The sequence below is a fragment of the Apodemus sylvaticus genome, chromosome 18 (genome assembly GCF_947179515.1).
Source record: "Apodemus sylvaticus chromosome 18, mApoSyl1.1, whole genome shotgun sequence".
Classification (NCBI taxonomy): Eukaryota; Metazoa; Chordata; class Mammalia; order Rodentia; family Muridae; genus Apodemus; species Apodemus sylvaticus.
This window is the reverse complement of record NC_067489.1, coordinates 524,329-596,417: the sequence shown is the minus strand read 5'-3', so window position 1 is coordinate 596,417 and position 72,089 is coordinate 524,329. Positions and strand designations below refer to the sequence as shown.

Below are 72,089 nucleotides of genomic sequence, written 5' to 3'. Positions count from 1 at the left end.
GCGATTGTCCTGCTAAGAATGATGCTAATTTTTTGTTTGTGGTGTTGCTTTGATATTTTAAAATGAGGCACAATAACAAAGTTCAATAATTTATAACTTTGAAAAATTACTGCTATTAAAAAAATAATTAGTATCTTTCAATTCCTTTTTATGATAGAGAGAAAATGGAGGTCAAAAGTCAACAATTTTTAATTGTTCTGCTTATTTATGAAAGTTGTTTTTTTAAATAGGAAACCAAGGCATAAATGTTTCATTTGTATACCAAGATGGATATTTGGGTCAATATGAATTAGCACAAATGGACATATTTTATACACTGTAAATTTTGCAGCTGCCTGGTCTTCTAATAGAGTTTTAAATACATTTCAGTTGAGGAAAAAAGTAAATTCCCATAAATTTATTAAGAATGGTGGGGGAATCTTTCAAAACTATCTAAATGTTATGTTAAAGGAAATAAGCAGAGAAAGCTATATAGGAGAGGGGACCAGTTGAAGATGGGGGATAAAAAAGGAATTTGCATTAAATCTGAGGAAATAATGAAAAAAATGTAAAGAATCAGCCACCAGTGAATATTCAAGGCGGATATAGGGGAAAATAATAGACTTTCACAATAAAGAAGAACAAAGCAGCCAGTAGCAATGTGAATGCAAGGTATCAGTGGTGTTTGGTGGAAATGAATAATTACAATGTAGGTAATGAATCATTCTATAGTGAAGTATAGGTCAGAAGTACCAAAAACAGTAAATACCAAGTTAGAAAAAAAAGGGAGGTAATGTTTTCTTTGAATGTTAAAGTAGACATATTAAATGCCTGTGATATTTTACCTACTGATGACTTTGTTAAAGATGTGTTATCTCAAAAGAAGTAATAATAACAACAACAACAACAATAATAATAATAAATATATTTTGGGCATATAAAAGGATGCATTCTGCAGCAAAAAAATCATTAGATTGCATAATCTTGATCATGGTAATAACTCAATTAATAAAAGATCACCTGAGTAGACAGCATTTCTATGTGACTAAGAAGAAAAAAAATATTACAAGATCTTGCTATACTTCATCTTACCTGGTCCATGTTCTAGCCCTTCTGTATAATAAAACAGCATACTAATTGTAGTAGTTTGAATGTAATTGACCCTCATAGGCCTGTAAGGAACAACATTGTTAGGAGGAATGGCCTTGTTAGAAGAAGTATGTCACTGTGGAGACAGGGCTTTGAGGTCATATGTGCTTAAGCTCTGCCAAGTGTTAAACATTCTTATTCTGCTGCCTTTTGATTAAGATGTAACACTCTCAGCTCCTCCAGCATCATGTCTGCCTACACAGTGCCATGCTTCCCACTATGATGTCAATGGACTAAATCTCTGAAACTGTTAAGCCAGTCCTAATTAAGTCTCTCCCTTCACAAGTGATAGACCTGACCATGCTTTTGATTGGAGGGATGTGGATTTGGGGAAAGCAGTTGAAGACAGTGGTGCTGAGGGTGACTTGAACTGTTGGGGCTTGCTTCAAGAGGATTCAGAGGAGAAGAATTTTATTATGTTGCTTAGTGATCATTCTTGTGATATTTTGGTGAAGAATGAGGCTGCTTTCTGCCCTTGTCTGAAGAGTTTGCCTGAAGGCTAATGTGTAGAGGTTTAGAGTAATTGCACTGACATAGGAAGCCTCAAAACAGCTGAGCATTGATTCTGCTCTGTAGTTCAATCTTATAAAGAACGTTTTTGATAAAATGGAACAAGCTTAAAAAGGAGAAATATAAAAATGTATTAAAAATTAAAGAGACTTAAAAATTAAAGAGGCACAAGGAAGTAGAATGGAGCTAAATCCTAAATTCAGGAATATTAAATAGAATTGAGAGAGTGCTGACCTCATGGCAAGATCCCATCTTATGAAGCTTCCACCTTATGAAAAGGAATTAAAGAAAAGCTTGGGTCCAGGTATGGCGATACATATCTTTAATCCCAGCAGAAGGAACATTAAATCTCAGGACTCAAGAGGCAGAGATTCACAAATCTCTGAGTTCACAGTCTGCCTGGTTTACAGAGCAAGTTACATGACATCAAAGTGTAGGGAGTGAAGAAACCATGGAAAATTGAAAGCTGATGAAAATGTAATTGAAATAGGGGGGCCATGTTCCAACTCCAGCAAGCATTTCCCTCTGCAACTACTAAAGCACCACTGACTTCATGAATATGTCAGAGGTATACCTGAATTGAGGCCAACAAGGGCCATTGTTTGAAAGGGGTTAAGGAATCTCTATCTTCAACTAAGAAAAGTTGTTGAGGCCAGGGGTGTGCTAGGGGTATCATTGCATGGAGGTGTAGAGAGGCCATTATGTGAAGTTGGGTAGTTAAAGCCTAGATTGCCTTGGAAACCCAAAGATGTTAGAGATGTCAGAGCTGTGAGATGCCTGCTGAGAAAACTGGGAGTAAAATCAGTCCAAGAGAAAAAAGTGTGTTGTAGTTAACAAAACTGAAAGGAGTTGGAGATCTGAAGAGCATTTTGAGAACATTTGTCTCCATTAGACATGGAGGTGCAGAGTTTGGAGTTTTCACAGCTGCTTTTTGGTCTTTGCTGGGGGCAAATATATATTCAAGTCATACCCTATGGGACAGTCTCCTCCTTGCTGCCTGTAGATCAAGATGTAGAACTCTCAGCAATTCTAGCACCTTGTTTTTCTGCAAGATTCCATACTTCCTTCCATAATGATAATGGACTACACCACTCGAAGTCTAAGCCAGCTCCAATTAATTGTTTTCCTTTGTAAGAGTTGCATTGGTTATGGTGTTTCTTCAGAGCAATGGAAACCTTAACAAATACAGTCATCATTAAGAACAGGTACCATTCAAAGTAGATGCTCTGGCAATGAAGACATGCTTCTTTGCTCAGAATTTTCTCTATTTGATTTATTAAAATTATACCCATTGGAAGAAGTTACCTGTATGGTAGATAAGAATTTAAGTTTTCAAAGCTACTGATTAAAAACAATGAGACTTGGTTGATGGCTTAGTCCCTGGGAGCTCTGGGGAGTCTGGTAGGTTTATATTGTTGTTCTTTCTATGAGAACAGGAGGAGAAGTCCTTGGTCATATGAAGGCTTGGTAGATGCCACAGAGTAAGGTAACTGAGGCCAGGGTGGTGGGAGTAGTGTGGGTGGAGGAACACCCTCATAGAAGCAGGAGGAGGGAGGAAGTGATAGGAGGTTTCCTGGAGGTGGGGAAACCGGGAAAGGGGATAACATTTGAAATGTAAATAAAGAAAATATCCAATGAAAAATGAGACTTAATTTTTATCTTTTAAATAGTAAATGTGTTTATTATTGTGTTATAAATAATATTGCTGAGAGTGCCATAGGTTGATTTAATGATTAGGACACTAAAATTTCAAACTAAGCATCTCACTGAGGTCATTGTTCCTCCATTAAAACAGTTACTAACTTACCCCAGCCCATTAGTAATAGTGTCTTTAAATTTAGCAAAAGTTTAAGACTTTGAGATGCAATCCTTGTGTACTGAAAAGAACCATGTTCAGTGCAACTTTCCTCACCACTCAATAATATATATGAACATGTTCACCTATCAATTCTGAAACTTGTGAATACATGAGAGAACATGACAGCATATAGAATGGAAGTTGTTATTCCAATAATCTGAAAGTAGAGAAATTGTTCAGACAGCCCAAGCTAATCTAAAGAGTCATTAAACATCAAATAAGTAGGCAGAAAAAAGGAAGCTATAATGAGGAAAACAGGACTGGACATCTGCCATTTTGCCATTTCAAAGATGGAGAAAAAACATCTTGACCTAAGGAATAAAAGTCTTCTGGAATATAGAAAAATCACAGAAACAAATTATTTTCAAGTCTCCAAAAAGAATGAAGCTATGCCTTGATCTAGAATTTAGCTCAAGAAACCTGTTATGGCTCTTTACTTCCCTGGAACACAATATAATCTTACTGTTAAACTCCTGTGTAATGTTGTTGTGTTATCATCAGTAAGAAACCACAAGAGGCAAAATGGCCATTTTAACTATATTGATTCTACCGATCCATGAGCATGGGAGGTTTTCCCATTTTTTGAGGTCTTCTTCCATTTCCTTCTTCAGAGTCTTGAAGTTCTTGTCATACAGATCTTTCACATGTTTGGTAAGAGTCACCCCAAGATACTTTATACTGTTTGTGGCTATTGTGAAGGGGGTCATTTCCCTAATTTCTTTCTCAGCCTGCTTATCCTTTGAGTATAGGAAGGCCACTGATTTGCTTGAGTTGATTTTATAACCTGCCACTTTGCTGAAGTTGTTTATCAGCTGTAGGAGCTCTCTAGTGGAGTTCTTTGGGTCACTTAGGTAGACGATCATGTCGTCTGCAAATAATGATAGTTTGACTTCTTCCTTTCCAATTTGTATCCCTTTGACCTCCTTATGTTGTCGAATTGCCCGAGCTAGTACCTCAAGTACAATATTGAAAAGATAAGGAGAAAGGGGGCAGCCTTGTCTGGTCCCTGATTTCAGTGGGATTGCTTCAAGTTTCTCTCCATTTAGTTTGATGCTGGCTACCGGTTAAGATCTTCACCAATCCTACATCAGATAGAGGGCTAATATCCAATATATATAAAGAACTCAAGAAGTTAGACTCCAGAAAACCAAACAACCCTATTAAAAAATGGGGTACAGAGTTAAACAAAGAATTCTCACCTGAAGAACATCGGATGGCGGAGAAGCATCTTAAAAAATGCTCAACTTCATTAGTCATTAGGGAAATGCAAATCAAAACAACCCTAAGATTTCATCTTACACCAGTCAGAATGGCTAAGATTAAAAATTCAGGAGACAGCAGGTGTTGGAGAGGGTGTGGAGAAAGAGGAACACTCCTCCACTGCTGGTGGGGTTGCAAATTGGTACAACCACTCTGGAAAGCAGTCTGGCGGTTCCTCCGAAAACTGGGCACCTCACTTCCAGAAGATCCTGCTATACCACTCCTGGGCATATACCCAGAAGACTCCCCACCATGTAATAAGGATACATGTTCTACTATGTTCATAGCAGCCCTATTTATAATTGCCAGATGCTGGAAAGAACCCAGGTATCCCTCAACAGAAGAGTGGATGCAAAAAATGTGGTATATCTACACAATGGAGTACCATTCAGCCATTAGAAACAATGAATTCATGAAATTCTTAGGCAAATGGATGGAGCTAGAGAATATCATACTAAGTGAGGTAACCCAGACTCAAAAGGTGAATCATGGTATGCACTCACTAATAAGTGGATATTAACCTAGAAAACTGGAATACCCAAAACATAATCCACACATCAAATGAGGTACAAGAAGAAAGGAGGAGTGGCCCCTGGTTCTGGAAAGACTCAGTGAAACAGTATTCGGCAAAACCAGAACGGGGAAGTGGGAAGGGGTGGGTGGGAGGACAGGGGAAGAGAAGGGGGCTTACGGGACTTTCGGGGAGTGGGGGGGGGCTAGAAAAGGGAAATCATTTGAAATGTAAATAAATTATATCGAATAAAAAAAAAGAAACCACAAGAGGGCACAGTTATTCAAAATTATTACTGAATTAAACTTTAACCTATTTGGCACAAAACGTATGTTGATTATGTGGGTTTTGGTGTTAAGATCACTGGCTTTAAAATATGTAGAAAAAAAAATCTATGTGCAAGTCCAAATTTCAGTCATTTAAATGTAGCAATGTAAAATTATTCAATTTATCTATACCTCAGCTTTGTCATTCATTAAGTTAAGTAACCATATACAGAGTAAAGTAAGTGATGTTTTAATTATATACATTTACAGGTCAGTAAAATGTCTGTAATGTAATCATGGATTGTCTAGTACTCAATGATAGGCTGCCATGCAGCAGTTTGCAACATTCATTAGCACTCCTGTTAGGCATCAGGGATTCAGCAGTGAGCATTATGGACATTTAAAAATTGCTGCATGATGTTGCCAGCCTATAAAAACCATAATGTGGGAAAAGGAAGGTACATTATCAAACTTAACATGTTTATCCTGGCTTTGTGGGTAAGAGTCTTTCTTAGATAAGATGAAATCTACATGGAAACCTAAATATAAGTTAAAATAGTATGTTTGGTTGGTTGAGTTTTTTTTAATGAATGGAAGAGCATTTTAGAGAGAGGAGGGCAACATGGTAGAGGGAACAGAGCTTAGTAATCATTGGGATTGAGAATAATAACAAATGAAATATACTCCTGAGCAAAGCAGAGATAGAAATAAAGCATCTATTACACTAATAACTATGTGAGTAGTGGAGATCATAGTACTGTTTGTGTTCTAGGTTGGGGATTCTTAAACCTTTCCAATTTGCAACTTCTTTGCACCTTATAATTTTTATGTGACCTTGACCATTTAGGTATATAGAAAAGACATGTACAAATAAAACATCTGCTGATAATAAATTTCAATGTTTTTTTAAAGCAATTATTTGGCAAGGAACCAGAGAGGTCAAGAACATCATAAAATAAAATAAAATAAAATAAATAAAATAAAATAAAATAGCCTAACCTGGGCCCATAGGAGCCCACAGAGACTGAACCAGGTAGCATGCATGGGATTGACTTACTACCTCTGTAGTACATAAGTAATAGTTGTACAGCTTGTTCTTCATATGGGATTCCTAACATCAAGAACAGGAGCTGTTTCTGAATTGTTGCCTGCCTTTGGATCTCTTTCTCCCAGATAGCCTCTATAGAAGATGCCCTTGTCCTACTGGACCTTGATATGCCAAGGAGGGTTAGTATCCATGGAAGGACTTTCCTTTTCTGAGGAGGAAGGGAGGAGATGGGATGGGGAGGTGAGAGGGAAGGATTGGGAGGATAGGAGGGAAATCTGTAATGGAGATGTAAAATACATAAATTAATTAATTAATAAAAACTCAAAGCAAGTATAATTGCTAATGAGATAGACGTTCTTCTCTATTTATTTTTATATATAAAATTAAATCAAATCTTAGCTTAATATTTGTAACTATGGGATTCTGACACTTCGGTCTCCTCCATCTTGGCTCCCTGACACCAGACAGATCTGACAGGTAGTGCCAGGTACACAGACATATCCCAAGTCTAACATTGCTTGGATCTCAGCCTGTCGGGCTTCTGTCTGCACCCAGGGCCTGGGCAGCTCTGCGGGCTGTCTGTGTGCTAGCCCAATTGGGAGACATTTGTCCTGCAGAATGATCAGCATTTGGAGGGAGTCTCCTCCATCTTGGCTCCTGGACACCAGACAGATCTGACAGGCAGCACAGGTACATCAATATATCCCGAGTCTAGCATCACTTGGGTCTCAGCCGTCAGGCTTCTGCCTGCACCCAGGGCCTAGGCAGCTCTGCAGGCTGTCTGTGTGCCAGCACTGTCAGGGGATGTTTGCCCCACAGAGTGATCAGCACTTGGAAAAGGTCCCTGCAGCATTGACAGTCTTCGCTCCCTGAGAGAGCAGAAAGGCAGCACCAGGCTCACAAAGACAACTGAGTATAACATTGCTTGGAGCAAGACACACCAAGGCTCTAACAGCACCCAAGGGTAGGGCAGCGCATTAACAATCTGTGCCAGGGTATGGAAATAGCCTTTCAGACTCACAGGAGGTACAAGCACCAGCCAGTGACAATAGGACCAAATAAGGCCAGAGATAACCAGATGGCAAAAGGCAAGCATAGGAATGATACTAACAGAAATCAAGGCAATATGGTAGCATCTGAACCCAATTCTCCAAAAACAGCAAGTCCTAGATATCCCAACTCACCAGAAAAATAAGATTTGGATTTAAAATCACTGGTAATGATGCTGTTAGAGGAACACAAGAAAGACATAAATAAATCTCTTAAAGAAATACAGGAGAGTATCAGGACAGAGAAAAAGGAGAGAGGTGATTGGAGAATGAGTAGAGAGAAGAAGGTTTATGGGACATATGGGGAGGGGGGAACTGAGAAAGGGGAAATCATTTGGAATGTAAACAAAATATAGAAAATACAAATATATAATTTTAAAAAAAGAAAGAAAGAAATACAGGAGAAAATGGATCAAAAGGCAGAAACCCTTACAAGGGAAACACAAAAATCATTTAAAGAAATTCTGGAGAATATGGGTCAACAGATAGAAGCCAATAAAGAGGAAATGCAAAAATCACTTAGAGAAATACAGGAGAACTTGGGTCAACAGGCAGAAGTCATGAAAGAGGAAACAAAAATCTCTTAAAGAACTACAGATGTCCCTCAATGGAGGAATGGATACAGAAAATGTGGTATATTTACACAATGGAACACTACTCAACAATTAAAAACAATGATTTCATGAAATCTTTAGGCAATTGGTTGGAAATGGAAAATATACTAAGTGAGGAAACTCAATCGCAAAAGAATACACATGGAATGCAATCACTAATAAGTGGATATTAATTAACCCAGAAGCTCTGAATACTCAAGACACAATTAGCATATCAAATGATTCCCATGAAGAAGAAAGGAGAGGGACATGGTCCTGGAAAGGCTTGATCCAGCATTGTAGGGGAGTACCAGTACAGAGAATGGGCTGGGGGGGGGGGGGGGGGTTAGTGATTGGGGAATGGGTGGAGAGAAGAGGGCTTATGGGGAGGGGGAAACCAAGAAAGGGGAAAGCATTTGGAATGTAAACGAAGAATATAGAAAATAAAAAATAAAAAAATAAAAAATAAAAAAAAAATTACAGGAAAACACAAACAAACAAGTGAAGGAACTGAACAAAACAATCCAGGATCTAAGAACAGCATAAAGTAACTTGGGGTGACTCTAACCAAACAAGTGAAAGACCTATATGACAAGAACTTCAGATCTCTGAAGAAGGAAATCGAAGATCTCAGAAAATGGAAAAATCTTGCATGATTGTGGATTGGCAGGATTAATATAGTTAAAATGGCCATCATGCCAAAGGCAATCTACAGATTCAATGCTATCCCCATAAAAATCCCAACCCAGTTCTTCATAGAGCTAGAAAGAGCAATTCTCAAATTCATCTGGAATAACAAAAAACCCAGGAGAGCTAAAACTATTCTCAACAGTAAAAGAACTTCAGGGGAATTCAGTATTCAGACTTTAAACTCTACTACAGAGCAAAAGTGATAAAAAAAAAAAAACTGCATGGTATTGGTACAATATCAGGCAAGCGGATCAATGGAATAGGATTGAAGACCCAGAAATGAACCAACACACCTATGGTCACTTGGTCTTCGACAAAGGAGCTGAAAGCATCCAGTGGAAAAAAGATAGTCTTTTCAACAAATGGTGCTGGTTCAATTGGAGGTCAGCATGCAGAAGAATGCGCATCGATCTCTGCATTCTTATCTCCTTGTACCAAGCTCAACTCCAAATGGATCAAGGACCTCCACATAAAACCTGACACACTGAAACTAATCGAAAAGAAACTGGGGAAGACCCTGGAGGACATGGGCACAGGGGGAAAGTTCCTGAATAGAACACCAATAGCTTATGCTCTAAGATCAAGAATTGACAAATGGGACATCATAAAACTACAAAGTTTCTGTAAGGCAAAGTACACTGTCAAAAGGACAAAATGTCAACCAACAGACTGGAAAAGGATCTTCATCAACCCTAAATCCGACAGAGGGCTAATATCTAATATATACAAAGAACTCAAGAAAGTAGAACCCAGAGAACTAAATAACCCCTTTAAAAAGTGGGGTGCGGAGCTAAACAAAGAATTTTCACATGAAGAACTTCAGAGAGCTGAGAAACACCTTAGGAAATGTTCAACATCATTAATCATTAGAGAAATGCAGATCAAAACAACCCTGAGATTTCACCTCACACCAGTCAGAATGGCTAAGGTCAAAAACTCAGGAGACAGCAGGTATTGGCGAGGATGTGGAGAAAGAGGAACACTCCTCCACTGCTGGTGGGATTGCAAGATGGTGCAACCACTTTGGAAATCAGGCTGGCGGTTCCTCAGAAAACTGGGCATGTCACTTCCTGAGGACCCTGTTATACCACTCCTGGGCATATATCTAGAGGATTCTTCAGCATGCAATAAGGACACATGCTCCACTATGTTCATAGCTATTTGTACACTATTTGTAGTAGCCAGAAGCTGGAAAGAACCTAGGTGTCCTTCAACGGAGGAATGGATACAAAAAAAATGTGGTATATTTACACAATGGAGTACTATTCAGCCATTAGAAACAATGAATTCATGAAATTCTTAGACAAATGGATGGAGCTGGAGAACATCATACTAAGTGAGGTAACCCAGTCTCAAAAGATCAATCATGGTATGCACTCACTGATAAGTGGATATTAGCCTAGAAACTTTGAATACCCAGGACATAATCCACAAATTAAATGATGTCCAAAAAGAATGGAGAAGTGGCCCCTGGTTCTGGAAAGATTCAATGCAAGAGTATAGGGGAATTCCAGAACAGGGAAATGGGAAGGGGTGGATGGAAGAACAGGGGAACGGAAGAGGGCTTATGGGACTTGCGGGGAGTGGGGACCCAGAAAAGGGGAAATCATTTGAAATGTAAATAAAAATATATCAATTACAAAAATATATCTAATAAAAAATAAAAAATAAAAAATAAAAAAGAATTACAGGAAAACACAAACAAACAAGTGAAGGAACTGAACAAAACAATCCAGGATCTAAAAACAGCAGTAGAAACAACTAAGAAATCACAAAGGGAGACAACTTTGGAGATAGAAAAACCTTGGGAAGAAATCAGGGGTCATAGATGCAAATATTAACAACAGAATACAAGAGACAGAAGAAAGAATCTCAGATGCCGAAGAGACCTTAGAAAGCATTGACTCAACAGTCAAAGAAAATGCAAAATGCAAAAAGCTTGTAACCCAAAACATCCAGGAAATCCAGGACACAATAAGAAGACCAAACCTAAGGATTATAGGTATAGATGTGAGTAAAGGTTTACAACTTAAAGGGCCAGCAAGTATCTTCAACAAAATTCTGGAAGAAAACTTCCCTAACCTAAAGAGAGAGATGCCCATGAACATGCAAGAAGCCTACAGAACACCAAACAAACTGGACCAGAACAGAAATACCACCACCCCCCACCCCACCCCCATCACATAATAATCAAAACCCCAAATGTGCTAAACAAAGAAAGAATATTAAAGGCAGTAAGAGAAAAAGGCCAAGTAACATATAAAGTAAGACTAATCAGAATTATACCAGACTTCACACCAGAGACCACGAAGGCTAGAAAATCTCATGCAGACTCTAAAAGAAGACAAATACCAGCCCAGACTACTATACCCAGCAAAATTGTCAAACACCATAGATGGAGAAACTAAGATATTCCGTGACAAAACCAACTTTACACAATATCTTTCAACAAACCAAAGGATAATAGGCAGAAAATGGCAATACAAGGAGGTAAACTACACCCTGGAAAAAGTAAGATAATAACCTTCTTTCATCAAGCCCAAAAGAAGATAACCACTCAAATATAAAAATAGCATCAAAAATGACAGGAAGTAATAATCACTAATCCTTAATATCTCTTAACTTCAATGGACTCAATTCCCCAATAAAAAGACATAGACTAACAGACTGAAAATGTAAACAGGACCCTACATTCTACAATCACTGCATACAAGAAACACACCTCAGTGTCAAAGACAAACACTACCTTAGAGTAAAAGGCTGGAAGAAAATTTTACAAGCAAATGGTCTCAGGAAACAAGCTGGAATAGCCATTCTAATATCAGATAAAATTGATTTTCAACCTGAAGTCATCAAAAGAGACACGGAAAAACTCTTCTTGTTGGTCAAAGGAAAAATCCACCAAGAAGAACTCTCAATTATGAACATCTATTCTCCAAATGAAAGGGCACCCTCATTTGAAAAGAAAATTTACTAAAGCTAAAACCACACATTGCACCTAACACAATAATTGTGGGTGACTTCAACATTCCACTCTCCTCAATAGACTGATCAGGAAAACAGAAACTAAACAGGGACACAGTGAAACTAATTGAAGCTTTGGACCAATTGGATTTAACAGATATATATATAGAACAATTCATCCTAAAGCAAAAGAATATACCTTTTTCTCAACACCTCATGGTACCTTCTCCAAAATCGACCATATAATTGGTCACAAGACAGACCTCAACAAATATAAGATAAAAATTATCCCATGCCTCTTATCAGATCACTATGGAGGAAGAGTGGTCTTCAATAGCGACAAAAACAACAGAAAGCCCACATACACATGGAAACTGAATAATAGTCTACTCAATGATACCTTGGTCATGGAAGAATAAAGAAAAAAATCAAAGACTTTTTAGAATTTAATGAAAATGAAGGCACAACATACCCAAATTTATGGGACACAATGAAAGCAGTGCTAAGAGGAAGACTCATAGCCCTGAGTGCCTCAAAAAAAAAAAAAAAAAAAAAAAAAAAACCTGGAGAGAGCACACATAGCAGATTAAGGGCACACTTTAAAGTCCTGGAACAAAAAGAAGCTAATTCACCCAGGAGGAATAGAAGATAGTAAATCATCAAACTCAGGACTGAAATCAATCAAGTAGAAACAATGAGAATCATACAAAGAATCAACAAAACCAGGAGCTGGTTCTTTAAGAAAATCATCAAGATAGGTAAACCTTTAGCAAGACTAACCAAAGGGCACAGAGACAGTATCCAAATTAAAAAAAAATTAGAAATTAAAAGGGAAATATATCAACAGAAACTGAGGAAATTTAAAAAATCATCAGATCCTACTACAAAAGCCTATACTCAACACAACTGGAAAATTTGGAGGAAATGGACAATTTCCTAGACAGATACCAAATACAAAAATTGAATCAGGATCAAATAGATCATCTGAACAGTCTCATAACCCCTAAATAAATAGAAGGGGTCATAGAAAGTCTCCCAACCAAAAAAGAAGAAAAGGACCAGATGGTTTTAGTGCAGAATTCTATCAGACCTTCAAAGAAGACCTAATACCAATACTCTTCAAAATATTCCACAAAATAGAAACAGAAAGAACACTACCCAACTTATTCTACGAAGCCACAATTTTGCTGATTGTAAAACCACACAAAGATCCAACGAAGAAAGAGAACTTCAGGCCAATTTCCCTTATGAATATCAATGCAAGATTACTCAATAAAATTATGCCAATCAAATCCATGAACAAATCAAACTGATCATTCACCATAATCAAGTAGGCTTCACCCCAGGGATGAAGGAATAATTCAATATATGGAAATCCATCAATACAATCACTACACAGACAAACTCAAAGAAAAAAGTGACATGGTCATTTCATTAGATGCTGAAAAAGCATTTAACAAAATTCAGCATCCTTTCATTCTAAAAGTCTTGGAAAGAATCGGAATTCAAGGCCCACGCCTAAACATAATAAAAACAATATACAGCGGTCTTTAACAAATCAATTGTGGGGCGGCAGCAGTGCAGCAGTGGCTGGTCCAGCTGAAGGGCCATCAGCAGTGGAACCAAGGCGACACAGGGTCCAGTTAGGCCCTGCGCCCACGACCACTGACCTTCGCTGACCAGCCGGGCGGCAAGCAGCTGCAATTGTGCGGCGCCTTTCCTGCACGGAATCCACTTCAGAACTCAGCCTCCCACCTGTCAGGAGAGGTGCATCCATCTTGGCTTCGGACTCCAGGGATCGGACAGACTGAGGTACACAAACATAATCCGAGGCCAACACCGCGGTGGTCTGAGCCCGACGGGCGTTGGCCTGCACCCAGGCCCTGGGCTGGTCGGGGGGCCATCGGGGTGCCAACCCAGCCAGGAGGTTTTTTACCCAGGTCTGCGCGCGCCGCAATTTTGCCTGCAGGACGACAGAGGGCTCTGGCGGGCAGACCTGTAACAGGTATAGCCTGAGGCTAACAAAGCGGGGGTCTAGGCCCCAAAAGGCACAGGACTGACCCCCAAGAACTGGGTGGCTTGGTGGGCCATCTGTGAGTCAACCCGCCCAGGAGGTTGTTAGCACAGCAGACTCTCCCGGCGCTTTCTGGGAGCGTGGGCGCACACGCCCACCATCCTAGTCACCTGGCGGACCCAATTAACAGTCATAGCCCTAGGGGAACTTTGCTCAGACCTTGGCCTTCCAGGCTTTTGCCTGGACTCAGGAACTGGGCGGCCAGGCTAACCTTGTGTGCGCCAGCCCGGTTGGTGGATCGGCTGCCCAGCAGAGTGAGCAGAACACAGAGGAGGTCACAGCAGCATACACCGTCTGCACTCCCTGGGGGTGCACACAGGCTCCATCTGGTCCACAGAGACAATCTGGGGCAAGGCCTCAGGCGGAAGCCCTCAGCTCTACTCTCTCCGCTTCCGGATCCAGATCAGCCTGGGCGGCAGCACCACAGCTCCAAGTCCTGCAAGAGGCTAGCTGGGCTTCCGGGCGGCCAGCTGGGAGAAGTCAGTGTGCTCCAGTGAATCCAGCGGGCCCCAGCAGGAGCCTTCGGGTGCCTGCTTTGGGATCTGAACAGCCTGGGCAGCAGCACGCTGTCTACGAGCAGTGCAGGGGGTAAGCTGTGCACCAGAGGCCAACTCGGAAGGGGCAGCTTGCACTGGTGAGTCCAGCACTGACAAGATAAACTAACACCAGTGAGAACTAAATGGCAAAAGGCAAACGCAGGAATATCACTAACAGAAATCAAGGCAATATGGCATCATCTGAACCCAATTCTCCTCTACCAACATGTCCTGGATACCCCATCACACCAGTAAAACAAGATTTGGATTTAAAATCACTGGTCATGATGCTGGTACAGGAACACATGAAGGACATACTTAAAGAAATTCAGGAGAAAATGGATCAAAAGTTAGAAGCCCTTGCAAGGGAAACACAAAAATCATTGAAAGAAATCCAGGAGAATACAAAAGCCAACAAGGAGGAAATGCAAAAAACACTTAAAGAAATACAGGAGAACTTTGGTCAACAGGCTGAGGTCATGAAAGAGGAAACACAAATATCTCTTAAAGAAATACAGGAGAACTTTGGTCAACAGGCTGAGGTCATGAAAGAGGAAACACAAAAATCTCTTAAAGAATTACAGAAAAGCACAAACAAGCAAGTGAAGGAGCTAAGCAAAACCATCCAGGATCTAAAATCAGAAGTAGAAACAACTAAGAAAACTCAAAGGGAGACAACTTTGGAGATAGAAAGCCTTGGGAAGAAATCAGGGGACACAGATGCAAATATCAACAACAGAATACAAGAGATAGAAGAAAGAATCTCAGATGCTGAAGATTCCATAGAAACCATGGACTCAACAGTTAAAGAAAATGCAAAATGCAAAAAGCTTGTAACCCAAAATATCCAGGAAATCCAGGACACAATGAGAAGACCAAACCTAAGGATTATAGGAATAGATGAGAGTGAAGATTTACAACTTAAAGGGCCAGCAAATATCTTCAATAAAATTATGGAAGAAAACTTCCCTAACCTAAAGAGAGAGATGCCCATGAATATACAAGAAGCCTACAGAACTCCAAACAGTTCTGGACCAGAACAGAAATACTTCCCGTCACATAATAATCAAAACACCAAATGTTCTAAACAAAGAAAGAATACTAAAGGCAGTAAGAGAAAAAGGCCAAGTAACATATAAAGGAAGACCTATCAGAATCACACCAGACTTTTCACCTGAGACTATGAAGGCTAGAAGGTCCTGGGCAGATCTCATGCAGACTCTAAGAGAACACAAATGCCAACCAAAACTACTATATCCAGCAAAACTCTCAATCACCATAGATGGAGAAACTAAGATATTTCATGACAAAACCAAGTTTACCCAATATCTATCCACAAACCCAGTCCTAAAAAGGATAATAGGAGGACAATACCAATACAAGGAGGGAAACTTCACCCTGGAAAAAGCAAGATAGTAACCTTTCATCAAACCCAAAAGAAGTTAAGCAACCAAATTTAAAAAATAACGTCAAAAATGATAGGAAGTAACAATCACTATTCCTTAATATCTCTTAACATCAATGGACTTAATGCCCCAATAAAAAGACACAGACTAACTGAATGGATACGTAAACAGGACCCTACATTTTGCTGCTTACAGGAAACACACCTCAGGGTCAAAGACAAACACTACCTTAGAGTAAAAGGCTGGAAGACAATTTTACAAGCAAATGGTCTCAGGAAACAAGCTGGAGTAGCCATTTTAATATCAGATAAAATTGACTTTCAACCCAAAGTCATCAAAAGAGACCCTGAGGGACACTTCTTGCTGGTCAAAGGAAAAATACAAAAAGAAGAACTGTCAATCCTGAACATCTATGCCCCAAATGCAAGGGCACCCGTTTTCGTAAAAGAAACTTTATTAAAACTCAAAGCACATATTGCACCTAACACAATAATTGTGGGTGACTTCAACACTGCACTTTCCTCAATGGACCGATCAGGAAAACAGAAACTAAACAGGGACACAATGAAACTAATTGAAGCTTTGGACCAATTAGATTTAACAGATATATATATAGAACATTCTATCCTAAAACAAAAGAATATACCTTTTTCTCAGCACCTCATGGTACCTTCTCCAAAATCGACCATATAATTGGTCACAAGACAGACCTCAACAAATATAAGAAGATATAACTAATTCCATTCCTCCTATCTGATCACTATGGAGTAAAAGTGGTCTTCAATAGCAACAGAAACAACAGAAAACCCACATACACGTGGAAACTGAACAATACTCTACTCAATGATACCTTGGTCAAGGAAGAAATAAAGAAAGAAATTAAAGACTTTTTAGAACACAATGAAAATGAAAACACAGCATACCCAAATCTATGGGACACAATGAAAGCAGTGCTAAGAGGAAAACTCATAGCCCTGAGTGCCTCCAAAAAGAAAATGGAGAGAGCATACATTACTAGCTTAATGACACACCTGAAAACCCTAGAACAAAAAGAAGCTATTTCGCCCAGGAGGAGTAGAAGGCAGGAAATCATCAAACTCAGGGCCGAAATCAATCAAGTAGAAACAAAGATAACCATACAAAAAATCAACAAAACCAGGAGCTGGTTCTTTGAGAAAATCAACAAGATAGATAAACCCTTAGCCAGACTGACCAAAGGGCACAGAGAAAGTATCCAAATTAACAAACTTAGAAATGAAAAGGGAGAGATAACAACGGAAACTGAGGAAAACCAAAAAATCATCAGATCCTACTACAAGAGCCTGTACTCAACACAACTGGAGAATCTGGAGGAAATGGACAATTTCCTTGACAGATACCAAATACCAAAATTAAATCAGGACCAACTAGACCATCTAAACAGTCCCATAATGCCTAAAGAAATAGAAGGAGTCATAGAAAGTCTTCCAACCAAAAAAAGCACAGGACCAGAATGCTTCAGTGCAGAATTATACCAGACCTTCAAAGAAGAGTTAACACCAATACTCTTCAAACTATTCCACAAAATAGAAACAGAAGGAACACTACCCAATTCCTTCTACGAAGCCACAATTACGCTGATACCAAAGCCACAAAAAGATCCAACAAAGAAAGAGAACTTCAGACCAATTTCCCTTATGAACATCGATGCAAAAATACTCAATAAAATTCTTGTCAACCCAATGAATTCATGAAATTCTTAGGCAAATGGATGGAGCTAGAGAATATCATACTAAGTGAGGTAACTCAGACTCAAAAGGTGAATCATGGTATGCACTCACTAATAAGTGGATATTAACCTAGAAAACTGGAATACCCAAAACATAATCCACACATCAAATGAGATACAAGAAGAAAGGAGGAGTGGCCCCTGGTTCTGGAAAGACTCAGTGAAACAGTATTCAGCAAAACCAGAACCGGGAAGTGGGAAGGGGTGGGTGGGAGGACAGGGGAAGAGAAGGGGGTTTGCGGGACTTTCGGGGAGTGGGGGGGCTAGAAAAGGGGAAATCATTTGAAATGTAAATAAATTATATCGAATAAAAAAAAATGTTTTGGAAAAAAAAAAATTCTTGTCAACCAAATCCAAGAACACATCAAAACGATCATCCACCATGATCATGTAGGCTTCATCCCAGGGATGCAGGGATGGTTCAATATACGGAAATCCATCAATACAATCCACTACATAAACAAACTCAAAGAACAAAACCACATGGTCATTTCATTGGATGCTGAAAAAGCATTTGACAAAATTCAGCATCCTTTCATGCTTAAAGTCTTGGAGAGAACAGGAATTCAAGGCCCATACCTAAACATAGTAAAAGCAATATACAGCAAACCGGTAGCCAGCATCAAACTAAATGGAGAGAAACTTGAAGCAATCCCACTGAAATCAGGGACCAGACAAGGCTGCCCCCTTTCTCCTTATCTTTTCAATATTGTACTTGAGGTACTACCTCGGGCAATTCGACAACATAAGGAGGTCAAAGGGATACAAATTAGAAAGGAAGAAGTCAAACTATCATTATTCGCAGACGACATGATCATCTACCTAAGTGACCCAAAGAACTCCACTAGAGAGCTCCTACAGCTGATAAACAACTTCAGCAAAGTGGCAGGTTATAAAATCAAAGCAAGCAAATCAGTGGCCTTCCTATACTCAAAGGATAAGCAGGCTGAGAAAGAAATTAGGGAAATGAGCCCCTTCACAATAGCCACAAACAGTATAAAGTATCTTGGGGTGACTCTTACCAAACATGAGAAAGATCTGTATGACAAGAACTTCAAGACTCTGAAGAAGGAAATGGAAGAAGACCTCAAAAAATGGGAAAACCTCCCGTGCTCATGAATCGGTAGAATCAATATAGTTAAAATGGCCATTTTGCCTAAAGCACTATACAGATTCAATGCAATACCCATCAAAATCCCAACTCAATTCTTCACAGAGTTAGAAAGAGCAATTATCAAATTCATCTGGAATAACAAAAAACCCAGGATAGCTAAAACTATTCTCAGCAACAAAAGAAAATCTGGGGGAATCAGTATCCCTGACCTCAAGCAATACTACAGAGCAATAGTGTTAAAAACTGCATGGTATTGGTACAGTGACAGGCAGGAGGATCAATGGAACAGGATTGAAGATCCAGAAATGAACCCACACACTTATGGCCACTTGATCCTCGACAAAGAGGCTGAAAACATCCAATGGAAAAAAGATAGCCTTTTCAACAAATGGTGCTGGTTCAACTGGAGGTCAGCATGCAGAAGAATGCGAATTGATCCATCCTTGTCTCCTTGTACTAAGTTCAAATCCAAATGGATCAAGGACCTCCACATAAAGCCAGACACTCTGAAGCTAATAGAAAAGAAACTGGGCAAGACCCTTGAGGACATCGGTACAGGGAGAAAGTTTCTGAACAGAACACCAATAGTGTATGCTCTAAGAGCAAGAATTGACTAATGGGACCTCATAAAATTACAAAGTTTCTGTAAGGCAAAGGACATCATCAAGAGGACAAATCGGCAACCAACAAATTGGGAAAAGATCTTCACCAATCCTACATCAGATAGAGGGCTAATATCCAATATATATAAAGAACTCAAGAAGTTAGACTCCAGAAAACCAAACAACCCTATTAAAAAAATGGAGTACAGAGTTAAACAAAGAATTCTCACCTGAAGAACTTCGGAAGGTGGAGAAGCATCTTAAAAAATGCTCAACTTCATTAGTCATTAGGGAAATGCAAATCAAAACAACCCTAAGATTTCATCTTACACCATTCAGGATGGCTAAGATTAAAAATTCAGGAGACAGCAGGTGCTGGAGATGGTGTGGAGAAAGAGGAACACTCCTCCACTGCTGGTGGGGTTGCAAATTGGTACAACCACTCTGGAAAGCAGTCTGGCGGTTCCTCCGAAAACTGGGCACCTCACTTCCAGAAGATCCTGCTATACCTCTCCTGGGCATATACCCAGAAGACTCCCCACCATGTAATAAGGATACATGTTCTACTATGTTCATAGCAGCCCTATTTATAATTGCCAGATGCTGGAAAGAACCCAGGTATCCCTCAACAGAAGAGTGGATGCAAAAAATGTGGTATGTCTACATAATGGAGTACTATTCAGCCATTAGAAACAATGAATTCATGAAATTCTTAGGCAAATGGATGGAGCTAGAGAATATCATACTAAGTGAGGTAACCCAGACTCAAAAGGTGAATCATGGTATGCACTCACTAATAAGTGGATATTAACCTAGAAAACTGGAATACCCAAAACATAATCCACACATCAAATGAGGTACAAGAAGAAAGGAGGAGTGGCCCCTGGTTCTGGAAAGACTCAGCGAAACAGTATTCGGCCAAACCAGAACGGGGAATTGGGAAGGGGTGGGTGGGACGACAGGGGAAGAGAAGGGGGCTTACGGGACTTTCGGGGAGTGGGGGGCCTAGAAAAGGGAAATCATTTGAAATGTAAATAAATTGTATCGAATAAAAAAAAGATAAAAAAAAAAGAAAAAAAAAAAAACAATATACAGTAAACCGGTAGCCAACATCAAAGCAAATGGAGAGAAACCAAATGGAGAAGCAATCCCACTAAAATCAGGGACTACACAAGGCTGCCCCCTCTCTCCATATCTTTTCAATATAGTACTTGAAGTCCTAGCTAGAGCAATTAGACAACATAAGGAAGTCAAAGGGATACAAATTGGAAAGGAAGAAGTCAAACTATCACTATTTGCAGATGATATGATCGTATACTTAAGTGACCCTAAAAACTCTACTAGAGAACTCCTACAGCTGATAAACAACTTCAGCAAAGTGGCTGGCTACAAAATCAATGCAAGCACCAAATCTAAATCAGGATCAAATAGATCAAATAAACAGTCCCATAACACCTGAAGAAATAAAAAGGGTCATAGAAAGTCTCCCAACCAAAAAAAGCACAGGACCAGATGGCTTCAGTGCAGAGTTCTATCAGACCTTCATAGAAGACCTAACACCAATACTCTTCAAACTATTCCACAAAATAGAAACAGAAGGAACTCTACCCAACTCGTTCTATGAAGCCACAATTACGCTGATACCAAAACCACACAAAGATCCAACAAAGGAGAACTTCAGGCCAATTTCTCTTATGAATATTGATGCAAAAATACTTAATAAAATTCTTGCCAACTGATTCCAAGAACACATCAAAACGATCATCCACCATGATCATGTAGGCTTCATCCCAGGGATGCAGGGATGGTTCAATATAAGGAAATCCATCAATGCTATCCACTACATAAACAAACTCAAAGAAAAAAACCATATGATCATCTCATTAGATGCAGAAAAAGCATTTGAAAAAATCCAGCATCCTTTCATGCTAAAAGTATTGGAAAGAACAGGAATTCAAGTCCCATACCTAAACATCATTAAAGCAATATACAGCAAACCGGTAGCCAACATCAAACTAAATGGAGAGAAACTGGAAGCAATCCCACTAAAATCAGAGACTAGACAAGGCTGTCCTTTCTCTCCATATCTTTTCAATATAGTACTTGAAGTTCTAGCTAGAGCAATTAGACAACATAAGGAGGTCAAGGGGATACAAATTGGAAAGGAAGAAGTCAAATTATCACTATTTGCAGATGACATGATAGTCTACTTAAGTGACCCGAAAACCTCCACGAGAGAACTCCTACAGCTGATAAACAACTTCAGCAGAGTGGCTGGTTATAAAATCAACTCAAGCAAATCAGTTGCCTTCCTATACTCAAAGGATAAGCAGGCTGAGAAAGAAGTTAGGGAAATGACACCCTTCAAAATAGCCACAAACAATATAAAGTATCTTGGTGTGACTCTAACCAAACAAGTGAAAGATCTATATGACAAGAACATCAGGTCTATGAAGAAGGAAATCGAAGAAGACCTCAGAAAATGGAAAAATCTGCCATGCTCGTGGATTGGCAGGATTAATATAGTTAAAATGGCCATCTTGCCAAAAGCGATCTACAGATTCAATGCAATCCCCATCAAAAGCCCAACTGAGTTCTTCACAGAGTTAGAAAAAGCAATTCTCAAATTCATATGGAATAACAAGAAACCCAGGATAGCTAAAACTATTCTAAACAACAAAAGAAATTCTAGGGGAATCAGTATCCCTGACTTCAAGCAATACTACAGAGCAATAGTGTTAAAAACTGCATGGTATTGGCACAGTGACAGACAAGTGGACCAATGGAATAGAATTGAAGATCCAGAAATGAATCCACACACCTATGGTCACTTGATCTTCGACAAAGTAGCCAAACACTTCCAGTGGAAAAAAGATAGCCTTTTCAACAAATGGTGCTGGTTCAATTCGAGGTTAGCATGCAGAAGAATGCGAATCGATCCATTCTTATCTCCATGTACTAAACTTCACTCCAAGTGGATCAAGGACCTCCATGTAAAACCAGACACACTGAAACTAATAGAAAAGAAACTGGGGAAGACCCTTGAGGACATGGGCACAGGGGAAAAGTTCCTGAACAGATCACCAATAGCTTATGCTTTAAGATCAAGAATCGACAAATGGGACCTCATAAAATTACAAAGTTCCTGTAAGGCAAAGGATACTGTTAAAAGGACAAAACGGCAACCATCAAATTGGGAAAGGATATTCACCAACCACACATCTGATAGAGGGCTAATATCCAATATATACAAAGAACTCAAGAAGTTGGACCCCAGGGAACCAAATAACCCTATTAAAAAATGGGGTACAGATCTAAACAAAGAATTTTCTCCTGAAGAAATTTGGATGGCCAAGAGGCACCTTAAGAAGTGCTCAACATCATTAGTCAGTAGGGAAATGCAGATCAAAACAACACTGAAATTTCACCTTACACCAGTCAGAATGGCTAAGGTCAAAAACTCAGGAGACAGCAGGTGTTGGTGAGGATGTGGAGAAAGAGGAACACTCCCCCACTGCTGGTGGGGCTGCAAGATGGTACAACCACTGTGGAAATCAGTCTGGAGGTTCCTCAGAAAACTGGACATGAGACTTCCAGAGGACCCTGCTATACCTCTCCTGGGCATATACCCAAAGGATTCCCCGGCATGCAATAAAGACACATGCTCCATTATGTTCATAGCAGCCTTATTTTTAATAGCCAGAAGCTGGAAAGAACCCAGATGCCCCTCAAAGGAGGAATGGATACAGAAAATGTGGCATATTTACACAATGGAATACTACTCAGCAATTAGAAACAATGAATTCACAAAATTTTTAGGCAAATGGTTTGATCTGGAAAATATCATCCTAAGCAAGGTAACCCAATCACAAAAGAATACACATGGAATGCAATCTCTGATAAGTGGATATTAATTAGCCCAGAAGCCCTGAATACCCAAGGCACAAATTGCATAACAAATGACTCCCATGAAGAAATATGGAGAGGGTCCTGATCCTGGAAAGGATTGATCTAGCATTGGAAGTGAATATAAGGACAGAGAAAAAGGAAGGAGGTGATTGGAGAAGGGATGGAGAAAAGGTTTATGGGACTTATGGGGAGGGGGGATCCGGGAAAGGGGAAATCATTTGGAATGTAAACAAAGAATATAGAAAATAAAAATATTAAAAAAAAGAAATGTTCAACATCATTAGTCATTAGGAAAATGCAAATCCAACCAGCCCTGAGATTTCACCTCATACCAGTCAGAATGGCTAAGATTAAAATCTCAGAAGACAGCAGGTATTGGCAAGGATGTGGAGAAAGAAGAACATTCCTCCACTGCTGGTGGTATTGCAAATAGTACAACCACTCTGGAAATCAGTCTGGTGTTTCCTCAGAAAACTGGGCATGATACTTCTGGAGTACCGTGCTAATCCATTCCTGGGCATATACGCAAAGGATTCCTCAGCATGCAATAAGGACACATGCTCTACTATGTTCATAGCAGCCTTATTTATAATAGCCAGAAGCTGAACAGAACCCAGATGTCTCTCAATGGAGGAATGGATACAGAAAATGTGGTATATTTACACAATGGAATACTACTCAGCAATTACAAACAATGAATGCCACAGTTCAAGGTATCTCTTGAGTAAAAGCGGATGCATTCCAGCATCTGTTCCACCATTGACCAATCCTAATCTAATTAACTTATTCTTCTGAGGCCAGTTTTTCCACCTGTAAAAGAGATAATACTTTTTCCCACTGAGTGGCTGTAAGAACTAATAAGCCCACATAAATAGCACTTGCCATAGTAATCTTATATGCTTTATAGTTTTAACAAGTACATGCATGTGACTATAAACATAAATCACTGTTATATCCAACTAAGTTGTTTTAAAATAACAGTTACGCAAGACTGTTAATGTCACATAGTAAGAAAGTAAAGACACATTGAAGAGTATGTGACAAAGTTAAGTACATGGTATATATGCACACAGTGGTGAAAGGAAAGGAATGAAAATGTGTGCTTCTGCAGTTACCATGCAGAAAAGAATAAGGATAATTATTGAAGACTCTGGACAACTCAACTCCTAAATGACTAGAAAAGAACTACAATACTGGCTTTCTGACACTGATATTTTTGGTACCCCAAGACACACTATGTTTCCACCTATACAAATAATATTAGGTTCTACACTCCTATCCCAATATTATATTTTAAATATTTTACCTTAATATTTCAAAATTTTCCAATGAATCAATCTAAAAGCACTGAGCTCTCAATGAAAATGGCTTATGACATCCATTAGTGCTAGACTAAGTCTCCAAATCATCATTCTAATTTGGAGGTGTCACCTCTGAGAGTGACACATATCTGGAATGAGAGATACTGATTCTTCTCAAAGTAATTTAGTGTAACTTACATACTTGAGTTCACATGCTTGAAGATTGTGAGAAAGAAGTACACTATCCTCCTTTTTATATGATGGAAAAAACTTTCATAAGCATAAATAAACACTGAAAATTCCTTTCATGTTTTGCTAACTTATGACCATTATTCAAACAAAAGTCTCAATGAACATTAGAATTTTCTGTTTTTTCTCTTTCTGTTTATAATTCATTTCAGTATTTAATTTGATTCTGAGGTTGTAGTTAGTTAAAGATACTTTACTTTGAGGACCACATTTTCATTTCCGTTCAGCCAACACTGTAATAACTAGAGTTTCAGCAACTTAGTCCTCATTAAATGTTCATTACAAACACCTTCCCCATTGTGTGTTTTGGATGATTGCATGTATTGGCCTTTACATGTTTTCTCTGATAATTACACTTTGGTCCTTCTAAAAAGAAAAGTGAATTTTATTTTTCTTCTTATTTTGTTTTCATTGTCAACATTCCAGACTGAGTTTTATGTAAATGCTTCTTGGAAAATATATATTACATCGATATCCAAAAGTAGGAAAAATTATTTCAGTAAAATAATACTAACATAGCTAGCATTTCAATTTGATTTTATAAGGCCTCCAGGCATGGTGTAGGGAAATGCTCTACACTAAATTGTCATAATCTATATGAGTTTAAAATATTAATGATTAATTTAGTCTAAAGGTCAAGTTTTTTAATAGAAAATACTTAATCATTCTCAATAAAGTATCTAAAGAGTGAAAAATACCTGGAAGAAAAGAATTTGTGTTAGGTTTAGAGTAATCAGCAAGCTCTTTTCCTTGGGGATCAATATTCACAAAAAGCAGTTCATTTGATTTTATTGACAATATAGAGATATTTGGCAGGTCAGGTATTTTTCCCCTCTTTAAATTTTTAAATTTATTGTTGAACATATGCCAGATTGGAAGCCCTGGAAATCTAACTTTTTCTGTAGAATTGCCTCTCCATAAAACTGTTCTTTAGATTGGTGATGCAGGTTTTTGTGTGTGGACTTTTTCCTACCTTAATTACTTTTCCTCTGTCTTATAACCATTAAGGAATCAGAGACCAGCCCTGGACAAATGATTGACCCATTTTATGCCCTGTGAAAAATAATACAGATTTTGTAGTATTTAGGATGAATAACTTAAATTAAGAAAAAGAATTGAGGCTAGGTTTTAAAAAAAAAAGGAGATGCTTCACTTTTTAGGCACAGCTGTTCATCATGTGGTCCTAGTTATTAATGTCATTTAATTGGCTGTCTGGAATGGCTTTGAACTCCACCTGGGAAAGACTCAGGAAATGACTGAGCCCCACAGAGGACTCTCCACATTTCGTTGTGTAGTTACAAACTTTCACCAAAATGCTTAAAGAGCCCTGAGCTACAACATATATCACAGCTTCTAACATGGGCTTCCTGGGTGGTCAATAGCAATTTCAGGGTCAAGAAACTTCCTATCATACAGATAGCTCATGAAAGATATAAATGAGACATTCACAACCCAGCTTAGGTCAAAATACCTAAAGGTACCCTCTCTCTTCTAAAAATTCATATTGTCTTCTAAGGAAACTCACCACTCCCTGGACTTGGGAGGAAGCTTGTTCAGTAAATTCCTTGCTATTAAAGCATGAGGACCTGAATTTGATTCCCCAGTACCCAGTGTAAAAAGTTGAGCACAGTGCTATATACTTATAATCTCAGCATTAGGGATGTAGAGACCCTAGATTATTGACCAGCCTGGCCTACTTGGTGCATTCAGAATGAAAAGCTTTTTCTCAGAAACAGAGTTAGCAACATCTGAGGAATATACCCCCCCAAACACACCCAAGCTTATCACTACTCATTCCTTATTCCTTTTATTTATCCTACAGAATGACTGTTTCTTTTATAAACACATTAAAGTTGAAAACATAGTTGAAGAGGATGTAGAGAAAGAGGAACACTCCTCCATTGCTGGTGGGATTGCAAACTGATAAAATCACTCTGGAAATCAATCTGAAGGTTCCTCAGAAAATTGGAAATAGATCTACCTGAAAACCCAGCACTACCACTTATGGGAATATACCCAAAAGACGCCCCACCATGCCACAGGAGCACATGTTCCACTATGTTCGAAGCAGCCTTGTTTGTGATAGCCAGAAGCTGGAAACAACCCAGATGTCCCATGACAGAAGAACAGACACAGAAAATGTTGCTCATTTACACAATAGAATACTACTTTACTATTAAGAATGAAGACATCCTGAGTTTTGCAGGCAAATGGATGGAACTAGAAAATATCATGTTGAGGTAACTCAGACCCAAAAGGACATGCATGGTATGTACTCACTACTAAGTGGATATTAGCCAAAAAAAAAAAAAAGTGCTGAATACCTAAGGTACAGCCCACAGAACTCATAAAGGTCAATAAGCTGAAGGGCCCAAGTGAGGATGCCTCAGTCCCACTTGGGAGAAAGAAGAAAGCAACCACAAGCTGGGAATGAGGTAGGAACCTGAGAGGGAAAGTGGACAGGGGTGGGTGGACAGAGAAACATGATTGGCTATCTGGTATGCAAAAAGGACTGAAATCCCTGGGGGCCAGAAGAAAGAATGGAAATATGCAACCTCGAGAAGTAAGAAGTAAGGAGGAGGACACTCCAGAATGTACCAGAGACCTAAGGACTCAACAGAGAGGCACCTTAGATGAAATGCCTCATACTGGGAAGAGGGAACTTATAGAGCCCACCTCTACCAGAAAGACGGGGCATCAAGTGAGGGAGGGTGTTGCCATCTCACAGTCAAAACTCTGACCCATAATTGCTTCTGTCAGAAAAAAAAATTGCAAGGAAAGAAAGGAAAAGGTGACTGAAGAGAAGAAGGTCTAGTGACAGGCCCAAAGTGGTATCCACCTCAAGGGGAGGCTCTAAGACATGACACTATTAAGGAGGCTATGGAGTGCTTACAAAAAATGGACCTATCATTACTGCCCTCTCAGAGACCCAAAAAGAAACTGAGTCAGATGCAGATAGTTGCACCCAACTAATGGGCAGAAGCTGCTGACCCCTGTGGTTGAATTGGGGGAAAGCTGGAAAAAGCTGAGGATGAGGGCAACCCTGTAGGAGGACCAGTAGTATCAATTAACCTGGATCCTGGAGATCTCTCAGATACTGGAACACCAAGCAGGCAGCATACATCAGCTGATATGAGGCCCCAACACATATACAGCAGAGAATTGTCAGGTCTGGGTTGAGTCACATGCACCTAACCCTCAAGAGACTAGAGGCCCCAGGGAATTAAGAGGTCTGGTGGGGTGGATGTAGGGGTAGAGACATCCTCGTAGAGATAGGGGGGCAGGGAATAGGTATGGGACATGGAACAGTTGGAGGGTGGATCAGGCAAGGAATAAAATCTGGAGTTTCGAAGGAAGGAAGGAAGGAAGGAAGGAAGGAAGGAAGGAAGGAAGGAAGGAAGGAAGGAAGGAAGGAAGGAAGGAGGGAAGGAGGGAGGGAGGGAGGGATGGAGGGAGGGAGGGAGGGAGAGAGGGAAGGAAGGAAGGAAGGAAGGAAGGAAGGAAGGAAGGAAGGAAGGAAGGAAGGAAGGAAGGAAGGCAATGAAAGCCACAGAAGCAAGAGAATTTTGGGAAATTACTTCACTCGGCATCTTTGATGAATCTTGTTCTAGTAAAGGATATGGTTTCCTACCCAACAAGCACACACACCCAAAGGAATTCGTTCATACTATTCAGGATTCCTAATCAGGGTGTGAAAGTCAACCTTGCATTTAAGAGACTCAGAATTTATGGGTTGGTCTTACACTTTCCAAAAGTATTTAAACCAGGTTAATACTTACTTCCAATGGCACTCCTTTTCATAAGACATTATGTCAAGTTCATTTAACTGAAAGTAAATTTAGTGCCTACATGTGACCATCTGCTTTCCTTGAATTCATAAAGTAATTAGAATTGGTTCTATCCAAAGCCATTGTTAGTTTTAGTGGTTTGGCTTTCTCTCTCCCAAAAATATGATTTATATATACATCATATACATATACACATACACATACACACACACACACACACATACACATATACATATACATCACATACATATACACATACGCATACACATACACATACACATATACATCACACACATATACATATACACATACACATACACATATACATACATATACATCATATACATATACATCATATACATATATGTCATATACATATACATCATATACATATACATACACATACACATACATATACAACTACTATGTTTTTCCAAATATATCTATCTGTATTTGTATTTATCTATATATCTATATATTATTTTTGTATTCCATAGCTTACTCCTTTTAATATGATGAGCAAGCAAAGCTCATATGATTTGCAAATATTTGCAGCATATTGTTGAAATTATGCACTTTGGAGAATTTCAACTAAGGTAGTACAATAAATTTAGGATGGTTCTTCCTTTGGATAATTCAAAATGTTAGTATCTACAAAGTAGTATTTCTGCAGTTTCAGTTTATCTGAAAATAGAAAGTTCTGTAACTGGAGTGGTAGCTCAGCAGTTAGAAATACTGGTTGTTCTTCCAAAAGGAATAAGATTTTATCCCCAGTACCTATGTGGGGGCTCAAAATCATCTGGATCTTTAGTACCAGAGCTTGCAAAGACTTCTCTGGTCTCTGTGGGCACTGCAAAATTGTATGATGTGCAAACACACAAATGCCCAGACACACAAAACCACAGAACCAATTTTAAAAAAGAAAATTCTCTCAATAGAAGAACATGGCTAAAAACATGATCCACAGGACTGAGGATATAACTCTGATGTAGAGCACTGTCTGACATGTAACAAGATCTAGGTTTCATCCCAAGCAATGAAAAATAACAACAGCAGCAAATTATCCCCTGTGTCATATTAAAATCATTTTCTTTCTTCTCAGCAAGGAAGCCAACTCAAGCTCAAAGATAAGAATAAGTAAAACTAAATTATATCTGTGAGAGACCTCTGTGAAGAAACTACTACAAGTGGCCATTATATATAAGAAGCATTTTAACTAAACTGTATTGAATGGTTCTTGTATTTCCTCCCTCTATCCCCAAATCCTATTTCTGTAACTGCTAAGAAAAAGTACTATAAATATAAGTCTGGACTTATATTTTATATAAATAAAAGCAGGTCTCAAGATGCTTAATAAGAAGCATTGAGATGATCCTAGTCCAGATGACTTTCTAAGAACTGATTAAAGTTTTGTCTGGAAGAACAAAAAGTAGGATCAAACAAATGCTTATATATAAAACCAAACATTTGGGGGACAGGGAATGAGTTTCTACAGAAATACAATAATCCTTTGAATGCATACAAACTAATCCCTTGTTCTATCTGTAGGTCATGCTTGCTTGATATGTGGGAAGCCCACTACTAAGTAAGGGGAATAGATCTTCAGTTCAATATGACTACTATATTTTTCCAATTTTTAATTTCTAAGTTTCTGACACAGGTGAAATAGAGAATGTTAAAAGACAAAATTTACTTCCAAGAAGAAGCTGTGTTTTGTAATCCATTTTATTAACTGAATAAATCATGTGAATACAAGTTCTTGTAAACAATGAGATCTAATTTCTAAGGAAAAGATGATGGAATGCCACTCTGACATTTGGGAAGTCACTTACATGATTTTGACAACATTACCGTAGTCTTTATATCCATGCACTTTAAATGCCTTCCCTTTAAGTACCTCAGTTTATGTGCAAACTGCCATCTGTTTTTCAAGTAACCAGTGAACAAGGCCTATTCATGTGGAAGCAATTGATTTCTATAGTTAAGAAACATCATGAAAAATAAGGAAAAGTTAGAGAGGTAACAAATAACATTACTTCTATTTAGGTGTATTATGTCAAAATGATTGTCAATTAGACTTTAAACATAAAACAATTGAGAATTTCCAAAATTTTACACACACACACACACACACACACACTGAAAAAGACAGACAGACAGACAGACAGACAGACAGACAGAGAGACAGAGATATGCATCAGATGGTCAGTTGATATATTTTATATGTGATATTTTATAGTTGCTCCTTTAAAAAAAACTCAACCAAATTAAAGAAAGAAAAAAATGAAACATGCAAAAGGTAATTGAACTTACATCATAAAAGAAAAGAAAAAGAAAGAAGAAAGTAAAAGAAAGAAAGAAGTAGATGGATAGATTAGATAGATGATAGATAGATAGATAGATAGATAGATAGATAGATAGATAGATAGATAGATAGATAGATAGATAGATAGAGGAAAGAAAAGAAAAGAGAAGAAAAGAAAAAGAAAAAATTTCCCAGGATAGAAATTTTTGGTTGGATTTAGAAATCTGCTCTGAAAACTACATAAGGATCTTAGAGTAATCCAATCATGATCCAGTTTACAGCCCAGATCAATTATGAGTCATTGATTATCTCAGTGGCTTTGGTCAATATGGCTGTTAGCTCTAGATCAGAGCATGGCCTCTTCTAATACAAGGTGAAAGCTCCTCCTTATGCAAGGCCACAGCAATGACAGGCATGTGTGCTTATGCACAGAAAAGTATCTTCAAGATAGCATTTTAACCAGCTAATATTTTTATTTAGGGGTAGGGTAGGGCATTGGTATGGGGTAGCAAGACCTTAAAAAACATTAGTTAGCTGACAAGAAGTCTTCAACAAAGTATGATATCCCATTCTCTGGGCCTTTCCCAAATTTCCAAATTCATCTGTCTCACAGAGGGACTTACTATGTAGTGAAAAATCATGCTTAATAGCCCTCTGATATATGGAAAGATTATATTGAACATACTTGAATATTCTTTTCTCTATCATGTTTAGCATTTCACAATTCAGGAACTTAATTGGTTTGCAAAAGTAGAGGGAGAGGGAAACAAGGGAAATTTTTCTGGGTTTTATGTGTAGTACTTTCTTGCCCCCTACTGGAAAATATGGAACACACTAACAATTCTAATTTTAAATAATTTTTGATTGATCTTTAGAGTAAATGAACTCATACACCATATATATTCCAATCAAAATTAAAAGAAGTGGGTGAAGAAAAATTTGATAGCACTAAGTAAACATTTTATTGAAGGAATAATTAAGAAATCCATTTTTTAATGTACACTCAGGAGTGCAAAAGTCAATTTTCCAATTACATAGTCAGAGGACAGAGTTAGCCAGAGCCAGGCTGACTCCATAACAGACTGCAAACTGGCAGTTTTGGGGAATTCAGATCCAGGAACCTATGGTAGACCAACCACAGCTGTGAGCAGCCAATCCAAGGATGCCTTTTCACCCTGGAAAGTTCTCAGAGCTCTAACAAATCACGAAGGCACCCATACCTCTAGAGACAGAGCCAACCAATCAAGAGGGATATAGGTAAAAGTCATTCACTCCTACTCTAACAGGCTTTAAATTTACCCTGCTAAATCAAAATACCCATAGCTCATAGGCAACCGATGGACTGAGCATAGGGTCCCCAATGTAGGAGCTAGAGCAAGGACTTAAGGAGCAGAAGCGGTTTGTGGGCCCCATAGTAGGAACAATAATATGTACAAACTAGTACCCCCAGAGCTCCCAGGGTCTAAACCACCAACCATGTAAAGAATACATATGCAGGGACCCATGGCTCTAGCTAAATATGTAGCAGAGAATGGTCTTCAGACATCAATGAGAGGAGAGGTCCTATGAAGGCTCAATGCCCCAGTTTAGGGGAATGCCAAGTCAGGAAAGTGGGAGAGGGGAGGGTTGGTGATCAGGGAAAGGGAGGATGGGGTGAGGGGTTTTCAGAGGGGAAACAAGAAAAGGGGATAGCATTTGAAATGTAAATAAAGCACATATCTAACGGAAAAAAATCTAGAAAAAAAAATTGACCCTGCAAAGCACACACCTGGATTTCCATTCCCAGATGGGGAGACCCATGCATGCAGGAAATTCTGCTGAATGTATGCTTTTTGGTTTTGCATACTATTTGAGTCTGGGCTATCATTCTTTGGCTATTCTTGGATATTTATGATAGTAGAAGAAAATCCACCATATTATGTTGAAAACTGGGGAAAAAATCTTTGTAAATAGAGCTTAGAGGAGTTCAACATTCAACTGTATTTGCAAAGATTTTTTTGCTTTTCAAATATTATCCATGACTTTTTGAGCATCAAATTACCATTCCATGTAAAAGGTATGTGAACAATATTTTAATTTTATAAAGCACATGTAAAGATTTCCTCTGAAAATGTTTTAAGCATGGAGCAGTTACAGGACTACTTTCTAGAAACCCAAGTGTAAAGTCCTGGCATCTTTTGCTGTAATGATGAGGACCGTCACTACAGCTTGGATATGGAATTTAGCTAATCATGAATTGTGCCCTGTGCTTTGGTTTGCATTTAATTCTCTTTCTACCAGCAATTTTTTCACCAGATTCCAGATATTATGAGATGCTAGCCAGTATGGCTTATCTTTACAGCAGAGACTATTCTTTGCAGACACACTGGTGGGTGTGCATTCCAACTTTCATATCTCCTTTTGCCTTTCTATGTAATAACAACCTGACCCCCTAGGTGTCAGAGACTTTGGTTGGCAGAAGACACAGAAAGCTTTGCTCTCTGTGAGCTCTATCTTTTAAATGTCAAGACATGTCCACAGAGAAGAGAACCATCCAAATTAGCCCAAATTACACCCAAATTTGCAGGATGTTTCCTTCTCAGTATCTGATACAGGTCTTCAGAGATTAGTTCTCAGGTGATACCAACATAAGCTCTGCTCTCTAGAGCTGCTGAACAGATTCAGAGGTCTACTGTCCTTCCTCTATCTACATAGAGATATGTAGTACATAGAGAGCTTCATATCTCTTTGGAGTAGTATTTGGATGGATTATTTTTTGTGTTATTACTCTACTAAAATCCCTATTCTTTTCACACTTACACAACAGTACAAGTGAGACAGAGAGGTATTGCTACCTTGGTAATAGTCTTTGGAACCCAAATTGTAAATATCTGCTCCAGAATGATAAGTATCCACTCCCAGTTAATTGCATCCATTTGAGTTAAAGGAGGACAGAAATTCAAAGCCTTGACTTCATAGAATGCCTGAGCATGGTCTTGAGCCTTATAGGGCAATTATTTACCTTAGTTGCAGGTGCCAAAAATGCTTACACAAAAAAAATCACCTTCCCTATAAATAGTGAATTCCAATGTTCCGGGCTGACTTTTCTGTGACCTGTGCAAAATGAGTGTGTGCCAATGAATTTTCTAGCAACCAAAATATGCATTAGCATGCGGGAATGAATACCTTTATCCCATTTTCCTACAATACAAACAATTAGAAACCAGGAAATGACTGGAGTTGAATGTATAGAGCCCATCTCCAGCAAAAAGAAAACTTTATAATTCACTGTCCTCAGATTCTTTCCAATCTACTTAAAGCTTACTATACTATAATCTATTTAAAGTATACTATTAAGTCTAATCAAGAGTTTTCTTACACCTTGAAATTCTTTGTGAGAAATATATTAATCTATCTGCAAATAAATGGTAAAGAAAACTCCATAAAGTAAAAATAGTATTTTCATTAATATCTATAAGAGGAAATCAAGGAAGCCAGCTACATTCCGACCCCTAATACATGACAATAGATGGATTCTGGATATTCAAACCCAGGTCCTCATGCTGCATATTAAGTACTTCTACTCACTCAAGCCATTCAAAGTATGTTTAGAAAAATAATTAAATTTTTACATTCTTATAAAATTTCTGTCTTTTTAAATTAAATAATTATGTTGGTGTCAAGTTATGTTCTCTATCACTAGCCTTTATCTTCAAGGTAAATTACTGCATAATCTTTGTCCTCAATAATCAATAACAATCCTCTTGCAGGGAATATGTGAAAAGGGTCTTATATATTTGATGGGAGAAGCATTGTTTAATAAAATCTCTTTACCTGCTTTGTTTCTTTGTAGACTTTGGACAAAAAAAATCTCTTTAATACCAGTTCCTCACAGTTAAAAGGGAAATGACAATAGCATCTACTGTTAGAAAGTCTTGATGAGATTTACTAAATGAATGCAGGGAAAGTGACCATGGTCTGCGTATGAGAGCCAATATGAAGTTCAGGTACAGTTACCACAGTTCAGTTGCATATTAAACTCCTTTTCCTAGAGAAGTTATATTTTTCTCATTGTAATAAACTGATAATTTGTTTAATAGGTGAACCATCAACATAGTCAAAAATTATGTGATTGTTAGAAGAATCAAAGTAATGTCTAATTGTGAGCAATAGTTATGAAGGAAAAACAGGGTCAGACTAAGTATTTTAAGACCTCTTCCAAAACTGGGAAAATTGAGAAAAGGCTATTTTCAAATAAATAAAGTGGCCATGAAAAGCTCTTATAACCACAAAAATATGTATTCTGTGACTGAAGATATGTAGAGAAAATATGTCACCATAGAAACTCTCCAGCAGTGCTAGGAGGAGTAAAGAATGATTTGAAACACTCAGCCATATCCTGTTGCCTACAGAAAAGATTTCCATGTATCAACTGCCCACTGCAGTGGGATGTCTGATCCTGAAAATACAGAGGCCTTTAAAGCTACTGGGGCTAGAAGTCACAATATCTCACTGTAAGAGTTAGTAAATGAAGATAGAAAGTAAGCATATATGAACCAGATAAGCTGATCCTTTGAGGTTTCAGGTATTTCCACACTGCAGAAAACAGTAGTCACACCTCTGGTTACATCAAATCACAGCTGAATAATTGTGTGTTGCAGGAGAAAACCAATGTACAAACATTAGAAAACAAGAAGACAAACAGATCTATCTTAGAAACCAGGCTAAAGAGAGTGTTGCTTCTCAGACTTCATGCCACCAACTGTCCTATGGAATAATCAGGTGACATGTCTCAAACAATAGCTAAGAAACAATATGGGGGACCTTAACAGGACTATTTTTCATCTGAAATGGAGGTCTGTCATACCTCTGACAAGCACTTCCTACTTTGCCTTGAAATGTGTGAATAAGAAGCTGCAAGTAATTAATTAAAGATAACTCTTAATTTACTAATTCTTAATTCCATTTTAAAGAAAAATACTTTCTCACTGATCTTTCCCCTTTGGCAGGAACAGAGTTATTATTAAGCCATTCCTTTAAAGAAATAATGAAATAGCTATGAATTATTTCAAAAATAAAGTATGAATAACTGAAATGAACTTTGATTTCTTTTGCCTGTACAAATTATGTTGAAAGCTAACAGCTCTGCACATTTTTAAAATAGATTCAATCATTCAAACTCAATCAAAAATTTTCTACCCCATAATAATTTCTAATCATCTCACAGTGCACACACTCCCATATCTAAATGCCTTCTTCCACATGTCAAAATAGAATTCATATCTACTACCACACCTCTGAACTATCAAATCATTCAAAATGAAGATGTATGGAAATGATGTGTAATGCTATAATAGGACAGATTCTGTAGCGGGCAGCTTGCCAAACTCTAGAACAACAAGCCTAAAGTGCAACAGTTGTTTTTTTTTTTTTTTTGGTTGTTGTTGTTTGCTTTAAAAATCATTTATTTTGAAGTTTCTAAATAAATTTTAACATTTACATTTAAATCTGCCTTGTGCTGAAAACAATATCATTTTTAATCTCATCCATGGGGTGAACAGTGTCCTTTTCTCCACTACTGTCTCTTATCCCTTTCATAAGGACATAATATTAATTCATGAAAAGGCTCATATTATAAGAATAAAATAGCTTATCTACCCAAAACAGAAATAATTCATTCATAAAAAAACCAGAAATTCTAAGACTTTCCCATCTCTAGATACTTCTTCTTCCAAAAAATGATATCAAAGATAATATGAATGACTCCCTTTAGCATTCTCTTCTGTACAGGCATGAAAACACATACAGAAGACACTTACTCTTATGCATTTATGCTCAATCCTTCAAACATATAACATACTCACCAACACTTATACACAGACTTTCTTCACCTACATACACACATGTAGCTGAAGAACAATCCCAATGTTACAGAACTTTTTTAGTAGATCATCCTTCGGAGTCCCAACTAAGTAGAACATAGTTGTGTCACTTGGTTCTCTATATACACCTGCCAATAGTTACCCAACTATTTGGGCCTCATGACCCAAATTATGCCAAGGTATACAGAACTATATATGTGTTTTTCATATTATATCTTGATTATCTCCTGTGCTAAGTGAGCAACTACTCCAGGTAGCATCAAAGCAGACTCTCCTAACAGAGAGCACAGTCTGCTTCAAGAGAAAAACCTCTCTCTTTCCAAACAGTTTCTATAGGCTACCTACTTCCAGTAACATGTTTTTATTTTCCCCTATTGAAGGATGCAGGAGGCTAATGTAGTTTTTCAAGTTTAGATCTCTATCAAAAACCAGGAGCACAGAAACAGAGTAACCCTTCCATCTGGGACTACATAAGAAACAAGATCTCATAGGACAACACACTCTCTCTCTCTCTCTCTCTCTCTCTCTCTCTCTCACACACACACACACACACACACACACACACACACACACACAAACACCTTTCTTCCTTCTCTCATCTGTCCTCCAGAAAGCGAAACTTACTTTAGTTAGTCCAATCACTGTTCACTATGAGCTCTGTATGGCAGAAGTCCCTCTTCAGTCTGTTCCTATGTATCTTTACAAACTCCACTGTTTTGTTCAGTGAGGTCACAGTACTTCTGGTAAGGATACTATAGCTAAATTTGGTTCTTAAGTTGGAAATCCTTTCCTCAGTCCTTTCAGAATGCCTTTGAACTTCCGTACATTAGCCATTACTCTGTACATTACTCTGCAGTTTTGAATTAATATAGCTTTCCAAAGCAACCTATATGAACATGAACTATGAAATCATAAATCAAATAAATAGAATGATTTGAACAATCATTTGTGTTAGTAGCTATTTAACACCCAGTTTTGGAAGGATTTGGCCAACCTCCCCTCATGTTGCTTCTCTTTACCAATATCATCAGACTTTGACAGCAGCAGTTAAAAAGAGGGCAGAGGTATGTGCTTTAATGGTGAAGAAATAATAGTAAAGAAATCACAATGTGTACATAATCACTTTCTCAGAAAAACAGGATTGTTCTTAGCAATAGGGGCGGCAAGACCAATTTTTGGTGATCCCTTTGAGATAAACACAATCTAATAAAAAATTGAACTAAACATGCAACCTTATAGAATTACAGGCAGAATGGATGCCTACCAGTCTAGCCCCTAGAACTCATGTTTTCAAAATTGCAAGGTTCAGAGTTTGCATTATTTTTCCTAGTGAATAGTTAAACTTTCTTAACTTTCCAGAAGGATTTTTTTTACCAACTAATATAGTCTTAGATCAAACTATTTAAAAGTGTGAGCTCAGCTTCCTATCAGCTCCTTCTAAATCTAACTTGGTGTTTGTCTTTTTTTTTTCTTTTTTGAGTAGATCTTTCTCAGTGCTATTAAGGAGTAAACTCTAAAATACACAGATTGCTTATACCCACAAACAATAAGAAGTGCAAAAGAAGACAGGAATGAACCAAAGGAATAGGAGCTACCTTAACGACACAATTTGAGTATGAAGTCAATGAATGCACAGGAACAGCAAAATTAATTTCAGACATTCTTTTTTAATTATATTTTTATTGAATATATTATTCATTTACATTTCAAATGCTAAAACCTTTCTGGGTTTCCCCTCTTCCTGAAAACCCCAAACCCTCCTCCCACCCCATGCCTCCAAGTATATGCTCTTCCACCCAACTCACTCTCACCTACACCCCCCTCAATCCCTATGCTGGGGCAACTATTGAGCCTTCACAGGACCAAGGACCTCTCCTCCAACTAATGCCTGACAAGGCATTCCTCTGCCACACTTTTGTCTGGAACCATGTGTATCCATTGGTTGATGGTTTAGTCCCTGGGAGTCCTGGGGCATCTGGGTGGCCAACATAGTTGTTCTTCCCACTGGGCTGCAAAACCCCTTCAGCTCCTTCAGTCTGCCCTCCAACTGCTCCATTGGGGACCCTACACTCAGTCCAATGGTTGGCTGCTAGCATTTGTCTCTGTATCTATAAGGCTCTGGCAGGGCCCCTCCGGAGTCAGCCATAACAGGCTCCTTTCAGTATGCACCTCTTGTTATCCATAAGAGTATTGGGGTTTGATGATTGTTTATAGGATGAATACCCAGGTAGGGCAGTCTCTGGGTGGCCTTTCCTTCAGTCTCTGCTCCACACTTTGTCTCCATAATTTCTCCTGTGAATCTTTTGTTCCCTTTCTCAGAGGAACCAAAGCACCCTCACTTTAGTCTTCCTTCTTGAGCTTCCTGTGGTCTGTGAAGTGTAACTTGTTTATTTTGTACTTTTGGGTTAATATCCACCTATAAGTAAGTGAATACCTTGTGTGTTTTTTTGTGAATGGGTTATCTCACTCTTAAAGGTTGGTGTATTTTGGTGGATTTGAGTTGCACAGATACATTTCATAATTAATAGAGAAATGTGTGGTTTTGATAATGAATTAGTCTCTTTTCTTCTATTATGACACCTTAAAATGTTATCATGATTCTCAGTTAATCAAATATCCTCTAGTTCTGTTAATCAAATAGTGATTCCTGTTTATATATGATCCATGCCCTTCTTGACTCTCTTCCATTGATTTCAGAAACTCTTGGTTGGTAGACTTTCTTTATTCACATCTTCACCAACTTCTCACCATCTTCTGAGAGAAATCATCAGTTAGCTCCTGTCCACATGAAATTCATGCCTTTTTCTTCAATAAAATTGCATATACAACTTGAAATGTCAAAGATAGGTATAAATTAAAAGGACCACAGTTTGTTGGAAATTTCAAGATGGAAGCACAGTTTGTTGGAAATTTCAAGGTGGAAGTTAAAATTGAAAAAGACAATTGGTAGAGTTCATGAAAAATGTTCTTGTTTGCCAATGTTTTGAGGGTGACAACTTTAGTTTCACTATAGTGGGAAAGGTGTTTAGAGAGAAAGAAGCCCTAGAGAAGAGGTGGCTATGAAAGAGCAATCATGTGGTCTTTCAAAATTCCATGGGGCATTAGCACTATGAATAAGAAGTCAGGATGTTCTATGATACTGACCCTGGAGTGTCCCAACCCTGGTGCTAAGGAGTGAGCACTAGTGAGCATTTCTTGTCATAAGCACCAAACAGCTATGTTGATCCACCCATAACTCAGGATACAACCTGTCCCCTGTCATATAATCCTAAGAGGCTTGGAGTAGTTGAGGTGGAATAAACAGAAAATATTCTTTCACTCAATTTAAAGTGATGGGTTTTAATTAAACATAATTCACACCTCAATTGATCCTATCAGCTCCTATTGCTAACAATCTTGAGGAATGTCAAGGGAGCAATTATACAGAAAGAGGACCTGCTTGTGCTTGTGACAAGAGGAGGAGGAGGCTCACTTTTGTGTGCTTTAAAAATTAAAAGGAGAGGGAAACCACAAAAGGTAAATAGTCAGTTAATACAGTACTAAAGATAGCAATTTCAATGTTTCTTTCACCTTTAAAAAATTCATAAATACCCTGGCTTTGTGGAAAGAAAGTTAGCTTGCATTATAATATCACTTTTGCTAGTTTTAATTACAAGTTACAATTTATATTGTGACACTAAAGAGGAGAATATAGATGTCTTAGAAAGATTTAAATATCACCACTGCAAGAATAAGGCATGTCCATGAGACAACAGAAGCTTCACTTCCTCTAAACCAGATTTCACCTGCCTTACATGGAAGAGGTGCTGACATCATCAAATACTTTTGCAGTTCAATCCATACCCCTTTTGTTTGCTATAGTTTACACACACACAAAAAGAGTTTTTTCCAGAAAAAGAATTATTCTTGCTAAAATACTATTTTGGGGATGACAGCTGCAGGAGTAGATTAAGATATGCTACATCAAGAACATCTCTTTAAATATAGCGTCATTGCCCAAGAAAGCAGAATCAAATTTCAGAAGTTTTTAAAGCTTAAGAAATATTTCTGTAATTATTGTGTCATCTGAGAAATATTAAAACTCTAAACCACTCTACTCATGAGCCCTGAGTCCTGGTGTTGATTCTCACCTCCATATCATACAATGTTTCAATGCCTAGAAAAGTCCTCTCTATCTATATAGGTATCTGTTTAAATTCCACAAACATTCCCACAATGTCCTGGCATGAATTATCTCTTGCCTCTGGGAAATATCTTATGTCATCTCCGTCACATAATACTCATTTGCCAGGATTTTATGCATCTACACATACACTCATCTAATTTCCCTTGCTTTCTTATGCATTGTATAAGGGTAGGGACTGTGACATTGAACATAAGTGTATTGCCTCAAATAGGCCAGTGAAGTACATCCTGCCTAGCAAGTGCTAAGTACATCTTTTAAATGAATGATGACTGCATGAAAATCCTTCTGGGCTCAGGCTTTCCTTTTTAAGATTTGCCATAGTGCATAAAAATCCAGGTTCTGCTGGCTCCATGTAGCCTGCGACTACTTCTTCCCACTAAACCACAAATGAACACCATCTGCTATTCTTCTCTGCTATGTCCCTTTGGAGATTCCCCCTAGGTTAATTGGCCACTCTCTGTTCTAGCCTTGAATTTCCCTCTGTTCTTACTTCCAGGGGAAACCTCAAGTGGGCCAGGACTCTAAGATGCTGCTTTGTAAGCTATATGTCCTATACCATATGCTTTTCCTCTTTAAACTCCTCTAATTATTACTTTCATTTTGGTTATCCTCATTTCCTCTGTCCTGAAATGTTCCTTCCCCAGGTCTCTGCTGAAACTACCTCATTTGAGCCATCTACAGAACATAAGGCAAGCAGATGGTGCTGCGATTATACTGGTAATTACCGCCCCCCACCCTGAGAATAGCTTCCTCATTCCTAAAACAGGTAATGTAGACTAAAATAGAATGTGCACCAAAATAGGAAAATAAGTAGGGTGTCAAACTATACCCATATATGATTGAAATTTATAGAAAGAAGACCATTATCATTAGCTATTGATAAAGCAATATGATCATTAAAGAGTACCAGCAGCAAAACTTTAAAATTAACTATTTTAAAAGGGAGTCTTGCAGTTTCTACCCATTTCTACACTGAACTCCACTTTCTAGGATGGTTTTCAAGTAACCAAATTCCAGATTTTAGGAATACACTCTCCCTACCAATAGCATATGGTAATTGCATCCAATTTTCTGAGTACTAATACTTTATATTTTAAATAATATTTGAAGGAAATTCATGACTCGGGGATAAAGCTTAGTTGATAGTACAAGTGCCCAACATTCACAAAGCCAACACCACATGAATATACACCTGTAATCCTAAGATGCAGAGATAAGCCAAGATCATGTTCAATGTCACTGCTGACAACACAGAGAATTCCAGGCCAGACTGAGTTAAAAGAGATTCATCTCAATCTTTGCTCCTGGGACTGAGCAGACAGGTGCAGACAGGTATGCAGGGAACACCAGAGTGTAGGATTGCTCAGGACACAGCCTGCCAAGACACTACCTGCACCCAGGAGCTGGGCAGCACCTCCAGAGCCTTCTGTGCACCTGGCCTGCTAGGGGACATCTGTTCTGCAGGGAGTCCCTCCCTTAGAGGTGAGGCCACCATCTTCACTCCTGCTATTGGGCTAGTTGTTACAGCCAGGAATGCAGAGAACAACCAAGTGTAAGATCACTTGGGACTCAGTTTGTCAGGGCCACACCTGCACCCAGGAGTTGGGCAGCCCCTGTGCCAGGGGAAAGCCGGTCAACCAGGTGTGCTGAGAGAGGCTTGCAGGCATGCAGGAGGGACAAGAATCAGCCAGTGACAGCAGGACCAAATAACACCAGAGATAACCAGGTGGCAAAAGGCAAACATAGGAAATTTACTAAAAGAGATCAAGGCAATATGGCACCATCCAAACCTAACTCTCCCACAACAGCAAGTCCTGGATACCCCAACACACCTTAAAAGCAAGATTTGGATTTAAAAATCACAGGCGATAGAAGAATTCAAGAAGGACATAAATAATTCCCTTGAAGAAATACAGGAGAACACAAGTGAACAGGGAGACACCCTTAAAGAACTACAGGAAAGCACCAAAAAATAGCTGAAGGAACTGAACAAAACCATCCAGGATCTAAAAATGGAGGTAGAAACAATAATGAAATCGCAAAGGGAGAAAACTCTTGACATAGAAAACCTAGAAAATAAGTCAGGAGTCATGGATACAAGCTTCAATAACAGAATACAAGAGATATAAGAGAGAATCTCAGATGTAGAAGATACCATGGAAAGCACTGACACAACAATCAAAAAAAATGCAAAAAGCTCCTAATCCAAAACATCCAGGAAATCCAGGACAAAATGACAAGACAAAACTTAAGGATTATAGGTATAGAAGAGAGTGAAGATTTCCAACTTAAAGGGCCAGTAAATGTATTCAACAAAATTATAGAAGAAAATGTCCCTAACCTAAAGAAAGAGATGCCCATAAACATACAAGAAGCCTACAGAACTCCAAATAGATTTGACCAGAAAAGAAATTCCTCCCGTCATATAATAACTAAAACACCAAATGTACTAAACAAAGAAAGACTATTAAAAGCAGAAAGGGAAAAAGGTCAAGTAACATATAAAGGTATACCTATCAGAATTATAACAGACTTCTCACAGGAGACTGAGAGACAGAAGAGCCTGGGCAGATTTCATACAGACCCTAAGGGAACACAAATGCCAACCCAGACTGCTATATCCAGCAAATCTCTCAATTATCATAGATGGAGAAACCAAGGAATTCAATGACAAAAACAAATTTACACAATGTCTTTCTATAAATCCAGTCTTTCAAAGGATAATGAATGGAAAACACCAACAAAAGGAGGGAAACTACACAATAGAAAAAGCAAGAAATTAATCTTCTTTCAGCAAACCCAAAAAAAGATAACCACACAAACATAAAAATTACATCAAAACCAGCAGGAAGAAACAATCACTATTCCTTAATATCTCTTAATATCAATGGACTCAATTCCCCAATAAAAAGACATGACTAACAGACTGGATACGTAAACAGGACACAACATTTTGCTGCATACCGGAAATGTATCTCAGTGTCAAAGACAAAGGCTACCTCAGAGTAAAAGGCTGGAAAACAGTTTTCCAAACAAATGGTACCAGGAAAAATGCTGTAGTAGCCATTCTAATATCCAATAAAATAGACTTTCAACCAAAAGTCATCAAAAAAGACATGGAAGGACACTTTAAATTCATCAAAGAAAAAAACTACCAAGAAGAACTCTCAATTCTGAACTTCTATGTCCCAAATACAAGGGCACCCACATTCATAAAAGAAACGTTACTAAAGCTTAAAGCACACATTGCACATCACACAATAATTGTGAGTGACTTCAACACCCCACTCTCCTCATTGATCAGGGGAACAGAAACTAAACAAAGACATAGTGAAACTAACAGAAGTTTTGGGCAAAATGGATTCAATAGATATCTATAGAATATTTCATCCTAAATAAAAGAATATACCTTCTTCTTAGCACCTCATGGTACCTTCTCCAAAATTGACCATATAATTGGTCACAAAACAGACCTCAACAGATATAAGAAGATTGAACTTTTATATGCCTCCTTTCAGATAACTATGGAGTAAGGGTGATCTTCAATAGCAACAAAAACAACAGAAAGCCCACATACACATGGAAACTGAGCAATGCTCTACTCACTAATACCTTGGTCAAGGAAGAAATAAGGAAAGAAATCAAAGACTTTTTTACAGTTTAAAGAAAATGAAGGTACAACATACCCAAATTTATGGGACACAATGAAAGCAGTGCTAAGAAGAAAAATAGCTCTGAGTACCTCCAAAAAGAAGGTGGATAGTGCATACACTAACAGCTTAACAGCACACTTGAAAGCTTTAGAACAGAAAGAATCAAATACAACCAAGAGTGGTAGAAGGCAGGAAATCATCAAACTCAGGGCTGAAATCAACCAAGTAGAAACAAAAGGAACTATACAAAGAATCAACCAAACCAGGAGCTGGTTCTTTGAGAAAATCAACAAGATAGATAAACCTTTAGCTAAACTAACCAGAGGGCATAGAGACAGTATCTACATTAACAAAATCAGAAATGAAAAGGGAGATATAACAACAGAAAATGAGTAAATTAAAAAAAAATCATCAGATCCTACTACAAAAGCCTATACTCAGCACAAATGTAAAACCTGGATGAAATGGACATTTTCCTAGACAGATACCAAATACCAAAGTTATATCGGGATCAGATAGACCATCTGAATGGTCCTATAACCCCTAAAGTAATAGAAGTGGTCATTGACAGTCTCCCAATCAAAAAAAGCATAGGATCAGATAGTTTTAGTGCAGAATTCTATCAGACCTTCAAAGAATACCTAATACCAATACTCTTCAAACTATTCTCCAAAATAGAAACAGATGGAACACTACCGTACTTGTTCTATGAAGCCACAATTTTGCTGATACCAAAACCACACAATAATCCAACAAAGAAAGAGACCTTCTAATTTCCCTTATGAATATCAATGCAAAAATACTCAGTAAAACACTCCTCCACTGCTGGTGCAATTGCAAGTTGGTATAACCACTCTAGAAATCAGTCTGGTACTTCTTCGGAAACTGGGCATGATACTACTGGAATACCCCATTATACCACTCCTGCGCATATACCCAGAGGGTTTCCCAGCATGTAATAAGGACACATGCTCCACTATGTTCATAGCAGCCCTATTTATAATAGCCAGAAGCTGGAAAGAACCCAGATGTTCCTCAATGGAGGAATGGATACAGAAAATGTGGTATATTTACATTATGAAATACTACTCAGCTATTAAAAACAATGAATTCATGAAATTTTTACGCAAATGTGTGGAACTGGAAAATAACATCTTGTTTTTATTTGTTTGTTTGTTTGTTTGTCTGTTTTTTAAAATATCATCCTAAGTGAGGTAACCCAAACACAAAAGAACACTCACTGATAAGTGGATATTAGCCCAGAAGCTCAGAATACCCAAGACACAATTCACATATCAAATGTTGCCCAAGAAAAAGGAAGGAGAGGTCCTTGGTCCTGGAAAGGCTGGCTGCAGCAGTGTTGGGGAATTCCAGGACAGGGAAGTGGGAGGGGGGTTGATTGAGGAACAGGAGGAGGGAATAGGGATTATAGGACTTTCAGGGAGGGGGAAAACAGGAAACGGGAAATCATTTGAAATGTAAATAAAAGAATATATCTAATTTTTAAAAAAGGGATTCCATCTCAAGGATAAACATAAATAAAAGCAAGAAAAATGTCTCATTAATTGAGTGCTTTCTGGTTTTCCAAAGGTCAGGTTTTGTGTCCCAGCACCCAAGTTCAACAGCTCACAACCACCTTGAATCACACCTTTAGGGTATCAATCACTTTGTCAAATCATTAAAGGATGTCCTTATAGCTTTTAGGAAACACACACAGAAAGGTACACATTCATAGACAAAAGAAATCTTTGAACTAAAATTGCTATTTATACATGAATAATTTTGACTTTTTGACATAATCAGTATCAAATCCTGAAATCCAGGCCTGGAACAGAAAAGAGTAAACAAGAATGCTTTCTCTTTTAAGAAGAAAACAAAATTCTGCCCATATCTTCAGTGGATCTCTACAGACAGAATCTGCTCTAATGCTTTGTTGACAGCAAGACTATTTAGAGTGCTTTCAGGCCAAGGACTGACAGAGAGAGCACTGTGTATCATCAGCAAGAATGACAAAAGTTTACCCAGATGAGCTTCATAGGCACTGTGAGAAATCATCATTGTGCTTTGCAGTCCATACTAACTACAATTATCTATTTTTTGTAGGAATGCCCCCTCTGTGTGTGTGTGTGTGTGTGTGTGTGTGTGTGTGTGAGAGAGAGAGAGAGAGAGAGAGAGAGAGAGAGAGAGAGAGAGAGAGATTCTGTCTGTCTCTATGTCTCTAAGTGTGTGTCTTTCTATCTGTTTCTGTGTGTCTTTCAGTCTCTCTGTCTCTGTCTTTATGTCTGTCTCTGTGTGCATGTGTCTTTCTATCTCTCTCTGTACATGTATGTGCCCTCTGTGTGTGTGTGAACACGCGCACATGTGCATGTGTGTCTGTGTGTGTGTTTGTGTGTGTGTGATATGTGTGTGCATGTATATATGATTGCACACATGTGGGTGTCTCTATCTCTGTCTCTCTCTGGTAAAATGATGTAGATGTTTTGCTGTAGATATCATTAAAAAAAAATGAGGGCTGACATTTTCATATGAATCCCCAAGAAAGGAGCAAGAAAGATGTGCACTGACAGGAAACAGAAGTTAACTACAGCCACCTCCTTTCCCTTTCCTTTATGTAGACAAGTGGAGGAAAATAGGAGAGAATATTCAAAACTAGAAGGGCTCTTTGTCAGCCTCCTGGACAGGTTGCAAGTGCTGTGAACAGCTAACAACCAATTCTATAAAGAAGTGACTGGATTCTGACTCAGCACTTGGCTTCTTACCTAGTTGTTTTTACATTATTTAATGATCTCGTCATTTCTGACATATTGCTCATGCTGTTTGTATTCTTTTATTGACCTTCTTAATTCTTATTCACTCCACTATAAAGTTATTGGCCAAAGTACTGGCAAAAGCAAAGAGTTGGAAAAGAGATATGTTCTATTTTCCTGCTTCATAAAGTGTATTAAGAAATGATTCTGCTGTTTAAAACTATTTTCCTAAATCCATATGAGGCAAAATGAGAGTCACAGTGTAGCATCAAGCAGAACATGAATTTCATATAAATGTTAGTAATTCAAATATGACTAGAAAAAATATTTCTCATGTTTACTTGTAACCCAAAGGGGTTTGAATGAGAAATGTTCCCATAGCCTCAGGTGTTTGAACACTTAGTTACCAGGTAGTGGTATTGTTTGAGGCAGGTGATATCATATTGAATTGAAAGTTCATAACCTTGCCCCTCATCCAGTTTGCTGTCTCTGCTTCTTTGTGGTTAAAGATGCTATCTCTCAACTTCCTGTTCCTGCTATCTTGCCTGCTGTTTGCTGCCATGCCTGCTTTTCCCCTAGGCCATGATGAACTGTATCATTCTGGAAAATAAACCAAATAAAGTCTTCCATAAGTTGCTTTGGTATTTTATCACAGCAACAGAAAATAACTAATACATAAACTTAAGGCAATTAATTCTGGTTAATACTGAAACAGGTGATTTGTATTATACTGAGAACACCATCAGAGTTTCTTGCCAAGAAGGAGTTCCTGCTAATGATAATTAATGCTGGGGCTAGTAACCAGGCATCGATTAACTTTGAGGATGAAGTCTACAAGTGGAAATAGCTCTGCTTCCAACTCAGGCAGTCACTGGTAACTATGTGACATGCTTAATCAAATTAGCTTGTAACAGTACAGGAAAGGGTAAATAAAGCTCTGAACTGAACCTCTTATTCAAGCAATTGTATGTCATCATTAAAACTACTGGATTCACGTGAAAATCAATTTAGACAAGCTAGTACAACATAGGAAGAGAGTCAGGACCTATGTGTTGGATCCTTGTGCATAACCTTAATCCTGAAAAACAAATGATTTAATTAATGTCCATCCAGAAGTTCTACTTTGAAGAACAATTTATACCTAAAAGAGAATACACATTCGTTTTTAAGATCAGACTAAGTTTGTACTATAGCTTGAGTCCTGCTAAGTGTCCTTATGCAGTGGTCAATATGACAATAAAGCACACTTTACTTCATTGCCACATAGCCGAGAGACAGACAGAGAGAGACTTGGCCTACTTGTGTGTGGATATAATTACCAACTAGTGAAACCAGAACTTCAACTCAGATGACCCACCTAAGAGCCAAGTGTTTCTCATAATATGATAATTAAATCCTAAACTAACTTGCATTTGTTTACTGGGTCTTTTAGAAGAAAACCTTCATTTCTCATTCAGTTACAAAAACAAAAATTCTGAGCCTCAAGCACTAGCTGCCTCTCAGAGATTGTGAGGGTAACAAGGCTTCTTGTAGCCCAAGTATTTTACCATTTTCTCTCACTGATTTTAACATTCTTTCTTTGTTTAGTGCATTTGGTGTTTTGCTTATTATGTGATGGGGGAATTTCTGCTCTGGTCCAATCTGTTTGGAGTTCTGTAGGCTTCATGTATGTTCATGGGCTTCTCTTTCTTTAGGTTAGGGAAGTTTTTTTCTATAATTTTGTTGAAGATATTTACTGGGCCTTTAAGATGTAAATCCTCACTTTCTTCTATACCTATAGTCCTTAGGTTTGGTCTTCTCATTGTGTCCTGGATTTCCTGGATGCTTTGGGTTACTAGTTTTTTGCATTTTGCATTTTCTTTGACTGTTGATTCAATGTTCTTTATGGAATCTTCAGCATCTGAGATGCTTTCTTCTATGTCTTGTATTCTATTGTTGATGCTTGCATCTATGACTCCTGAATTCTTTTTTTTAATATTTTTATTTTCTATATTCTTTGTTTACATTCCAAATGATTTCCCCTTTCCCAGATCCCTCCTCCCCATATGTCCCATAAACCATCTTCTCTCCATCCATTCTCCAATCACCTCCCTCCTTTTTTTTCTCTGTCCTTATATTCCACTCCAATGCTAGATCAATCCTTTCCAGGATCAGGACCTTCTCCATACTTCTTCATGGGAGTCATTTGTTATGCGATTTGTGCCTTGGGTATTCAGGGCTTCTGGGCTAATTAATATCCACTTATCAGAGATTGTATTCCATGTGTATTCTTTTGTGACTGGGTTACCACACTTAGGATGATATTTTCCAGATCAAACCATTTGCCTAAAAATTTTGAGTTAATTTTATATCCAGCAACTTTGCTAAAATTGTTTATCAGCTGTAGGAGAATCAGTCTGGCGGTTCCTCAGAAAACTGGAGATGACACTTCCGGAGGACCCTGCTATACCTCTCCTGGGCATATACCCAAAGGATTCCCCGGCATGCAATAAAGACACATGCTCCATTATGTTTATAGCAGCCTTATTTATAATAGCCAGAAGCTGGAAAGACTTCTGAATTCTTTCGAAGGTTTTCTATCTTCAAATATGTCTCACTTTGTGATTTCTTTGTTTCTATTTCCATTTTTAGATCTTGCATAGTTTTGTTCACTTCCTTCACTTGTTTGTTTTTTCTAAAATTCTTTAAGGAATTTTTGTGTTTCCTCTTTAAGGGCTTCTACCTGTTGACCCTTGTTCTTCTGTGTTTTATTTAGGGATTTTTGTGATTCCTTTTTAAGGGTTTCTGCATGTTAACCAATGTTCTCCCATAATTCCCTATGGGATTTTTGCATTGCCTCTTTAAGTGCTTCTACCTGTTGACCCATGTTCTCCCGTATTTCTTTAAGGGATTTTTGTGTTTACTCTTTAAGGACTTCTACCTTTTGACCCATATTCTGTTGTATTTTTTTAAGGGATTTTTGTGCTTCTACCTATTGACCCATGTCCCCCTATATTTCTTTAAGGGAGTTATTTATGTCCTTCTTGAATTCCTCCATCAGCAATATGAGATATGATTTTAAATCTAGCTCTTGCTTTTCTGATGTGATGGAGTATGTAGGATTTGCCACTGTGGGAGAACTGGGTTCTGATGGTGCCATGTTGCCTTGGTATCTGTTGGTAATGATCTTGCATTTGCCTTTGGCCATCCCATTATCTCCGGTGTTAGCTGGTATTGCTATCTCTATCTTCTCTGTCCTGCAGGCCTGTGTTTCTGTACTCCTGGGATTCCCTTTCTCTCCAACCCCCTGCAAACAGCTGGTTCTACAGGAAGTATCAGGTGATGGGGTCTTCCCTGTGGCAGACTTGGCAAGGGTCGAATGCCCTGCAGGCTACTATTTCTCAAATGTTCTTCTGCTGCTGGTTCTCAAATGCCCTGCTGATGTTGGTTCTCAAATGCCCAGCTTCTACCAGTTCAAATGCCCTACTGGTGCTAGTTCTCAAAAGACCTGCTCCTGACAGTTCTCTAGAGAGTATCAGGAAGTAGGGTCTTCCTTGTATGGCACAGGTCTACCACATTCGATGGAACAGGGGCAGTGGTAGGGGAGGAGGGAGGGGTAGAAGGGATGGAAGGGGAGTGGTGATCTGGAGGTTGCTAAGTAGTGGGTCTCAGAGCAGCTCTGTGCCTCTAGGGGTGAGTGGTGATTCTTACCAAATGCCCTGCTCCTGCCTGTTCTCTAGAGAGTATCAGGAAGTAGGATCCTCCCTGTGTCAGAGGTGTACACAGGCCAATTTTATGAAATCAATTATTTAAAAGAAGATATGTCAAGGGGCTAAAGTCAGAAAGAAGGCGCTATAAAGCTTAATGAAGTAGCGGGGAATATCTTTAGGTTTTTATTTATTTGGTTTGTTTATTTGTTTTGGACAGAACCCATTGTTGATCTTTTCTATTTTTCTATGTTCTCTGTCTTACTATGGTCATTTTGTAAGTTAGGCAATTGATACCAATTACAATTTTCACTTCCTCTTCTGTGTGTGTGTGTGTGTGTGTGTATGTGTATGGGTGTGTGTGCACACACACGTGTGCACACGTGCACCCACATGAAATTTTACTTCTTAGAACCAAATACTTCTAATTGTGGTTTTAAGATCACTGACATTAAGAGAAAATGTTAGTATTTTACATTCTTTTCTCTCTCTCTCTCTCTCTCTCTCTCTCTCTCTCTCTCTCTCTCTCTCTCTCTTTTGTATTTTGTAATACTTTATTAAGAAGGAACCTGTGTCAACATTGCTATGTAAACAATGACAAAGATCAAGGGAAACATAGCAGGGGTCATGTAGACAGTAATACACATTTTTCTTTATATAGTTACGGAGAGTTTATTCCTTATTAAGCAAACATTTTGCATTCATGGCCTTCTCTTTATCTTTCTGTACCTTTATCATTTGCTTGACTTTAAGAAATTCTGCCTGGATAGCTTTATCTCATAGGGCTATCTCCTGTGCCTTATTAGATCAGCCAATGTTTGATCATATTCTTTTAATCCTTGCCATCCTTGCACTTTTCAGTATAGTGCTTTAGTATTTGAAGGGTTCATTTCAAGAGCCTCCAAGCAACTGTCAATTGCCCCCTGCCAATTTGAAATTTTCAATTTACAAGCATCAATATTCAGCACACAACTTAAGGCTATAGGTTGCAATCTAGATTTATCTGCTTTCTCAATAACAGTCTTTGAACTATCCACATACCTTAAAACCTTTGCATATTTTTTAATAGCCATCTCCCAGTTCTGAGACTTGAAAAAAGTATTTCCATTGTTTTTTAAGTCTTCAGATATTAATAAAATTTTATCTACATCTTTTAAATCTATATTTGCATCTTTGGGGAAATCTGCATGACTATCACTAGAGCCATCTTTGGAGAATATTATCCAGTCATCCTCTTCTTTCAGTTCTCCACATTCTGCAAGTATTTTGCATTCTTCCCATGAAGAAACATTTATAATAACCTAAGAGAACATAAATGTCAGACCAGACTACTATACCCAGCAAATCTTTCTTTCTTTTTTTTTAATTGTTATATTTTTTATTTACATTGCAAATGATTTCTCCTTTTCTGGGTCCCCACTCCCCGCAAGTCCCATAAGCCCTCTTCCGTCCCCTATTCTTCCATCCACCCCTTCCCACTTCCCTGTTCTGGAATTCCTGTATACTCTTGCACTGAGTCTTTCCAGAACCAGGGGCCACTCCTCCATTCTTTTTGGACATCATTTAATTTGTGGATTATGTCCTGGGTATTCAAAGCTTCTAGGCTAATATCCACTTATCAGTGAGTGCATACCATGATTGATCTTTTGAGACTGGGTTACCTCACTTAGTATGATGTTCTCCAGCTCCATCCATTTGTCTAAGAATTTCATGAATTCATTGTTTCTAATGGCTGAATAGTACTCCATTGTGTAAATGTACCACATTTTTTTGTATCCATTCCTCCACTAAAGGACACCTAGGTTCTTTCCAGCTTCTGGCTACTACAAATAGGGCTGCTATGAACATAGTGGAGCATGTGTCCTTACTGCATGCTGAAGAATCCTCTGGATATATGCCCAGGAGTGGTATAGCAGGGTCCTCAGGAAGTGTCATGGCCAGTTTTCTGAGGAACCGCCAGACTGATTTCCAAAGTGGTTGCACCATCTTGCAATCCCACCAGCAGTGGAGGAGTGTTCTACTTTCTCCACGTCCTCGCCAACACCTGCTGTCTCCTGAGTTTTTGACCTTAGCCATTCTGACTGGTGTGAGGTGAAATCTCAGGGTTGTTTTGATTTGCATTTCCCTAATGATTAATGATGTTGAACATTTCTTAAGGTGTTTCTCAGCTCTCCAAAGTTCTTCATGTGAAAATTCTTTGTTTAGCTCCATACCGCACTTTTTAATGGGGTTATTTGGTTCTCTGGGTTCTACTTTCTTGAGTTCTTTGTATATATTAGATATTAGCCCTCTGTCAGATTTAGAGTTGGTGAAGATTCTTTCCCAGTCTGTTGGTTGATGTTTTGTCCTTTTGACAGTGTACTTTGCCTTACAGAAACTTTGTAGTTTTATGAGGTCCCATTTGTCAATTCTTGATCTTAGAGCATAAGCTATTGGTGTTCTATTCAGGAACTTTCCCCCTGTGCCCATGACCTCCAGGGTCTTCCCCAGTTTCTTTTCTATTAGTTTCAGTGTGTCAGGTTTTATGTGAAGGTCCTTGATCCATTTGGAGTTGAGCTTGGTACAAGAAGATAAGAATGGATTGATGCACATTCTTCTGCATGCTGACCTCCAATTGAACCAGCACCATTTGTTGAAAAGACTATCTTTTTTCCACTGGATGCTTGCAGCTCCTTTGTCAAAGACCAAGTGACCATAGGTGTGTTGGTTCATTTCTGGGTCTTCAATCCTATTCCATTGATCCACTTGCCTGATATTGTACCAATACCATGCAGTTTTTATCACTATTGCTCTGTAGTAGAGTTTAAAGTCTGGGATATTGAATCCCCCTGAAGCTCTTTTACTGTTGAGAATAGTTTTAGCTATCCTGGGTTTTTTGTTATTCCATATGAATTTGAGAATTGCTCTTTCTAGCTCTATGAAGAACTGGGTTGGGATTTTTATGGGAATAGCATTGAATCTGTAGATTGCCTTTGGCAAGATGGCCATTTTAACTATATTAATCCTACCAATCCACGAGCATGGAAGGCTTTTCCATTTTCTGAGATCTTCTTCGATTTCCTTCTTCAGAGATCTGAAGTTCTTGTCATATAGGTCTTTCACTTGTTTGGTTAGAGTCACCCCAAGATACTTTATGCTGTTTGTAGCTATTTAAGGGGGTAATTTCCATAATTTCTTTCTCAGTCTGCTTATCCTTTGAATATATAAAGGCTACTGATTTGCTTGCATTGATTTTGTAGCCATCCACTTTGCTGAAGTTGTCTATCAGCTGTAGGAGTTCTCTAGTAGAGTTTTTAGGGTCACTTCAGTATACGATCATATCATCTGCAAATAGTGATAGTTTGACTTCTTCCTTTCCAATTTGTATCCCTTTGACTTCCTTCTGTTGTCTAATTGCTCTAGCTAGGACTTCAAGAACTATATTGAAAAGATATGGAGAGAGGGGGCAGCCTTGTCTAGTCCCTGATTTTAGTGGGATTGCTTCAAGTTTCTCTCCATTTAGTTTGATGTTGGCTACCAGTTTGCTGTATATTGCTTTTACTATGTTTAGATATGGGCCTTGAATTCCTGTCCTTTCCAAGACTTTTAGCATGAAAGGATGCTGAATTTCATCAAATGCTTTTTCAGCATCTAATGAAATGATCATGTGGTTTTTTTTTTCTTTGAGTTTGTTTATGTAGTAGATAGCATTGATGGACTTCCTTATATTGAACCATCCCTGCATCCCTAGGATGAACCCTACTTGATCATGGTGGATGATTGTTTTGATGTGTTCTTGGATTTGGTGGGCAAGAATTTTATTTAGTATTTTTGCATCGATATTCATAAGGGAAATTGGCCTGAAATTCTCTTTCTTAGTTGGATCTTTGTGTGATTTTGGTATCAGCATAATAGTGGCTTCGAAGAAGGAGTTGGGTAGTGTTCCTTCTGTTTCTATTTGGTGGAAAAGTTTGAAGAGTATTGGTGTTAAGTCTTCTTTGAAGGTCTGATAGAATTCTGCACTGAACCCATCTGGTCCTGTGCTTTTTCTGGTCAGAAGCCTATCTATGACCCCTTCTATTTCTTTAGGGGTTATGGGTCTGTTTAGATGGTGTATTTGATCTTGGTTTAATTTTGGTAATTGGTATCTGTCTAAGAAAATGTCCATTTCCTCCAGATTCTCCAGTTGTGTTGAGTACAGGTTCTTGTTAGTAGGATCTGATGATTTTTTGAATTTCCTCAGTTTCTGTTGTAATATCTCCGTTTTCATTTCTAATTTTGTTAATTTGGATACTGTCTCTGTGCCCTTTGGTTAATCTGGCTAACGGTTTATCTATCTTGTTGATTTTTTCAAAGACCAGCTTTTGGTCTTGTTGATTCTTTGTATGGTTCTCTTGGTTTCTACTTGATTGATTTCAGCCCTGAGTTTGATGATTTCCTGTCTTCTTCTCCTCCTGGGTGAATTAGCTTCTTCTTGTTCCAGGGCTTTCAGTTGTTCCATTAATCTTCTAGTGTAAGCTCTCTCAAATTTCTTTTTGGAGGCACTCAAAGCTATGAGTTTTCCTCTTAGCACTGCTTTCATTGTGTCCCATAGATTTGTGTATGTTGTGCCTTCATTTTCATCAAATTCTAAGAAATCTTTGATTTCTTTCTTTATTTTTTCCTTGACCAAGGTTTCATTGAGTAGAGTATTGTTCAGTTTCCATGTGTATGTGGGCTTTCTGTTGTTTTTACTGTTACTAAAGACCACTTTTACTCCATAGTGATCTGATAGGAGGCATGGGATTATTTCAATCTTCTTATATTTGTTGAGGTCTGTCTTGTGACCAACTATATCTATGATCTATTTTGGAGAAGGTACCACGAGGTGCTGAGAAAAAGGTATATTCTTTTGCTTTGGGATAAAAAGTTCTATATATATCTGTTAACTCCAATTGGTTCAAAGTTTCAATTAGTTTCACTGTCTCCCAGTTTAGTTTCTGTTTTCCTGATCAGTCCATTGGTGAAAGTGGAGTGTTGAAGTCACCCACAATTATTGTGTTAGGTGCAATGTGTACTTTGAGCTTTAGTAAAGTTTCTTTTATGAATGAGGGCTCCCTTGTATTTGGGGCATAGATGTTCAGGATTGAGAGTTCTTGTTGGATTTTTCCTTTGACCAGCAACTAGTGACCTTCCATGTCTCTTTTGATGACATTAGGTTGAAAGTCAATTTTATCTGAAATTAGAATGGCAACTCCAGCTTGTTTCCTGGGACCATTTGCTTGTAGAATTGTCTTCCAGGTAGTTTTTGTCTTTGACATTGAGATGTGTTTCCTGTATGCAGCAAAATGTAGGGTCCTGTTTACATAAACAGTCTGTTAGTCTATGTCTTTTTTATTGGGGAATTGAGTCCATTGATGTTAAGAGATATCAAGGAGTAATGGTTATTGCTTCCTATCATTTTTTGATTATAATTTTATACATGTATGGTTAGCTTCTTTGGGTTTGATGAAAGAAGCTTAATATCCTGCTCTTTCCAGGGTATAGTTTCCCTCGTTGTAATGGTGCTTTCCCCCTATTATCCTTTGTAGGGCTGGGTTTGTAGAAAGATATTGTGTAAATTTGGTTTTGTCATGGAATATCTTGGTTTCTCCATCTATAGTAATTGAGAGTTTTGCTGGGTATAGTAGTCTCGGCTGGCATTTCTGTTCTCTCAGAGTCTGCATGAGCTCTGCCCAAGATCTTCTAGCTTTCATGGTCTCTGGTGAGAAATCTGGTGTAATTCTGATAGGTCTTCCTTTATATGTTACTTGCCCTTTTTCTCTTACTGTCTTTAATATTCTTTCTTTGTTTAGTACAATTGGGGTTTTGATTATTATGTGACAGGAGGTATTTCTGTTCTGGTCCAGTCTGTTTGGAGTTCTGTAGGCTTCTTGTATATTCATGGGCATCTCTCTCTTTAGGTTAGGGAAGTTTCTTCCATAATTTTGTTGAAGATATTTGCTGGCCCTTTAAGTTGTAAATCTTCACTCTCATCAATACCTATAATCCTAAGATTTGGCTTTCTCATTGTGTCCTGGATTTCCTGGATATTTTGGGTTACAAGCTTTTTGCATTTTGCATTTTCTTTAACTGTTGAGTCCATGATTTCTATGGTATCTTCGGCATCTGAGATTCTTTCTTCTATCTCTTGTATTCTGTTGTTGATATTTGCGTCTATCATCCCTGATTTCTTCCCAAGGTTTTCTATCTCCAAAGTTGTCTCCCTTTTTGCTTTCTTAGTTGTTTCTACTTCTGTTTTTAGATCCTGGAAATTTTTGCTCAGTTCTGTCATTTGCTTGTTTGTGTTTTCCTCTAATTCTTTAAGAGATTTTTGTGTTTCCTCTTTCATGACTTCTGCCTGTTGATCAAGGTTCTCCTGTATTTCTTTAAGTGATTTTTGTGTTTCCTCCTTATTGGTTTTTGTATTCTCCTGAATTTTTTTCAATGATTTTTGTGTTTCCCTTGTAAGGACTTCTAATTTTTGATCCATTTTCTCCTGAATTTCTTTAAGTATGTCCTTCATATGTTCCTGTACTAGCATCATGACCAGTGATTTTAAATCCAAATCTTATTTTTCTGTTGTGTTGGGGTATCCAGGACTTGCTAATGTTGGAGAATTGGGTTCAGATGCTGCCATAATGCCTTGGTTCCTGTTAGTAACGTTCCTACATTTGCCTTTAGCCATCTGGTTCTCCCAGGAGTTAGATGGTCTTATTGTCACTGGCTGGTGCTTCAACCTACTGTGTATCTTTAAGATTATCTCTGCAACACTGTATGACTGAGTTTCTTCTGGCACAGATTACTGATATGCTGGCTTCCTCTTTTGTGCCTTTGGAGCCCTTCTGAGTCTTGCCTCAAGCAATGTTATACTTAGGTTGTCAAGGTCAACCAGGTGTTCTCTGTCAGCTCTATTATGGAGGGAAGAAGTTGTGGTGGGGGTCACTCCCTCTGTTGATTCTCACATAGGACACAGGTCCCACGATGGACTGGCTTGCAGATGAACCACCTATGTGCTCAGTTCCTAAGTGCAGGCAGACCCCTGGAGGTTTGCACCACCAGAAATCTCAAGCTCAGGGTTATATAGTACCTAGTGATCCTTTTCTGTCCCTGCAGGCAGCGAGTATGGCCGCGGGGCTTCTCTCCTTCCACAGCTCCCTGGGCAGGACACTGGCCTGAGCCTGGAGGGCTGGCAGACAAAAGCCACCTATGTGCTCAGTTCCTGAGTGCAGGCAGACCCCTGGAGGTTTGCACCACCAGAAATCTAAAACTCAGGTTGATACAGTACCTAGTGATCCTTTTCTGTCCCTGCAGACAGCATATATGGCCGCGGGGCTTCTCTCCTTCCACAGCTTCCTCCCAGCAAATCTTTCAATTACCATAAACGGAGAAAACAAGACATTCCATGACAAAAGCAAATTTACACAATATCTTTCCACAAATACAGCTCCACAAAGGATAATAGGTGTAAAATGCTAACACAAGGCAGGAACCCACACCATAGAAAAATCAATAAGGTAATCTTTCAACAAACCCAATAGAACATAGCTACACAACCAGAATTTTACCTTTAACTAAGAAGATAATAGTAAGCAACAATCACTTTTCCTTAATATCTCTTAATAACAATGGGCTCAACTCCCCTATAAAAATACATAGACTAACAGACTGGATGCATAAATAGGACCCAATGTTTTGCTGCATACAAGAAACTCACCTCAGTGGCAAAGATAGTCTCTCTTTAAGAGTCAAAGGCTATTAAACAATTTTCCAAGCAAATGGCCCCAAGAAACAAGCTGGAGTGGCCATTCTTATATTGGATAAAATTGACTTTCAATCAAAAGTTGTCATAAAGGAAAGGTCAAAGGAAAAGTCTACCAGGATGAACTCTCAATTCTAAACATCTATGCTTCAAATGCAAGGCCAACTACATTCATAAAAGAAACTTTAATAAAACTCAAAACACACATTGCACCCCATACAATAATAGTGGGAGACTTTAACATCCCACTCTCAAAAATGGACAAATCATGGAATCAGAAACTAAACAAAGTGACAGTGAAATTAACTGAAGTTATGGACCAAATGGATCTAACAGATATTTATAGAACATTCCACCCTAAAGAAAAAGAATATAACTTCTTCTCAGAACCTCATGGCACCTTCTCCAAAATTGACCATATAATTGGTCACAAAAGGGGTCTCAACAGATACAGAAATACTGAAATTATTCCATGTACCCTATCAGATCACCACAGCCTAAGGCTGGTCTTAATCTCAAACAAAAACAATGGAAAGCACACATACATATCGACTTTGAACAATGCTCTTCTCAATGATAGCTTGGTCAAGGAAGAAATAAAGAAAGAAATTGAAGACTTTAGAATTTGATGAAAATGAAGACACATCATACCAAAATTTATGGGACACAATGAAAGCATTGCTAAGAGGAAAACTCATAGCTCTGAGTTCCTCCAAAAAGAGAATGGAGAGAGCTTACACTAACAGCTTGACTGTGTACTTGAAGGCTCTAGAACAAAAGGAAGCAAATACCCCCAAAAGGAGTAGACAGCAGGAAATAATCAAACTTAGAACCAAATCAACCAAGCAGAAACAAAAAGAACTATACAAAAAATCAACAAAACAAAGAGATGGTTCTTTGAAAAAAATCAATAAGATAGATACACCATTAGGCACACTAACCAGAGGGCCCAGAGACAGTATCCAAATTAATAAAATCAGAAATGAAAATGGAGACATAACAGAAACTGTGGAAATTCAAATACTCATCAGATCCTACTACAAGAGTTTATACTCAACAAAGTTTGAAAACCTGGATGAAATGGACAACTTCCTAGATATATACCAGGTGCCAACATTAAAACAGGATCAGATACATCATCTAAATAGTTCCATAAGTCCTGAGTAAATAGAAGCAGTCATTAATAGTCTCCCATCAAAAAAGCCCAGGACTGGATGGGTTTAGTGGGGAATTCTATCAGATCTTTGTATACATCCCAATGTATACAAAGAACTCAAGAAGTTTGTCTCCAGAGAGTCAAATAACCATATTTAAAAAATGGGGTACAGAACTAAACAGAATTTTCAACTGAGGAAACTTTTGAATGGCTCTAAAGCACCTAAAGAAATGTTCAGCATCCTCAGTTATCAGGGAAATGCAAATTAAAACAACACTGAGATTCTACCTCACACCAGTCAGAATGGTTATGATGAAAAACTCAGGGGACAGCAGATGCTGGAGAGCATGTGGAGAAAAAGGAACACTTCTCCATTGTTGGTGGGATTGTATACCACTCTGGAAATTAGTTTGGTGATTCCTCAGAAAATTAGACATAGTACTACCTGAGGACCCATCTATACCACTCCTGGGCATATACCCAGAAGATGCTTCTACATGTAATAAGGACACATGCTCCACTATGTTCATAGCTGCCTTATTTATAATAGCCAGATTCCACCTCACACCAGTCAGAATGGTGAAATTCGTAGGCAAATGGACAGAACTACAAAGTGTCATCCTGAGTGAGGTAACCCAATCACAAAGGAACGCACATGGTATGCACTCACTAATAAGTGGATGTTAGCCCAAAAGTTCAAAATAAACAAGTTGCAATTTACCCAGCACAGGAAGGATGGAGGACTTAAGTGAGGGTGCTTTGGGTCCTCTGAGAAAGGGAGCAAAATACTGACAGGAGCAATAAGGGAGAAAATATTTGGAGCAGAGACTGAAGTAAAGGCCACACAGAGACTGCCCTACCTGGAGATTCACTCTATAAACAGTCACCAAACCTGGACACTACTATGGTTGACAAGAAGTATATACCAAAAAGAGCGTGCCATGGTTGTCTCTGGAGGGGCCCAGCCAGAGCCTTACAAATACAGAGGCAGATGCTAGCATCCAACCATTGGACTGGGCATGGGTTCTCCAATAGAGGATCTGGAGGGTGGTCAGGAGGAGCTGAAGGGGTTACAGCCCCATGGGAAGAACAATGATTTCAGCCACCCAGATGCCCCAGAACTCCCAGGGACTAAACCATCAACCAAGTAGTACACAAGTTTCCAGACAAAAATATGGCAGAGGAATGCCTTGTTGGGCATCAGTGGGAGGAGTGGTCCTTGGTCAGAAAAAGGCTCAATAGATGCCCCCCAAAAAGGGAAATCAAGGGGGAATGTGGGAATGGGTCAGGTGGAGGGGCATATATGTGGAGGCAGGGGTTGGGAGGAGGGGTTGGGAGTCTCTTGGGAGGGGGAAATCTGTAAAGGTTTTGCCATTGGCAATGTAAATGAAGAAGATATTCAATTTAAAAAAAAAGGAAGAAAGAAAAAATTGTCCTGTTTATGCATTCTTTGCCTATTTGAGGTGCAATCTTCTACAGCCCATTATTGTCTTTCTTCAGGAATTATGGGATATCTCTTTGAAATATGGTCTTCCTCAAAAAAAAAATCAAGTTTTTACTGGTCATCAGCATCCTGTTGACATGTTTTCAATACTTTTCAAGCAACTCGCCTCATCATTTAATTGTTTTCCCTCTTTTTCTTCTGTCTTCTATTGGTAAATTCAACTTCCCATCCCATTAAAGTAATCTTGAATAAGATCCCCATGCCTGTTTACCTGCCCTAGTTTATTTTTGTTTTTTAATACTTCCTATGTGTGGAGAAGTAAGCCAACTCCTATTTATATGATTAGAGACAGGATGGACTTGTGCTAGAAACTCAAAGTACAGTTTTGTACAACAGTAAGATCTAAAACTTATAATGACTACCTATAAAATGAAGGCATTAACTGGAGAAATGTGCCCTCGTAAAGCTAATTTTCAGATGAGAGAATGAGATAGAAATCATCCTATAGAAGCAACAGCAAAGACAAGAAAAAAAAAGAAAGAAAGAGAGAAAGAAAGAAAAAAGATAGAAAGAGAAAGAACGAAACAAAGAAAGTCAAACAAACAAACAAAACAAAACAAAACCAAAAACATACAGTTTAATGTTTGCACATACTTCCCAGCATCCACATGGCAACTCACAACCATCTGTAACCCAATTCAAGAAATCAACTCTTCTGACCTCCATAAACATCAGGTATACAGACATTACAGACATGCACACACAGATACTGTGTGTGTGTGCATGTGTGTTTGTGTGTGTGTGTGTGTGTGTGTGTGTGTGTGTGTGTGTGTGTGTGTGTGTAATGCAACTAGAAACAAGATAGAGAAGATACCCTTAATATAAATCATTCAAACTGGTTTCCCGAGTTAATGACAAGAAGTTAAAGAAGTTAAAAGTGGAAAAGGGCAATAGTCTTTATTTTTAAGTGTTTTTATTGGTTATTTTCTTTATGTACATTTCAAATGTTATTACCCTTCCCAGTTTTCCATCTGCAAACCAGCTATCTCAATCTCCTATATCTCCTCCCCCTGCTTCTATGAGGATGCTCCCCCACCCACCCACCCACCTACTCCTGTTATCTGTGCCCTAGTATTTCCCTACTCTTGAGCACTGAGCCTCCACAGGACCAAAGGCCTTCCCTCCCACATATGCCAGCTAAGGCAATCCTCTGCTACATATGTGACTGGATCTAGGAATCCCTCCATGTGTACTCTTTGGTTGGTGGTTTACTCCTGTGAGCTGTGGAGGAGTCTGGTTGGTTGATATTGTTGTTCTTCCTCTGGGGTTGCTAACCCCTTCAGCTACTACAGTCCTTCCCCTAACTACTCCTTTGGGTAGAAGTAGTACTTCTACTTATAAAGGAAATATTTATAATTAACTATTCAATTGTTAAAAATATCAGCACCAAAAAACTGCTGAAAACACAATAGTATGTTATCAGACATAAAGCCTGTTCTTTACTAAGTATATTAACTTTGTCATGATTGTGATCAAATATCTGACTAAAGAAATATCTTCTTGGGCTATTCAGTTAAGGATGTACAGTAGTTCATCGTGGCAGGGAAGGCATGGCAGAAGGGGCATGATACTGTTTGTGCACATCTCTGCATATCAGGAAGCAGAGAGAGGGGAATTTCAGCACTTATCTGCTGTCTCCCAGTTCATTTTTTATTGGTACATTTCCACATGTGTTCAGAGTGGGTCTTCAGTTAACCTGGAAGCACTCCCACAGACACACCCAGAGGTAATTCTAATCCAGCCATCTGACAATGGATTAGCTGTCAAAATAATTCATCACAAAATGGTCTTAGTATAGATCTTTGCCACCACACATTTCAGAAAGCTCCTATAAAATTTAAGAGGTCAGGTTCCTAGATGCTAGCTCTCCCCCACACCAAAGCTTGTACTGAGTGCCTCTGTGCACTACACTAACTCATTAGTAACTCTGTCTCTGAACACTGAATTGTCCCTATCCATCTCTTCAGACAATAAGATTTCTTAGAACATAGTATATTGAGCTTTAGAAAATAAACACCAGCATTTTTTTCATACACCAGAAAATTATGGATGTTATTACTGCTATCCTATGTGGCCTTTAGTTTCTAGTGATCTTATTTCCTAAATACCATTTGATTTATGGTGTAATATTAAAAAAGTGTTTCCTACCTATAGCATCAGTTATGCATATTGACTTCTCTAGGGGAAAATAAGGAGACATGATCACTATTCCTGAATTTTTAGTTTAATTCACACCATTCCCACAATAGTATAAAGTATTATTTGTTAGCTGAGGTTGATGAATTCTCCACAGACTCTCAGTAATTATTCTAAAATATCTATTCGGAGGATGCAGAACACTGTCAGTATATGCTGATTCAGTCATTTATATGAAGCACTCCCTCCCTTTTCCTTCTCTAAGCTCTGAAGTTTCATCATGATATATCTTAGCAGATTAGTCCGCCAAAGTCTTATTCAGTTTCAAATTATCTAACCACCACAGGGTTATATTAAGACATAAATAAAAATAATAGTGGTATAATTTATTTGCCACCTTGTAGGATGTTAGTAACAACTACAAAAAATAAGGATATTTCTGTGTCTGCTTATCTTTTCGGGTTCAGTGAAATATGAAGGCCCTGCCTGCATGGAATAGTACCTCTGTAATTCTGCTGTAGTTTGGCCTCTTTGCTTGCAGGTGTTTAAAGCAGACAGAATGATTTTGTTCTTGCTTATTGCAGTTTCTCCTAGTATGATCATGCAAACTTTGGGCCCATATTCTTACTTGTGCAGAGACATAGCATGATAGATTCAGGTACCAGTTAGAGATCAGAATTTTTTTCAATGTTATAGTATTTGGGGATGTGGACATCAATGGATTCTACCAAGTATGACATGCATGGAGTGGGTATGGTGGTTATACTTGATTTTGTTGAATTTTTTTTCAATGTTACAATGTTTGGGGATGTGGACATCAATGAATGCTACTAAGTAGGACATGCATGGAGTGGGTATGGTGGTTATACTTGATTTTGTTGACTTGACTGAGTTTAGTCTGAAGGATTAATAAAGTATACTTACCATCTATGTGTCTATGAGGCTATTTTCAGAGCCAACTAGATCATGAGAGCTCTGTCCAAATCAATAGTTCAAGTCATTGTTCATTTAAAATTTGAGGGACTAATTGGAAAGTGGCAAAACTATGGAAGTTGGGAGCCGTGTTGGAAATGATAACAGGACATGTCTTCAAAGGGTCTATCTTAGCCTTCTCTTTCCATACAAAATGAGAAATGGGAAGCTGCAAGATACATTTTTCCATGCAAACCTGATAACCTAAGTTTTAAAAACAAAAACACATTAATTTATCAGACCCTTAAGAAGTCTTCATCTCTTGGCCTCTAATGGCCTCAGCCATTACTAAGTTTACACCTGCATGACTGTAGCCTCTGCCTCTATTGATCTATGATGTCTTTTCTGCATGAACATCTATCTTAATTACTTTTGCATTTTTATCAAATTACATTAAGTGTAGTTGGTAAAGGGCAAGAGCAAATAACCTACAAACTATTAGTTACTTTTCTCATTGCTGTGATAAAACACCTGACAAAAACAACTTAAAGAATAAAGATGTGTTTTGAGTGCATGGTCTATGTTGGAAAGAAAGGCCTGGCAGCAGAAACATAAAATAGTTGATCATATTGCATTTTCAAACAGGAAACAGAGAGAGCTGAAGGATGATGATTCTTTTGGTTTTTCCTCTTGAGTCAGTCCAGTATTCCAGACCTGGTGCTAACCCACCTAGAGGCATTCCTTCCATATCTATTACACAAATCCAGTAATTCTTTACAGAAATATTGAAGATTTAGCTATCTTCTAGGTAATTCTAAATCTTGGTAAATTGACAATCAACGTTAACCACCCCCAGTATTCTCTCATTCCAATGATCATAATAATGTCTGTATATACCTATTTTCAAATATAGTCACATTCACAGTTGCTAGGGTTATCACTACATACATTATTTGAGGGAGAAAATTCAATCCTCAAGGTGAAAAGGAGATTTCACAAAATAAATTTCCATGGCAAGAACAGTGAATTATTACAAGTGTTATGTAAGCCTTATAAACACTAGACTGGCACAAAAAGAAGGAGAGTTTAAGTAGTAGGCAAGCTAGTAGAAAAATGCTGGAAAACATTAGGGAATTTGGTCATTGTGACTGTATCTGAACTAATTGAAGCTTATGGATGCTTGTATTCAACCTCCTAATGAGACCAGAGATCCTGTATTTCTTGATGGTGTTGAAAAACACTGGCCTAGAGTTTCTTAACAGAGGTATTTCCAAATTGAAAAACTTTAGAAATCTGAAATGGAATTCATAATAGCAAGGTTTCTAGAGTATTTCTCCAAGTAGAAAGTTTAAAGGGTAGCATCAAGAAGTATCCTAAGGATACTATCATATCATTTGCAAATAGTGATAGTTTGACTTCTTCCTTTCCAGTCCCTTGGACCTCCTTTTGTTGTCTAATTGCTCTGGCTAGAACTTCAAGTACTATATTGAATAAATATGGAGAGAGAAGGCAGCATTGTCTAGTCCCTGATTTTAGTGGGATTGCTTCTAGCTTCTCTCCATTTAGTTTGATGTTGGCTACTGGTTTGCTGTCTATTGCTTTTATTATGTTTAGGTATGGGCCTTGAATTCCTGTTTTTTTCCAAGACTTTAACATGAAACGATACTGAATTTTATCAAATGCTTTTTCAGCATCTAATGAAATGACCATGTGGTTTTTTTCCTTTGAGTTTGTTTATGTAGTAGATTACAATGATGGATTTCCGTATATTGATCCGTGGTATGCATCACTGATAAACGGATATTAGCCTAGAAGACTGGAATGCCCAAGACACAATTCACATATCAAATGATGCCCAAGAAGAAGGAAGGAGTGGCCCCTGGTCCTGGGAAGGCTCAGTGCATCAGTGTAGGGGAATACCAGGACAGGAAAGTGAGAAGGGAGTTGGGGAACAGGGGGAGGGAAGAGGGCTTATGGGACTTTTGGGGAGGGAGGATCCAGGAAGGGAAAAAATCACTTGAAATGTAAATAAAGAATATATCGAATAAAAAAAAGAAGTATCCTAAGGGATGTTCGACTGAGGAAATGTTAGGATGTCTTGGTTTCAAGGCCAGAAATTTTGCAGTGGGGAACCTGTTCCCTTCCCCAAAGCCTGGGACTATGAGAAGCCTATTCATTTTGCTGTGTCCTGATATTTTTTGATATTGTGAGTGTGTAACATGGTTCACATGTGGAGGTTAGAGGAGAACTTGCAGGAATCTATTTCTCATTTCTCCATGTGCAACTCAAGGATTGAACCCAGATTATTAAGTTTGGTAGCAGGTGCCTTCACCAAATAAGCCACCTTGTCATTCCCATAAAAATGTTTAAGCCACTAGTGGAATTTGATTTTGTGTGTCTAAGAAGCTGAAAGAATCAAATCAGAACACCCAATTATGAATAACAGTGATATTTAAAGGTAACATTGGAGATAAGTCCAGAAGGCTCTTTGAAATGTTTGAAATAGATTCAGAAACTAAGATTAAGCCAAAACAGGAGCTTGTGGATCAATCATGCTCTACAAATAAGAAATTCAAAATGTTTAAAGAGATATCTTAGAGGGTACCATCCATAGCTTATAAACCACAGTATGTCAGCTCTGACCTCTATGCCCCCACTCATCGCTCATCTTTTATAGAACAATAGAGGGAGGAGAAGAGAGGGTGAAACTGTGTGGAGCCAAAAGGCATCTTGAGTGATTTTCTTTCCAAGTTGTAAAGCAGAATTTAAAATATATATCAAGAATAAAATCTTGATTTGCTCAAGATTTTCCAAAGGCCATTGGCTTATGGAACACACATTATATTTGGTCCATACATAGTTTTTGTTGTTTCTCAACTTAATGTATCATATCATATCACAATGCAATAAGCCCTATCAATAGTCCTCTTCTTTATAGAATCTGAACTGATAGTGCCCCTCCTACCAATTCACAGGCAGAAATATGGAGAAAACGTGTGGATCAGAGACTGAAGGAAAGGCCATCCAGGGACTGTTCCACCTGAAGCTCAATCCCAAATATAGTCACGAAACCCAGGCATTATTGTGGATACCAAGAAGTGCATGCTGACAGAAACCTGATATAACTGTCTCCTGAGAGGCTCTGCCCAAGACTCACAAATACAGAGGCAGATGCTTGCAGCCAACCATTGGACTGAGCAGGGGGTCCCCAAAGGAGGAGTTAGAGAAAGGACTGAAGAAGCTAAAGAGGTTTGCAGCCCCATAGGAAGAACATCAATAAGAACTGACCAGTACCCCCACTGCTCCCAAGGACCAAATCACCAACCAAGGAGTCACATGGAGGGACCTATGGCCATGTAGCAGAGGATGGCCTTGTTGGGTATTAATGGGAGGAAAGGTCCTTGGTCCTGTGAAGGCTCAATGTCCTAGTATAGGTACATGCCAGGGTGGGGAGGTAGGAGTGGGTGGGTGGTTGGGGAACACCCTCATAGAAGTCAGGGGAGGGGGAGATGGGATGGGGGTTTCCAGGGGAAACCGGGAAAGGGGATAACATTTGACATGTAAATGAGCAAAGTATCCAATTTTTAAAACAGAACTAATAGTGGCATCTTATGTTCACAAACACCATACTTGTTATCATTAAATTTTAATCATTATATCTACCACTCATACTCTAGGCCAAAGATCAACAAAATTTTTAGTAAACATGCAATACTTTTGAATTGATGAGGGCTAATCAATAAAGGTCTAGGCATGGAATGAAAACAGATATATAAATCTATGTTCCATTAAAACACTTATGGGCAGTTAAATTTGGCTTTCACACATAATATTACTTTTCTTTTGATATGTAAACTGAAAGCTATACAAAGAAGATGATAGATGAGTTTGAGCCTAAAATCTGAACATTGGGAACCCCTGATGTATACTCACTTTTGTCATATGTCCAATTGATTATGTTTTCTTTATTCTCATCAAAACTATGAGTCAGACAAAGAGGAAAGATCCCTAACTCGTGTTTTTATGAAAAAAATGACAGTTTTATGATTATCACATTCAGCACAGGCCAACCATGTTCCAGATATTAAGTACAAGTTAGAATCACTTACATTAAGTTTTAAAACTGAGATGGTGGATAATTTTAAAAATACCACACCAAATAATTCAGGATCTTTAAGGAAGAAAGACCTAGTTCCTCTGAGTGCATACATTCTTGAAAATATCCACTATCCACATTGCAGTCTCTGAAGATGACTTAATGGCTTTGGGTGGCCTAGACACAGGTAGTATTTACAACTCTCCATGTAATTGTAAAGTATAGGCAGCACCACAAACACTGCCTAGAACTTCAAAAGAAGCAGGATTAATGCGTGAATCCCAGCAGTCCCATTCACTACAACCACACCTAAAAGCCACTTGAGTAGATCCATTCTATAACCAGCTTGTTGCATGAGATCCAACTGTTCAGAGCTGGGCCAAACTCTTTAATACCCATGGCCAGGTTCAAGTGTTCAAAGCTTTTCTTCCAATCCTGTTTTTCAATCTGTTTCTATCTTCCACAAGTTTGTATATAAAATTTTCCTTTCCCAGAACATAAAAACTTTGATTATGTTTTTTTCTTTTATGACATGTAAAGAACTGTGATTTCTAATGTGGCCTAAGATCGGAGCCATCAGAATCATCTGGAATAATGTTAGAAATACTTGTACTTATCTCACACCAGACCTATAAGTTAGAAATTCTGGAGATAGGGCCAGCTTTCTGCACTACTAGGTGATTCTGAAACACAATTCAATTGTTAAGGACTCATGAAAAAGAGAAGAGAATAACAGAATGTATTTTGAATGTCCTATTTAATCACTAATGGGTCACTAAAGATAATGGTGGACTAACAATCAGAAAAACAAGATTGTCAAGATGTTCCTCATTCATTTCTTGTAGTAGTCAGGTGTGAGTACATAGGAATACATAGGAGTTCTTTCAGTCAAGATGAGGAGGTTTGGGAGATTTCTGCCTGCTAAATTACAAGGTACTCTAACTAGATTTTACAAAACACAAGAATATTGGCCAAATTTAGGTCACAAAACAGAACCTAACTTGTTAATAAAATATTAAGAGAATATTCTGTTACTGGCTGAAAAGTTAGAACCACTGTGAAGTTTGGGGTTGTCAGAGTGAAGGGAGACACAGAAGACAGCAACTGTGAGTAGCTGAACTCGCCAGACAGTTCAAGTCATAGTTTTCTCAGAATGTCTGTCTGCCTGTCTGCCTGTCTCTCTGTCTGTTTCACTAGCTACATTGTCACCGAATATATAGGCCCAGAGGGACACTAGGATGTGGAGTCTACATTACCGTTCAGTTTGAACAAAGCAGCTCCAACCTGGGTGTTTTTACTGATTGTTTACAGTTCTTATTGCTTATGTGTGGAAGTATAGACTGACATTTGTCACTGGCACCATCTGCTGGAAATTCCCCTGCCCTGACACCATGACTCTTGTGTCTTTTGGCATGTGGTAGCATGTTTTTATTGGCTTGCATTGTATTAACATAGAAACGCTAAAGTTTAAAAGCTGTCTGGTTCTCAGGGACCCAACATTACTCAAGATTAAGGGCTTAAAAGAATTTCCAGGGGCAAAAAAAAATGGGCATGTGTGTATTAAAATAGGTACCTTATGTTTCTAAGTTCCCAGGATTTGTTCTCAATAGCCACTCATTTCCCATTCTCTGTCTCTGTCTGTCTGTCTGTCTGTCTTTCTGTCTCTCTCTGTCTCTCTCTCTCTGTCTTTGTGTGTGTGTAAATGTATCTGTGTATGTTTGTATTCTATATTTTTATAAAGAAAATAATTTATTATAGAATAGTCTCTGTTCCAGTATCATGATGTTCTAATATTTTGGTACTAAAATCAATAACATTTAAAAAATGTCTGGTTTTGACCTATAAGTATTGACCTAATAGGAACTAAATGCTAGTGCTGTGGTATGTATAATAGTGGCCTTTGTTTGTTAGTAGGAAATAATTACCTACATGTTTTTCTGATTTATACACATGCAAAATTTTAATGTTGTACTGATGGCTGCTTACCAACAGGTTCTAGGTAGAGAGGAGTATGTGAATGTAATCATCCCACTTCCATAGAGGAAATACTCCTACCATGGCCATTTTCAAGCAACTGAAATTTGTCATTGTAGCCAGAGCTGAAGCAGTACACATTGGCATTCTACAGTGTGGTTTTCCTACCACAGTGACAAAAGAGTTAGAACAACCATGTCACTACAGGTCACAGCAGTATGTATTGGAAAATTAACAATTGCAAATTTTAAGTATGTTTTGCTTCTGCTTTTATCACTTATTGAATCATAAGCTTATATAATTTTATCCTTTAATAATTCCTGATTGACAATAGTCATATAGTTCTTGAAAATTTAGCAATGGTTCTTAGTAGATAAGAGTTGGCTTTCAGAACACTACTATGCATATACTTCCAACACTGGCCCCTGAGCTTTCACCTTACACCTCTTTACAGTGTCTTTCAGGGAGCTACATAAAAAGGTTCCTCTCCTAACAGAGCAAGGAGCACTTACATTTATTCCTTACACAGAGAAAGATGGGCACAGATAAAGACAGAGTTATTTACACCTGCATCCCTATCTTAAAAGCCATTCACTTTATAAGATTCATTCCTTCATAAAGTAGATATAGTCCTAAGATGACTGACAATTTTTTTCTACATCTGACATGAAACTTGTGTTATTAAAAATATGTAGCTAAATCATCCAAGCACAGGAAAATGATGCAAAATGCAATTTTAAATCTTATTGAATATTTTTGCATTGATATTCATAAGGGAAATTGGTCTGTGATATGCTTTGCCATGGCACAGTTGTCCAAGAGTCTCCCAGGATTGTGTAAGTAAGCCCATAAAGCTCATTAGATAGACATGGGTGGATTTATTTTTCTGGCCTGTCTTCAGTGCTCTATCTGAGGAAAATAGACATTTGTTCATGTTTGAACAGGGAGTCTCTCTCTCTCTCTCTCTCTCACACACACACACACACACACACACACACACATACACGTATGCACACGCACATGCACACACACATGCACACACACACTACACGGAGACACATACATACACATACCACCACCACCACTACCACCACCACCACCATCATCATCATCATCATCACCATCATCATCAAAAACAATCAAACAAACAGGAAAGTGTATGTAAAGGCTCTGAGGTAGCAAACATGTTAGTAACTTTGAGAAACAGCAGGAAAGTCACTATGCTGGTACTGCAAAACATAGGATGGAGGTAGAAATGAAGTTAATGAAAAATGTGTTCATAGAAGGTGGACAGTTTGAAGGGTCACTGTATCAGATACAAATGTGAGCTGCCAGTATCAGGACATGGACTTGAAATATCAACAAGATTTGTCTAATCTAAAGGGAGGAAAATATATGTGAGATTCACTATCAGATTTAGACATCTGATTTTATTATTATTATTTTTAATCTTCTATTTAAGTTAGTTCTTAGTACAATCAAAGAAAGAA

General features: G+C 38.3%; 1 pseudogene; it reads right to left on the bottom strand.

Moving 5' to 3' along the window:
* Nucleotides 1-51,734: 51,734 nt before the first annotated feature.
* Nucleotides 51,735-54,600, bottom strand: LOC127668954 (peptidyl-prolyl cis-trans isomerase D-like; annotated as a pseudogene).
* Between the last annotated feature and the right edge of the window lie 17,489 nt (nucleotides 54,601-72,089).